We start from the raw sequence: 59,113 nt of genomic DNA on the forward strand, positions 1-59,113 counted from the left end.
GAAATTCAAAATAACTCCAATCTTAGTTTTTGTTGCCAATGCACTCGGCTGCTGCATTTCTTAGTCGATTGTTAGTAAATTGTTCTCCACTGTCTTTGATCAAGTTCTGTGTATAGTAATTGTTGTGATTGCCTCTCGTTTTGTTTGACTTCTCACGCTATTTATGGTTTGTTTATGTCTGGCGGCACCGTTGGCTTGGTGGCTGGCTGTCGCAGTTGCCAATTGCCTTGTATTTGTCCCGCAGCGCATTTGCCTTATTGGATTGTGAGTTGCTGGAAAAGTTGAAAGTAATTAGAATTGCAATTACTTCCAAATGGGCTTACATTGTTTCCGATGTTATTCTTAATTTCAAGCAATTGCATTTCTTGACTAATACATATTTTGTCGCGAGCTTCTCAGAATAGTGTAGATATGTATTATGCGAAGAGTGTGTAAAACTGGCTTTCTTTCATCATATAGCCGAGTTAACATCAACGCGCCAGTTGTTTCTTATTTTCGTAATTTGGCGCCAATTCGAGATTCCAAGTGCAGCCAGTCTCTATCTCTGCTTCCTCGGCTGGGTACTACGTCAAATACTTTCAGAGATGGAGTATTTTCATCTATACGGACGATATGCCAGCGCAGTCGCTGTCTCTTAATTCGCTAAACTATGTAAAAGACGTCGTTCCATTGAATGAGATATCCGAGGCTGTTGTTTCGTTTTCATTGGGGGGATGGTTCGCCTTCTCACTTTAGCTCGCCTTCAAACGGTTGTTCTTTGGCTACCTAGAGGATACTTGGTATAAGATCGGAAGTAGGGAGCTGCTTGAGCCCTATGTAAAAGTATCGTTTCTGGCCACTACCAAGCGATTGGCGCTCAGAGAACTTTTTGGACCTCTCTAACACTTTTTTCGGACCTGCGTGAACTTCTTCACATGACACTATCCTCCCAAAAACAGGCTTTACTTAAGTATTTTTAAGCGACAGGTTCTCCGTTCATATTAATGTATTATTTTCTGGGCATTGCCATAATAAGTAATACGTGGAGATATTTGCAGGACTGTTATATTGAAATTGTTGTGTGAGCCACTGAAATTCTACTCCGTATTGCCAAGTTGTATCTAAATATATGTGCTAATGAAAGTCAGACCAATGAATTTTATCTCATTGTAGCGTTATAAAGATATTTTTCGATGAACTGTTCTCTACGATATTTATGTTCTCCAAATTACTTTATACAGTCCGGGTATGACAAAAAAACCTAAGTTTTGTATTCAATGCCGTCAGCGAATTTTGGCTAATTTTTTCAAAGCCATTGACTAGATTGCTTCGACGTCTTATTCATAAACCTACGGCTAGTCATGATACGTTCGAAGAATCTAACGTATTTAGCTAAATATCGCTTTTACGAGCTCTACTCGGCGTTGTTTTTGCAAACGTTTCAGATCTTTTGGTAAAAGCCTAGCATTGACATGCGTCATACCCAAAACATTAACCAAAATGTGTCGAGTCGATCCATATGAGAGGTTGATATACTCTGCTATCTCTTTGATGCTCACACGACGATTTTCAAGCACTGTTTCTTTAACTTTCTTCTTATTATCGTCTTTAACAGAGTTGAATGGACGACTCGCATGAGGCAAGGCAAGCTTTTGATGACTTCGCGACCATCACTGAATTCTTTGTGCCACTCAAATATTTGTGTTCAAGATATAGTAAACTTACCAAAATACTTCTGCAATATTTTCAACGATTCCATAGCCATGATTCCATGGTAACAATCGAAATTCAAATTTTTCGCATTGCAAATAAACAGCTGTCAAATACACGCTAACACTAATTAGTATGGGGAGATAAAACTTCACATGAACAAAAAAGTGCTTCCTCCATTCTCAGAAAAAATGTTTAACCATGCGGTTTGCAAACACAGTTTAATTGGACAGGTTCGGCTCAAATTAGGTCTGAATTCTAAACGCAATTGAGACTTTAATTCGGTGTTTGATAATTTTTAAGTAGGCAACTGCATGGCTTATACACTTGGAAGGAAAGGTATCAATTTTCTTAATGAAGAAGAGAACGAGAATTAAGACTGCAACGAGCTCAGCAATCACTAAGTACGAGCATGAAAACCTATACAAAAATATGTTATCCTAAGCTTTCAATCTTCTTTTCTGCAATTTAAATTTTTAAATTCTTCTATATTTTTATTTCCAGATTATTCACTACCTATTGAATACATAATTAAAGTTTAAAATTGGTAAGTGAGCGTTCTTCATATTTTTATGTAATGTGAAAAAACTATCTACATAGATTGCGACAAAAAAGTACCCAGAAAGTGAAAATAAAACGCAAAGTATTTAATTATTCATCAATATTTATTTTGTTGCCTTATGCCAAACCTTTTTTTTAGTCTTCGAAACATAAACACTTTTTGGGATGGGCTTCGGCTCTTTCAGCGAATTTCCTTTTATCTCTTCGATCGACTGAAAACGGGTTCCACGGAACACAATTACAGTTTCGGGAACAAGAACAAATCACACGGTCGGCCTTTTTCGACGGAAGCTCTCACGCAATACGGCCAAATAGAACTCCTTATTGACCGTCTGCACTTCCGAAGCCGAAAAAACAATGAGCACCACCTTGATTTTTGAGCGGCTTTGGCGTGGTTTTTTTCCGTACATACCGATGATTGTAGGCATGTAAAGCTCATAAACCCATTCCTCATCGGTTATAATGCACTCCATGAATTTGAGAACAGAATTCGCATGATCATGTAATGTCAAAGAGACCTGTTTACGGTACTCTTTTTAAAAAAATTCAGCTTTATCGGGACGAGTTGAGCAAGAACGCGCTTCATACCCAAAATTTCGAAAAGAATCATTCGAACGGACTTGCGGGTGATGTTGCGCTCTTTGGTCATCTCTCCAACACTTTCCTGACCATTTTAAAGCACCATATTCTTCACATTTTTTAATATTTTCCTCAGTTCAAGAGGTCGAAGGTCGTCCAGAACACGGTATGTCTTCAACGATCTCTCGAACGTCTTTGAAGGCTTTGTACCATTCGTATGCTTATGTTTTTGGTAAAACTGAATTAACGTAAGCCTTTTCCGACATTCGCAATGATTCCGCACACGAAATTTGGTTAGAAATACAAAATTTGAGACAAATTCTTTGCTATATTTGTATTCATTGTAAAAACGGCACTACTGAGGTGTGCCAACTTAAGCAACTGCTGTAGACAAACTGGTTGACAGATCGCGCTCATATTTGACATACTTAGTAATTGAAGACAGTCCTACCAACTTAGCAAAATAATTTTTTTTTTTAAATATCATTTACCCGAGGAATTTAACTACAATTTCCGGGAGCATATTTTCCAACCGTTGCTACAGTGTAGGATGATGGACAGATAACTTAAATGCGATGATTGGATGCTTCTCTGTTTAAATAATCTCTAATCAAATTGCTTGGATAAGAGGTTTAACCAGATTGCTTCAGAATTTTCATGAAGATTTGCAGAATAGTTAATTTTGTCATATTATTTTTTTTTTACTTTTTTTTTGCTTTTATGGCCATGAACATCCAAGCAGTATATCAACCATAAGGAGAAACTTTCCAAAAGCTACCTTATTTTGTGTCACTCCGTCGCTTAATAGCAGCAGCAGTTTATTTTCATTTACACCGTCATTAAAGTTGACTTCCTGATTTTCTTGGCTGCCTGAAGAGCGACCATTGCAAATTGAAAGCGTTGATGAGCCAGCAACAACTGCAAATATTTATTTTTAAATTGGAATAAGGCATTATTTTTATTAAAATACGAGTCTCTGGCTAATTTTGCAAATTAAACTTCATTCCGGCTGCCAAGTGGCTAAAAATATGAAAAAGTAGCGTTGATTTGAGGAGGCAATAGGCTGATAGGAAAGATCGCTGCGTGGCAGACGAGCAGAGCTGATACATAAATATATGTACATATACATATGTATATATAATTATATATTTGAAAGAGATGTACATTGCATATGTGCATTGTACTGTTACAAAGGATAGCTGAAAAATTAACTTAAAAGATGCGCCTTGCAGATAATGTCAGCGTTGCCATGAAATAGGAGAATATTATCGTGAGTGGAAAATATATGTATGTAGAAATCTAAGAGTAGTTTAATCTATAGATGGTTTCGATACCCACCAGTGTAGTTTGTGCAGACGTCGCGTATTTTTAGTGTTAATGATAATTACGAGCTCACTCACGCGCCAATGATAAAAATGTCTTCTGATAATGAAGATGTTGCTATTGCGCTGTGATCATGGGTTCTGCTATTTGACTTTCTCGCTCCGTATATTTTATGGCGTCAAGTGCGTGCGGCTGCCTGCTGCCTGCTGCCATTACTCAAGTTGACATTATTTTTACGCCATTTGACACAAGAACTCATTAACAACACTTGGTGGAGTTGCTCTTGCACAAGCAGACAAAGTGACAACAACAACAAGAGCAACATTTAGTTTATGATGTGACGGTCTCGTTGCCGGGTTAAAAAGATTTATGTCACACAGCAAATACATGCATACAAACACACATACATATATGCATATGTAGCACTTACATAAGTACATGATGTGGCAAGCCAAATACAATTGCAGACGAAACAGTTAGATGGTGGTAGAGGGTATATGCCACCCCAATCCGAGTTCATATTAGTGTATGCATCTAAAATGCTTATAAAATTAGAAATAACAAATTGAGCAAAAGTGAGGCTATTTTCTACAACAAAATAGTTTTATGCTCATTTTAAACTGAAAAAAACACATTTAAGGGAGACATTTTTTTGAAGACACGTTTTATTTCATAACTGAAAATAATAATGCACATTTACAAGATTTAATGTACTTTAAAAATCAATTCAAAATCAAAAATTAATTCTCTTGATCTTATTATATGGGAGTGGGAGTAATTCGTATATATGGTATAATATCAGCGGGAAGTTTGAAAAGGGTTTTTCAATTACAGTGCTCCAAAAGTAAACGTTTGTTCCTGTGAAAGTACATTCGATGCCATTATAAATGGAACTCGATTTCTTTTGCATGGCCATCACCTTCACGCTTGCAGGAGTCCAGACGCTGAACCAAATTTTCGGCGGTTTTCAAGCATAAATCGGCCGCTACAGTTTCCTGTTCGATATTCGTACGAAGTTCGCTGGCTTGTTGGCATAGACCATAGACTTGACGTAGCCGCACATGAAATAGTCTAACGGCGTCAAATCGCCCGACCGAGACGACCAATTGACTGGGTCATTTCGTGCAATAACACGTTCACCAAACTTGGTACTGTATAGATGGATTGTGATATTCGCTGTGTGGCTTGTGGCCCCGTCCTGTTGGAACCACTTATTGTCCAAGTCCATATCTATGCAATTCGAGCCAAAAAAAAAATCGGTTATCATTGGGCGCTAGCGATTCCCATTCACAGTAAAATGTCGGTCTTGATCATCATAGGAGAAGTACGACCCAATGACGCCGCCGACCCATAAATCGAACCAAACTGTAATTTTTTCCGGATACAATGGTGACTCATGGATTACATGTGTATTGCTGCTTAACCAATAACGTATATTTTGCTTATTGACGAAACCCTTGAGACAGAAATGAGCCTCATCGCTGAATATGACTTTTCGATAAAAATTCGGATCATTTTCAAATTGTTGCTCAGTCCAATTCACGAATATACGATGATTCTGGTGCTGAAGCGGCTACAATTCTTGCGTCAATTTGATCTTGTAAAGATGTAGGCCAAGATCTTTTCGCAAAACGACGTTACAGAGATGCCTAACGCTTGAGAACGACGTGTGAGAGACTGATTTGTGTTTTTCTTAATTAATGCGCTAGCGGCAGCAATATTCGCGACACTACCGGCACTTCTTTATCTCACTGGCACGGGAACATTTTGTACCGTGTCTGTGTATTCAAAATTTTCCACTAGACGCTCAATTGTTGATCGGACAGGACGATTATGACTACCATAAATTGGACGTAGGGCTTTTAAAGTTGAGCCCACTGACTCCAAATTTCGTTAGTAAATTTTAATAATTTTGACTCTTTGTTGGATCGTATATCTTTCCATGCTAAAATGGCAAATCTTAATGAAGAGAAACGTCAAAAGTGCGACAAAATATGGCGTCGTTTGCTGTCCTATTGAAAACTCCGTTATATATGTACATTAAGAAAAAATCTATGTTTTGAAAATGCTGACTGTGTATAACCGCGTAAGTGAACAAAACAATCATAATCTGTAGAAAAATGCTGTCAGAATGCAAAAATTAAAGTTTTGGAAATTGAAAAGTGCTTTATTTTTATTCTAGTGCTATTTATACCCGCGCAATTATTTTTGCACAAACAGGTATTGGATTATTGTGTAGTATAAGAAGCTAAAAAATAACTCTGTCAAATCATTGTGCCACTCTACGTCACTAGCTGACCATCACGACAGCTGTTGCACACACAAATATCTCGTCATTTAAAACTTCTCTACTAGTACGACTTTTTTTTGTATTTTTGTAAATATATATAGAGCTTTCACTTACTGTTCACTCATATTTGCCGAAGCGTAATTCCCAAATTATACATTTTCTCCACACTTAATTTTCCTATTTTTGACGACTGCAACGGCACCGAATGGCAGCTTGCAAAGGCTTTCCCCATACGCCAAACGTACAAGTATATCTACATGGATTCATATACATATGTAAGTAGATACATGTGTTTGTATACACGTCGCTAAAAACCAACTCAATCCCCACAACAACTGACAGAAGCGCCTGCCGGCCACCAGTCGCCTATAGCCATAATTGAGGCGTGTAATTATCAGAAAATTTATTTAGTCCATACTTAGGAGTTAACTTATGAAAGCGTGTGTGTATATAATATTGCATGTAGTGTACCAAAAGATCTATTTAATTTGCCGAAATTTGAGTTTCGAAATAATTTTCTTCTGCCGCCTGCAGCCGCAAATGTGCTTTATGCGCTTTCGCCTCTTTGTAGTTGTTCATTAATTTTAGAATTGTTGCTTTATGACAACGCCGTTGCACTTAATTGCTTTTGTTTTTCTTGTTTATGAAAATTAAAAATAAAATCCATACAAATAAATAGCGCATGTGGCACGTTTATGGCGTTTATTTTCTGTGCGGCCTTCCCAGCGCACCCGTTTCCCACCAAACACAAAAAAATGTCTAAATTAAATAAATAAAATACAAAATGTGCAACTGCGATGTTTTTGGCTGTCACACGAATTACGCGCCGATGTCTGATTTCGTTGCAGGCTGCCCGTGACGTTTGGTATATACAAATATACGCATACATAGGCACATACTATATGTGCATTGAGCTTTTCATTGGAAACTGCTGTACCCATGCAATCAACAAGAATTAACTTATACTATAAATCGCCTTTAATGTCTGTATTAAGTCAGCGTAAACATACATATGTATGTAAAACATAAGCTACTTCCCCCTCTAATTTGGAGCTTTTTTATTGGAGATTAACGGCTTTAGATGAAAAACATTTAAAAGTGCTTTTTAACTAATCCCTCGGAAATATTCGTATAAAATATGCTCAGCGTTTTGTGTACAAATGTATTTGGATGGATAATGGATAATGGAGTTAAATGCATCTCCATATGAAACAAGTCTGTGGTAATTAGGTTCTACTGGTTAGTATAACTTTTTAATTTAAATTTCGCGCGAAACACCATTTTTCCAAATATTTTTTTCTAGGTTGGTATGACTGTCAGTGACAACTGTGCTAAACGTCACATCAAAATAATCATTAGTGTTTAGTATGCGCCTGTTTTTCTGAAGCACATAAAGTGCATTCGGCGATTTTTGCGATGAATGAAATTATTCAAAAAGGAAATGCCACTACATTTTGTCTGCGAAATCAAATTTCTGGTGTCGAAACATGAAGAATGTTTGAAAAAACCTTCGATGGTAATTGTTTGTCACAAAAAAGTGTTTTTGATGGTACAAATTATTCAAAGAGAATCGAGAACGCGTTAACCACAACTTTCGTCCAGAACGGCCATCAACTGATGATCAATACGTCAATAAAATAAAGGAATCGGTGCTTGAGAATCGACGATTAACAGTCAGAGATCTTACTGGTATCGTTGGAATAACAGAAGGATCAGTGAAAACCATTTTGTTAGATCATTTGGGCCTAAGAAAAGTGAAAGCACGATTAAATCTAAAATCACTAAATTTTTTCAAAAAATAGCGTCTGTCAAACAATACTTTTCGAGTACCAGAATGTTCGTGCTTACTACCACGAAACAGACGATCAATCGACCGTCAAAGGCGAAGCCGAAAAAATCACGTCAAAGCAGGTCAAAAATCCAGGTTATGTTGACAGTTTTCGTTGATAAACGAGGTGTGGTGCACTGCAAATATTTTTTGACCGGCCAAACTGTCATCAGGGAATACTATTTGAGTTTTATGCGTCGTTTGCGCGAGGATATTTGTAAAAAGAGGGTCGACAACTCTTGGTTTTTGTCCCTCGACAATGTATCGTTACATACTGCGTTTGATTCTTAATGAATTTTTGCCAAATTTTCAATCAATATCGTGTCTCAACCACCGTGTTCACCTCATTTGCTCCGTGTGATTTCTGGCTATCCAGCAAACGACAGGTCTGAAGAAACCGTTTGGAGGTAATTGAAGTTATTAACCTTGAATCGCTAAGCGCATTTAAGGCTATTCCGGAAATTGACTTTAAGAACTGTTTCGAGTATTGGAAAAAAAACGTTGGCACAAGAGTAATGGGACCACGGGGAATTATTTTAATGGGAACGACATAGATTTTGAAGAAGAAATTAAGAATTTTAAAATTATGAGCAAAGTCTTACTATTTTTTGTAAATTTATATGTAAAACTTTAGTTTTAAGAACAGTGTTCGCACGGCAATCACGGCATATACATATGTATGTAAGCATAGCAGTGTCGCTAAAAAATGAATATTTTTCCTTGGTTCTCTGAAAAAAGGTCCTCCAGTTTTTTATGTTTTTTATCATCAGATAGAAAATTCAAATCTCGTTGAATGCTCTACAAAAAAGGTCTCTAATGATTTTTCAGTAAACCTAACCGAGATATTAACGGTTGAAGTTTGATTATTTTAAGCCAACATTTTTTTCTTACGAATTTAAAACTTTTTATTTGGAAAAACTTTTTCAGTGGTGGTTAAGAACATATTTTTTAGAGTACCATGTGGAAAAAAGTGTTCTTTTTGTTACCCAGCCTAATGTACTATATAGTATCCATATGAGGCTTTTTCTTCACTTCATCCCACTTTAAATTATTATTTATTCAAAAGCAAAAGGTCGAATCGCCATGTGTATGTGCGCCCCACATTATCTTACCATTGACATTTCAAAAAAATTAAATTAATATTGCAAAGCATTTCATATTATCGCCCGTCCCATATATGTATGACACCACAAGGGCGTGTTCATATTATCTATTAAAGCAAATTTGTCTTCGCACGTAATTTTTCGTTTATCAATTTTTGTCTAATTCAATTGCGCTTTAACACCCACCACTGCGCTTTGCTTTCATCTTTTCTTAGTTCATTTGTATAATTTGCATTTTGAATAATTTAATTATATATATTGTGATTGTTAACGGTTAGTCTGCCTCCACAGTTCAAGAAACTCGTTAAACGGATAAATTACTTTTAAGTGGATATGAACAAAGTAAAGGTGAATTTTAGTTTTATTGGTGCTAAAAAGACATGGTATTTCTGTATATACAGTGTCGGACAAAAAAGTAGCAACAGTCTTTGTTAAAAACAAAAACCCATAAAAAACCAACCATTCTATCTCAGCCAATGAAAATTTCAAGCAGTGCGGGGTATGGAATACCAACCTTTTTGAATATTTTTCCACAATTCTTACTGGTTTTTCGACCTAACGCTTCCCATCTTTTCTTTGACAATTCTGCACAAGTCCTCTATTGGAGCATATACTTATATTGCTAATAACAACAAATATTAACTTTATCTTTAATATTAATTTTGCCACTTAATATGACTTGCGCTATTACGCACACATTGTTACATATAATTTCATTGTATTTTCAATCAGTTAATGGGCTTTTAATCTCACTTTTTGCACTTTTCTCTCTTTTAATTGGATTAAGTTGTAATGCAGTAATCTGAGTAGATGCTATTAAGTACAAAAAGCTTTTTGCTGCTGTAAGCTGGTTGACATTGTATGAGGATACGAGTATAAGTGTATAAGCATGCATACTTAGTAATGGAGCTTTCAAGCAATACTGAATTATTGCTTTTCAAAGCATTCGCAAAACCAATTAATTGAATAAATCAAAAAATATCGAAGGTTTGATATTAAAACTTCATATTTTACGCTTTTAACTCTTACTTCCCATATTATCAGGGGTATGAAAGTATGATATACCAACAAACTTACGAATGTGTGTACTATGCTAATTTGATTTTCAACTTGTCACCGCTACAAGCTTTCACTGCAGTCCTCCGCGTAATGCCGTTATGTCATTATGTTGATTTCTGGCATTTAGTCACACTAGATATGACATACGCAGCACCACCACAGCATGTTAACAATGTGTAGAAAACCCTGCGCTGCCCTAGTCATGTCGCCATTACAGTTTTTAAGTTATGCACATGGCAGAGGAAGGATACAGCGAGTGTGCTAAATTTGTAGTCGCATACAGGATATTTGTTGCATGTCGTCCAACTAACAGAGCAACTTTGTCCTCCATCAATATACGTTTCGTAAAATGAACATATGTGACACATGTGAGTGTGGGACAAGTATGACAGTGTCAGTGAAAACAGCAACTCTGGGTTCTTGTTTCTGGGTCAACACTTGACAACACTCTTTAACTACCACAACAAAGAGACATTCAACACAAAGTTAAAGCAACTAACTTTGCACGTTCCGATTTATCATTCGTCACACTGAAATGTGTGCGAAAATATAAGTTTGTTTGTTGTTGTGTTTCAAAACGATTGCTGGTTGTTTGAGTTATGTACATATATGACTTCCGTGTGACGCTCAATGCATATCCTGGAACGTGAACGTGAGATTTTAAGCAATAAACGAGGAAAACCTGATGCATGAAATGCAAATTTTCAATAACGAAATTTCCATGGTCGGTTATAATTGAAAATAGAATTTTTTCTTTGCACTTTTTAGCTTGATAAGTTTGTGAGTTTACAACCATTAAAGTTGGTGTAATAATTGAGTTAAGATAGGAGAACTGTAGGTATTTAGTTTGTAGGTTTATGTGTAAAAAATCGGAAAATTGTGTTATGAACTTTATTAAAGCTAAAAAGTTAGAAGGTTCCCTAACACAATAGATTTCAACGGATGGGCCTGAGATGTGTGGAAAATAGTTCTAGCAGACACCGCTTACGCGATCATAGCCGAGTTAACAACAGCGCGCTAGTCGTACCTTCTTTTCGCAACGTGGCGCCGATTGGAAATGCCAAGCGAAGCCAGGTCCTTCTCCACCTGGTCTTTCCAACGGAGTGGAGGTCTTCATCTTCCTCTGCTTCCCCCGGCGGGTATTGCGTCGAATACTTTCAGAGTCCATATGTACGGCATGACCTAGTTAGCACAGCCGCTGTCTCTTGGCTTGCTGAACTATGCCAATATCGTCGTATATCTCATTCAGCTGATAGTTCCATCGAATGTGATACGTATATTCGCCGTGGCCAACGCGCAAAGAACCATAAATCTTCCGTAGAATCTTTTTCTCCAAAACTCGCAATGTCGATTCATCAGATGTTGTCAGCGTCCATGCTCTTCACCATATAGAAGGACGGGAATAATGACTTATAGAGTATGGCCTTTCTTCGTCTGGAGAGAACTTTACTTCTCAACTGCCTACTCAGATATAGCACCTATTGGCAAGAGTCTTACAAAAGATTGTGTCTTCTCGATTCAGCCCTGCAGCTCGAATTATTTTCTCCAGCTGTAGATTGAAGAAGTCTCACGATAGGAAGTCGACTTGTCTGAAACCTCGTTAGGTATCGAATGGCTCAGAAAGGTCCTTTCCGATCCTGACGGAGATTTTGGTATTGCTCAGCGTCAGTTTACACGGACGTATTAATTTTGCGGCGATACCAAATTCAGACATTCCGGCATAAAGGCACCTCCTGTTTGTGCTGCAAAAAGCAGCTTTGAAATCGACGAACAGGTGGTGTGTGCCAATCCTCTTTTCACGGTTCTTTTGTAGTTTGGGAATATCTGGTCAACTATTGATTTTCCAGACCTAAAGCCACACTGATAAGGTCCAATCAGTTTTTTTACGGTGAACTTTAATCTTTCACATAAAACGCTCGATAGAACCTTATATGCGATGTTGAGGACGCTTGTCCCACGGTAGTTGGCGCAGATTGTGGGGTATCCCTTTTTGTGGATTGGGCAGAGCACACTTCGTCCGACCATATTCTACAAAGAAGCTGATGCATGCTCCTTATCAGTACTTCGCCGCCGTGTTTGAATAGCTCGGCCGGCAATCTATCGGCCCCACCGCTTTGGTGTTCTTCAGACGGATAATTGCTATTCGAACTTCTTCATGGTCGGGCATTGGAATGTCAGCTCCACCGTCTTCGATTGGCGAATCGCGTTCAACATCTCCTGGTGTTATTCTATCACTGCCATTTAGCAGGTTGGAGAAGTGTTCCCTCTATAATTTCAGTATCCTCCGGGCATCAGTCACTAGATCACCTATGGGGGTTCTACAAGAGTATTCGGCGATTTACTTATTAACGAAACTATTTTTTTGCCGATTTATTTTAGATGAACCTGCAAGGATTAGTGATGGTCTTCGCAAGAAGCTTCGGTTCGACTGTATCAACACAATTACCCGTTAATTTTAAAATTATAATTTTTTTTCAAACTTCTGTCAAGTCGTGTTGATACCTTATTTAATGCTGTTATGTAACGCTTAAGAGACCTGCTTTTAAAATCAGGTTAATTTCTCAGGAAGATGTCCTTCTGGAAATAATCGAAATAATCAACGACTTTTGTTCGTACTAACAAACTCACAACAGTCGACTCTCAACCAAACCAAGGTGTCAAGGAAACACAGCTTTTAACCAACGAGACGTATATGCAAATAAAACAGTTAATTGAGGACATTTGTAAATGCTTCACATTAAATTTTAAAATGCAATAAATTTAATCTGGTTTGTTGACTTTTACCGTTGACATAATTTCTATGTCATTTGGCGACACAAAATTTGTTCCACTTTGAAAGCGCCACGAAACCATTCGCGTTTTCCTCTTTCATTTCTTTTTTAATACTCTTTCTATGGTTATACTCACAAATATGTTTGTACCAGGCAAAGCTGTCACTAAAGAACGTTGAACTTTCGATTACCTTTGCTAATAGTGGCGAAATATTGCTCTGCGCTCGGCACTAGCTGACTGGTAGTATGTATATACATATATATATATGTATATACATATATAAAGGTATGTTCCTACATAAATACACAATGGTGCAATTAACAATTAACCTACAAAAGGAAATGTTGAAATATTTACATTTTGCTCATGCAATAGTCCTACCACCCGAACCACCTTTTTTCTACAGCTTAGCACTTGCATATTAAAAAGTCATGGTCCACTTATAGACTGAGCTCGTGCACAGTGAGTCACGTGCTGTTCTCGTACACCCCAACTAATTGAGGGCAATTTGTAAGCGGTAAATGGGCTACTTATACATATGAGACCACGGATTTGTTAGGGGACGTAGAAGGTGTGTCTATCGCCCATGTTACGCTGTAAGAGAATTCAGTTGCATGTTGCAAGTACGCAAAAAAACTAACTGTAACATATTTGCACGAATATTAGAAAGCGTACAAATTTGTGTTTCTGAATCTGTGCTGCTTTGTGCCATGCTTATTTTATTTTATTATTATCATTTTTTATTTTTGTGTTTTCAAATCTGCTGGTGTGTAGCATTTTTGGTAATATCTAGAAAGCAGGAAAAAATAGAAATTTCATACAATGTTGACCTATACAAACACATACCGTAGTATACCGTTCACGCCACAGTTTTCCGCAACCGCAATCACAGTCAAATGCAGCAAAGCCAGCAGCTGCAGCTGTTGCCACTGCTGCCTTTGGGGTAAGTGAATCTGGCATGTCTTCCAAGTTGGCATTGCACGGCGCGGGTGGAATTGACAACCGCTAGCTAGCTAGCAAGTAAAACGCAAAAGCGTATTATGATTAAATTTCAAGGCGACCATTTGACGGTAAAACAATATTTTTGCGCGAAAACTTAAAAAGTTTTCAGAGAAATATTCATTCAAATTTAGAGGGAAAGCCATAGATTATTTTAAAAATTTTTTGGTATTTGGTTTAGTTAAGTGTGAAATTTCGAATAATTAAATATTTTATTTTCTTTTTTGCGTATTTTGATTTAAATTTTCATACATAAATTTAAATAAAATATCTCTAATATTTTTATACCCTGAACAGGCTATATTAAGTTTGTCACGAAGTTTGTAACACCCAGAAGGAAGCGTCGGAGACCCCATAAAGTATATATGTAAATGATCCTTATGTTGAGCTGAGTCGATTTAGCCATGTCCATCCGTCTGTCTGTTCGTCCGACTGTATATATACGAACTAGTCCCTCAGTTTTCAAGAAATTTTTTTTTTTTTTTTTTTGTTTTGAAATTTTGCAAAAGTCATTTTCTCTTCAAGAAGCTGCTCATTTGTCGGAACTGCTGATATCGGACCACCATAACATATAGCCGTCATACAAACTGAACGATCGGAATCAAATTCTTGTATGGAAAACTTGCACATTTCACAATGTATTTTCATAAAAGTTGGCACAGGTTATTTTCTAAGATAATAATGTAATATGCGAAGAAATTGTTCAGATCGGTTAACTATAGCATATAGATACCATACAAACTGAACGATCGGAAAAAAAGCTCTTGTATAGAAAACTTTTGTATTTGACAAGATATATTCACGAAATTTGGTACAGATTATTTTCTAAAGCAACAATGTAATCTCCGAAGAAATTGTGCAAATCGGATTACTATAGCTTATAACTTCCATATAAACTGAACACATAGTTACTAAAAGAAATGCACCTGTGAAGGGTATATTAGCTACGGTGTTTAAGTTAAAGCCTTCAAAAGTGCAGGCATTTGCGTTCAATCAGCGTCATCAATTTAGCTTTAAATGTGTTTTCTCATAACCACATTTTTCAGATTTGCTTCAGTAATTATTTAGGTTAGGTTAGGTTAATCTGGTAGGCCAATAAGCCACGCATAGACCAGTTTTGGTATTTTGCGATAAGACGGAATTGAATTGCTAGGTCCAAGAGGAGTAGTCATCCCTAAGGATACCTGCGCTTGACGCGAATTTTAATAGATACTTACCGTGGAAACCCCATATGCTTACAGTGTACACAAGAGATGCTCCAGTATTTCCCTGATGCACCCTGGTACCCTCTCTAGACATTTCCTGCAGTCTTCTCGATCTGTCAGCACCATCTTGCAGGTGTGTGTCGCCACCAGACAGTGGCCAGTTAGTATTCCCATCATGTTCCTACAGTCTATTCTATCGAGTGTCAGTAGGAATTTTGTAGATGACTTTTGCAGTTTTGCACTCAGGTAGCTCGTTCCATCGGGTTTTTATTTTCTTTACCAAGGTTCTGTCGACATCGTCGTATATAATCACGTTTTGGGATGTTAGCCGTACACTATTATTGGCAACCTCGTCCACTATTTTAAGCTAACATACCTTTACGGCAGCCATATTTTTCTAAGTTTACTTTGAACCTTCTTTCCCAGTTTAAAGTGGGGTCATGTAGTCGGTGTTTGCCCAACTGCTATGACCCACCGATCTATGCCTGAAGGTTCTATATGTAAATTCTCCTGCGGCCAGTAGTCCTCCCGCCGATTTAGCTGCGCAGTTTACAGCAAAGATGTCTATAAATGGCAGGTTTAGTACCAGTTCAAGAGCCGCCGATGGAATTGCTTTTAAAGCTGTCGTTATGCACCCTTGTACTCTTTTCATTGGCTTCCGATAGACTCCGTACGCCTCCACCGTACATCAGAATTGATCTAACAATAGCTGTGTAACACCGGTGCATGAGATGAGGAGAGAGCCCCCAAGCTCAAGTATTTACTCAAAGGTAAATTATCCAAACCCTTTCAAATTTTGCTGCATGATCTGTGTCCATTAACACGGTTTTGACGAAATCATTCATAAGGATCTTAAGATCTATTAAAAAGAAATTTAAGGTAACATAACGAACCGGCATTCGATCGGTCGGCCTCTTAATCTAACCTAACATTGGCGGTCACAATAGAGGTGCTCGTTAGATCGTAATGAGCTATGTGAAGCTTTATCAAATATTGGGTTCTACAGATTCATTCCTGTCGTTGTTCACCTAGAGGGTCTTAAATGGAAGAAAAAGCTCAGCGAATATGTTATATTTCCAAAGGGACTAAACTGTTTATTCCTATAAAATCCTACAAGTATATATAAAGCAATAGTTACATAGCGAATGCAAACTCGAAACAGCGCTTTTTATGGAATTTTTTCTTACCATGCTGACAAATCCAAAGAAGGCATGAACATTTTCTTTGTATTTGGTAGCAGTAGCCAATTGACTATTGAGAGAAAGTGAAGGCAACTGCATAGACGCTCTCATAAATATGCATTTACACTATTTCGAATGGATATTCATTCCACCCAACTAAGGCAATTTTCTACCAAAATACCAGTACTTCAGTAATTTCAATTTATTTTCATCAATCAATTTTATATTTGCTCTGCTTTTTGTCGTAAATACTCAAATTCTACGCATTGCACTAGTTCGATTTCCCTCTTTTCAAACTTTAGCTGTTATATATTTAAATTGCAGCATTCGGTTACCAATGACAATTCATGGTAAAAGAAATAAGCAAAAAATAGTTTCGATCATTCAATATTCATCAACTGGGCACCTCCCAATAAAAGGAGATAAATATTTCGAAGCGTGGAATAAAGCAGCAAAAATGCAATATTTAATAGAGAATCGGATAAAAACTTTGCCCAAAAATCTGTGTAATTTTTGGCATTTTGCCAGAGCACAGAAATCTTTTTTTCAGCAATTTGTTCCAGTTTAGCAAAAAAAGTCATTCAGCGACTATTGATTACACTTTTAATTGAAGCAAAATCATATGGGAGAATCATGAAAATCCGTGTAACACTTTTTGCACGTTTTCGCAATTCGCTTCTCACCCTCAGTTGCCAAAAAGATTACCGGCTGCGATTCGTTGGCTCGTTGGCAGCTGCAACAAAAGGTCAAGTTCGTTGAATTTCTCCAAAATCTCAACGAAATTGGAAGGCTTAGCAACCCAGCAGCGAAATAAATAAGCCAAGTGCCATTGAATGGATATAAAAACTATACAAAGAGTGAGATTGAAGAGCACAAAACGTAGCAAATATATGAATAGAAGCAGCTGGTATTATTAAAGTAAGCGCTTGTAAGGAGAAATGCTTTTTGTTCGGGTAGATTTGGCTATTGATTTTAAGTTTTAACCCCTTGAGGTAGTGCGTTGGCATTTTGGAGTGCAATTGTCTAAATAATGTTCATAGAGACAGAGACAGACTTTTTCTCTGCTGGGTCCAGAACATTATTTATCTTTGATTGAGTTATATTTCTATATTATTTTGATTTCCATGAGACATGGATGGTAATAAGTAAAATGCGTTCAAAAATTCGAAATTCGCTTGCAAACAAAATTATAAAATTTTTGATATTACCATACCAAAGCAAATGGTTTCAATACGTAGAGAAAACTTACATTTAGTTACTAAAAAGTCTCTTTCTAATTCGTATCGAATCATTAGGTGCCAAAAAGTCCGAAATTATCTCCCTTTAAATATTACTGATCTCAAGGAAGCTTGGGCAGTTCTATGACGAAGTTCATATACGAGCTTAGTTCAATTCAACTTTGAGATCTATCGTGGAAAATTGATGTGGTAAAGTTCTCCTTGCGGCTTAAGACTTTCTTCAATTAAATAGAAAAGGATTTGGCTGCATTCGATGCTTGTTATTAATGTTAAATTGCTAAACATAAATATCTGAGGTTCGATATTGAACTCTACCAGTCAATCCAGTCAGAGTATATTTTGATATAAGTATAGAACAAAGAAACTGTGCGTCACGGGTTAAGAACTGCAAACACAAGGAACTCCTACAAATATATTTCTTATTATTTTTTTCTTATATAGCGTATTTTATTCCTTATTTTTATTGTTCGTTAATCGCGCTACGGTGTGGCATCTTCAGCTCGCAATTTTCGAAATGTTTACCACGTAGCCGCATGCGTGCCGCAAGTGTTGCTATGGTGCCGCGCTGCTGCTTATCGATGCGCTTACGTACGGGCATGTCTTGCATTCTTCTTCTAGCATTTTTGCGCTTCTTATCGTTGTTGCATTGCATTGATGCTTTGTTGGTGTCGACCGCGCCTCCGTGCTCAACTACTTGACCGGCCGCAATATGAGTCGCTCACCTTGGACTAAATTTTAACTTTTTTGCGCATACATAAGTATATAATGCATAATGTATACATATACATATATATAAGTATGCCCTGTTGGAAAACCAGATTTGTATGTATGTATATTCTTCTGAAATATTTTTATGAAGATCAAATTTGATGCTCTTAGAAAACTTTAAGAAAATTACTAAATATTCCATCTTAATAACCATTATATTTAATATATGGTTTTTGTCTTTAAAAAATAATAACTATAAGAATAAGAACGACAAAAATTTCGAAATTCAATCTCCGCTCTTTAAGGAGTAAAACTATTGCTCTCTCGAGCACTGCCAGTTATCTCAGTGTAATCCTAGATAAAAAACTAAGCTAGAGAGAACACATTGAGAGTAAGGTTCGAATCTGGAACTCCTGCAGAAAAGCCATTGCCCCAAAGTGAGGTTTACGACCCGATTCGATCTTTTGGCTACTACGTTGACTAAATTTACATTCGGCCAACACATGTACAGGTGAGTTATAAGGCAATGCTTTTGGCCAGCCGGCTCATGATTGTGGACCATTGGACTCAGACTTCTGAAGAATCAACCAATGGTTCTGTGATCGACATTTCCAACGGTATATATTCACCGACAGATCAAAGGGTGAAACAGTGACAGCAGTCGGCTTCTAGTACAGTATTCAATACACAGAAGGAAGCATCAAACTAAATTTCTACAATTCAGTCTTTCAGGCCAAAATTGTGGGCATAACAGAAGGTGCCAAGTGCTCCATAAATCTTTTAGTGGTCTAAGCGGCAATTAAGGCTATCTGTGGGACCAATATAAATGTTAGGGTGTGTAAGCAGGCAACAACTAGACTCCCTGTAGTTATTACAGTTTACATCATCTGGGTGGCTCGTAATATAGGAATATAAGGAAATGGAGAGGCAGACGACCTGGCTCACTTGGGGAAAGCCGGAGACATAAGTCCCCTAAGCTGCGCCAGGGTATTCAGCTCTTCAACGGTTGTTTGAGATAATGGACTGAAAAGTTCCTACTTCTATTCAAAAGTGAGCTCAGTAACATTGTAGGGGTCATCACAGGACGGCGGCATATGCAGAGGATGATAGGAGACTGGAATACTACTATCTATGATAAGCCCTCAGCCGTATGAGACAAGACATATTCTACGGCTCTCAATGCTCCAACTTAAGAGATATTGGGCAGCTGGGATGGAAAAAAATCAGAATTTTTTACCATATCCACTGAGTTGGCCAGTTACATTTTTGATACAAATGCTGATGTGAAAAAGGATATAATACAAATGTCCTAAGTTCATTTAATATCAACAACCCAGCTAGCTTTTTTTCATAGAACTAAAATTCATCCTTTCCCCTTCCTTTTCGCGACCTCCTTTCCTTTCTTTTTTATTATTTTAACGGTTTTTGCAATGGATTTCATCTTACAATAATCTTTTTTTTACTAAAATTGTCTACCCTGGCATTTCCTGCAGGGTAGCGTTCACGTTTGATATGGAGAAAAGGTTTGCAGAACGGCCTGGGTGTGAATGGAAGCAATGAATGCATGGAAGTATGTACATATGTGCTTGTATGACTGCCGATGTGCTTTTCTTATATATTTTTAATTATTTTTTGCTGTTTTTGTTAAGTTTCGCATTCCTCCTTTATCCTCTTTTTGCACTTATAAATGTGGTCCATGCTCACTGTTCCATTAAATGATAAGTAAACAGATGAGCGTGCGCTTAAATGCCCGTAAAGTGCTGAAGAAATTGCAAAGATTTATGAAATAAATAAAATAATTTCGAAGCAAAAAACAAAGAAACAATTTAAATGGGAGTTGTCATAAAAAAACAGATGTCTGCAGACAGACGGGCAGGGACATAAATGTGAGCTTTAAATTCGGTAGACTTTTGAGTAATAAAAGGAGCTACCCCAAAAAAAGTAACAAAAAGTACAGCACTTATGTATAATGATTTGAAAAATAGAGGGTGTCTGAATATGTACATTAATATTTCATCAATTACATATTATTTTTTGTATTATGAATTTGTTCATTTTTAAATTATTGTTAGAAAATAGTATACTTATTATACTATAATATACAATTATTGTATTAATGACTCGTAAACAATATTTTTTTAAGGGTTAGATTAGGTTAGGTTAGGTTGGATGGTTGATCTCTCAGTATCGCCCACAGGATTACACTTAAACTGTTATGTACATTTTTTGGCAAAATCGCCTTAAACTTATCACAATTCCGCTATTTCACCTGGATGTCCAAATGTATGAGATTCGGGATGTTTTTGCCTTGATTCATCAAAAGCGGAATATTCACAGAGGAAGTGTTGATTCTATCTCATATTTTTTCCAGATTTACTGCGTGAATCTCGATCGAACAGCGTCCAGTTAGAACTCCTACCACCATTGAAAGGTGTATCTTACTGAAAATGAAGTAATCCCTGGATCTCTTATGATTTGCCCTCGATCAGATGTACCTTGCGACTGCACAGCAGTTTATACTCGACCAGAGCTTGCCGCTTTGGTCTGAGGTCCAACAGTCCAGTAGTCTAGTAGTGTACCAAAAGAAGCCTACAGACCTCATGCTCATTGTCCTAACAAGCTCAATAGCCTTATAGTTTCCTGCACAACCGCTGTGGCTAGGCACCCAAAGGTGTCCAATCATAAAATAACTCGAAATCCTTTCACTAGTCTGGAGCCCACAGTCAGCGAACTAATACTCGCTTTCCTACTATCCATCACTCTGAAGTCGGCTGCGCTCCGAAGCAGTAGATCTATTACAACCTGCAGTAATATTATATAAAGCAAACGGTGCCGTACTTGCTCTTTCCTCGTTTGTGGGTTGCCACGAAAGCTTCCTGTCTAGGACGAGCCCTAAGTACTTAACTTCGTCAGCGGACCGAAGACGCGTTCTCTCACTAATGGTAGACACGCCTCAATTTTTGAACAATGTATTCTAAAGTTCCTCATTTTGGGACTAAATTAAGTACTACAAGTGACTGGTATGCTTATTTCTAAGTTGATTACGAAAATTAATATGCAAAAAATAGGCATGAAAGTTTGCATTTTTATTTTCATTCGTAGTTGCGCGCTGTAGTGTTACCTTTTGCTTGACCCTTTGTACAATCTTGGCGTGCCTGCCGGCAAAGCGTCGATTCATCAAACTATAGGTGAATCAGCACTTTCGGCAGCTGAAATCGGATTAATGCGAAGCGCTAAAGGTGAAGCTTCAGCCTGTACAAAAAAAAGGCAACCAGTGATACGAGCACACCCGTGATATTTCAAAAAGAAACACAACTGCCAAAAGGCCACAAAATATTTGCTCATGTGAACCGCGTCAAATTACCGGACGAGTATAAATGCTGCTGACGCTTTATACCTTTATATATACTTGTACAGACATATATAGTATATGTATATCTGTATGGTATGTATGGTATGATATATTTACTATATATGCATATCGTTATGCATATCGTCACCGAAAATTCAATATAACGTAACATCACTTTTCATAAGTTTACAGGCGAAGGCAAAACGATAAAATATAAAACACTAATATTGAAATAAAATTAGAGTTTTGGTTATAAAGTCGTTATATTTTGGTTATCACTCACTTATATTGTAACAAAATGGGAGTTTTCGTTATAAAATGGTTATATATTGGTTATTATATCTGACAGCGATTTTCGTTTTTTTGATGATAAGTTGGTTTGCATTTAGGTGACGATATGTACTATATACATATGTATGTATAAATGTTGTCGGTCTTAAGTAAAATTCTCAATAGCTCCATCATATAATATTTTGTTATTTAAGGGATATTAAATTAAGTTATTTTTTGTATATTGATGTCTATCGAACTGATTTCATAATTATAACAATATTTTAACAACAAATTATTTTAAAATATTTAATATAAATTTTGAAATATTTGTATTTAAAATCTTATTATTTTCAACATATTTTCTTCAGTTTTTTAAATAATTTTAAATTTTATTCTGTAAAAGGTATACAAGTTATAAGTTTCAATATTTAGCTTAGCTGTGGTCAGCTAGTTTTTGCTGCTCAATGGGCTGCTTTGCTGAAAAGGCATTTGTAGTGCGTAAAACGGAAGCCAGATTGGTTACACGATAAAGTATCAATTGACACTCAACGCATATTTAGGTATTGCGACCAAGATTACTTCGATATCTTGCGAAATCTGTGTAGCTTGTGGTTTAAACTGCGCCACTTCAAGCTTATGTCGCTTTAAAACCATCAAAAGCACACATAAACCGTTCGTGTTTTTGCTCAATGTCGTTATTTGTTGTGCTTGCTGCAACACCGTTCTCACATTCCTGCCATTTTTTGCTCTGAAACACCGCAAAATTGTTTGTATTTGTCACCTTGTTGGTTGGTTGGTCAGCTTCTGATAGTCAAGTTTCAGCGTTCATTTGCATTGGAATCTTATAAGAAAATGCAAACTCTATTCTGACATAGGTACACATATTCATTCACGCTGTTGTATGTATATATACATATATGTATATGGAAGAGTTGTGTAGCATATTTCGTAGAATTATTGAAATTGCAAACAAGCTACCTGCTGATTGTGCTTTTGTTATTCAAAATTTTTAGATTACTGCAAAATTATTTTGTACGTTAAAGCATTTGGTGTGTTGTCTAGCGTCAAGTTTTGAAATTAAGATTTTAGTCACTGTGCAAAACGATAGCACTCGGATTAAAACCTCGCCCCATATAACAGTTTTTTCAAAAACTACTGAAGGCGCGATAAATCTAACTAAACCAAATGCGCTAAAGACACCCGAGATGTTATGGGATGGCTTTTTAAGAGCCGGTAACAAATTTGGACGATGGGTGTGGTGCCGTCTAGATTTAGGTAAAAACCAGTATCTCAAAACCCACTTGAATTATTTCAACCAAATTTGGTAGGTAATATTATATTAACATTGTGAAAATGGCCGAAATCCTACAAAAATCAACTCTACATGCCACATATTTCAATTTTAAATTCCTTCTGATTCTTTTACTTTTCATTATACGAATAAAGAACCAATCAATGTATTCGGATAATATTTACTTTGCACAAGTAGTACCTTTGAGGTGTGTCACCTTATGGCTTAAAATTTTCCAAAACGTACCAAAAACTATACTAGAGCCCAGATGCCGAATATGTAGACCCTAGTTCCTATTGCGAAAATATCGGCCAATCTGTGAGCTATATGTTAGAAATTCGGAGAGAAACCTTTTCTAATACTAAAGGGTTATCCATTTCGAGGTTCCTTACTTTTAAGGAAAAATACACATGAACTTAAAATTTAATGGGTAATGTTTATTATCATTCGAAATAAGATTCTTTGGCATTTAATTTTTGAAGATTTTCTCTTTCAAATGTTGGACGCGCCTACGTCTCAGGTGGTCCATCCGTTGAATGCAATTCTCGATGAGTCGGTCGAGCATTTTGACTGCAACTGGCGAATGACACTTGTGATGTTTTGCTTCAAAGCATGAATCGAAGCGAGATTTTCCGCATAGACTGTAGATTTTGCATATCCTCACAGGAAAAAGTCTAACGGTGTGATATCACACGCTCTACGTGGCCAATCGGCCGGCCCAAAACGTGAAATTATCTGCTCACCGAAGATTTTATTCAATAAATCCATTGATTTATGTGATATTTGTTAAATGGCGTCATCTTGTTGAAACCAAATGTCACCGAGATCATGAGCTTCAATTTCAGGCAACAAATAATCGGTTATCATAGCGCGATAACGGTCGCCTTTGACGGTTACGTTCTCAAAGGCAACTATCCCACAATCACACCAAATCTTTGTTTTTTTTGGGTGAAATTGCAGCTCCTGAATCTCAATATTCGGTCGAATATTAACCAATAATGAATGCAGGGTCCTAAGATGAATAATGGTGTTGCGAATAGTACGCTGAGTAGGCCGCTTATGTTGACCATAATTTCAGCGGACAATTTGTAAATGTTGTTCAGGTATAAGTGTTCTCATGAGGAAACGACAAACAATACTATACAAAAAAACATGCCAACTTGACAAGACTCACACGTAATCTGTCAAAAAAGGCTATTGAAAAAAGTTGGATCACACGTACATACTAATGTATGTCAGAAACGGTTAATATCAGAGCAATAGTTCCCTTAGCCAATATGTACTACACCTAAAACTAATTTTGTCTATGTCCAATAATATATGGAAGACGGTATTTTCCCTGATTTGATTCTGACAAGTGGCAAGTTTTTGAAATCCTCGGTTACACACGAACTTGGTCAAAAAAAAATGGATTTTTCATCAAAGTTTCGGCCTTAAATTGTATGTATATAAAAAAATATTTATTGGTGAAAAAAAATATTTGTTTAATTACTAAAAAAAAACTATTTAAGAAGCTCGTGTTAAACTTTAGGACTAATCGGTTAAGCCGGTTTTGAGTAAAGTTGGTCACCGACTTTGAAAATACCGTTTTGATAAAAACGCGTTTAAAGTTTGGCCTTGTACGTCCAAGCACTCTAAAACGTCTTTTCAAATTTGCCTGTAACTTCGAAAATATTCACCGGAACGGTATAAAATTATCTGTGTGTTTCGAATTTTTGAAAACTTATACTTATTACTTATAATATCAAATAACGATGTGAGGTAAAATAGGTAATTAAAAATACATAGGCAAATTTGAGCGCTTTGAGTGACGAAATAGGCGAGAAGTTCCATCAGGACATTTTCTTAATAGAAGAGCGAGGGAATAATAGCACAGTATTGTTGCAGATTTAAAAAATACCTTCCAGAAGCCAAATATTCACGAAAATCATAAGTATATATTCTATATTACTGAATAATTTCCACAAATATACAAAGCTGTTGTTTGTAATTTTTGATAAAGTATATGTTCTGACGTCACAAAAATTTTGTTAAAATTTTTTTAATCGGTCTTATTATACATCTCAACATACATTATTTTCATTGGCTAATAATCAGTTGAATTTTTGGAACTTACTTCATCAGTGTTCAGATCTCTGAGTTTCCTTATTGGGTTTCGGAGTAAAAATAATTAAAAAACGTAAAGCTAAAACCTTAGTAATAATATGAGCACATGTAGTAACTGCACTGTAATTTAAGGAAAGAAAAGTGCTGACAAGGCGTATGAGTGATTTAGTTAGTATAATATAAGATATGTATGTATAAAAATTGTATATGATAAAACCAATATTATCAATATTTAAGATAGTTTTTACATTCGACATTATGTATATCATACACACAAGCTCAGATGACTGTCAAAAGCATATCAAATTGAATGACAATTTACTAATTTTAATTTGTAAAATTCTCTACACAAATCTAAATGCTTCTCACAAGAAAAACAATAGAGTAAATGATTCAACGACGCTCGAGAGCCGAGACTATACAAATTAAATTATGTCTTTATCAGCATTATGACGGATAACACGTGTCAAAGTTTAACTTTCAATCTGTTCTCATTCTTTTGCACAAAACACTTCAATTTATAGCAACCGTGCATGAAATCCTAGTACTTACGAACTGGTCAAATGTTGGCATATTTAAAATATTTCATTTTATTAATTGCCGTATTAATAATGATTTTTGATCTTTTCAAATTGTTTATTTTGTGGAGAGTGCTAGATTTTAGAAATGTGTTTATCGTTTATGTCACTTCAATGTCTGTGGGATAAACATAAATTAATTTAATTTTAATAATTTAGTTGTAATGTCTGACACAGATATTTTTGTTTATATTTCACGTCTTTCTTGGAAGTACACTACAATGAAAGAATATCGTAGCCATTCTTCAATCTGTTGTATGAGTGGAAGAGTTCCGGCGATTTCAATCTTGTGTCGCTCTTCATTTATATTTTAATGTTAGCTGCGCGAATAAATATTTCCTTTGCCAGTAATTGTAATTTGAGCGTTATCTGAACAAATTTGGAGGCAAAGTCACGAATAGGAGAATAGTGTGCTCTTTATATGCGTGGCATATTATAATACTATGATATTATATTGTATTATTAATATCAACTGTCTGTAAGTTGTGTTTGCAAATCGACTTTTTCATTTCATGGGCAAATTGGCAAAAACTTCGGAACGTGGATGTCCTATGTATTAGTTTCTGCTTTGGTTGGCAAGATATGAGCTTCTATATTGGGGTGGGTAAAAAATATCGAATATTTTTTTTTTGCTTGGTTCGCTCTGAAATATACATAGGTTCATGGGCACCTCTAAGAAAAGTTCCATAAGTATGAGCTTTTAATTGTAACGGAGGGAATTTTTCAGTTAAGTAAAGCATTTACGAGATATCCATCGTCAAAAACGAAGGAAAAAAATAAAAATAATAAAAAAAGCAATAAAAAAATAAGAGGCCGTTTTCGTAGAGTAATAAGTTTTTAAAAAAAAGCTGTGGGTTTTGCAATTGAAAATGATTTTTTTCGCATTAAATTATAATATTCAAAGAAAACAAGTAAGGAAGGGTTAAGTTCGGGTGTCACCGAACATTTTATACTCTCGCATGATAAAGTGATAATCGAGATTTCATTATCAGTCATTTACATATTTTTCAAATACCGTATTTGTGTAAAGTTTTATTCCGCTATCATCATTGGTTCCTAATGTATGTACATATATGTATATTATACAGAGAAGACATCAGATGGAATTCAAAATAGCGTTATATTGGAAGAAGGCGTGGTTGTGAACCGATTTCACCCATATTTCGTACATGTCATCAGAGTGTTAAGAAAATATTATGTACCGAATTTCATTGAAATCGGTCTAGTAGTTCCTGAGTTATGGTTTTTGGTCCATAAGTTTTTAACAAAAACCTGGGTGCAGCTTCCTTCTGTCATTTCTTTCGTAAAATTTAGTGTTTCTGACATTTTTGGTTAGTCGGTTAACGCACTTTTAGTGATTTTCAACATAACCTTTGTATGGGAGGTGGGAGTGGTTATTATCCGATTTCTTCCATTTTTGAACTGTATATGGAAATGCCTGAAGGAAACGACTCTATAGAGTTTGGTTGACATAGCTATAGTAGTTTCTGAGATATGTACAAAAAACTTAGTAGGGGGCGGGGCCACGCCCACTTTTCCAACAAATTACCTCCAAATATGCCCCTCCCTAATGCGATCCTTTGTTATCTTTATTTATGGCTTAGTTATGACACTTTATAGGTTTTCGGTTTTCGCCATTTTGTGGGCGTGGCAGTGGGCCGATTTTGCCCATCTTCGAACTTAACCTTCTTATAGAGCCAAGAAATACGTGTACCAAGTTTCATAATTATATCTCAATTTTCACTCAAGTTATAGCTTGCACGGACAGACGGACGGACGGACAGACAGACATCCGGATTTCAACTCTACTCTTCACCTTGATCATTTTGGTATATATAACCCTATATCTGACTCTTTTAGTTTTAGGACTTACAAACAATCGTTATGTGAACAAAACTATAATACTCTCCTTAGCAACTTTGTTGCGAGAGTATAAAAATTGTGCCCTAAAATAAACTTCAATCGTTAATATCTTTTAAATGGTTAGGTTTACGAAAACTGCAACGATACCATTTTGTAAAGCATTCAATTTACTTCAAAGTCGATATATTTTTTCTAGTAGTTGGAAGTGAGATTTTTGAAAATTTTGCTGTATGATAATAAGAAAAAAATAAAAGCTGTAAGAGAACCTTCCCGCTACAATTAAGAGCTCATACTTGGAGCGAATTTTTTAGTGGTGTCTAAGAATATATTTTTCAGGGTAGCAAGCGAAAAAAATTAAATATTTTTGACGCACCCTATTCAATGACAATTCCTATAAGCACTCATACCGTCATTGTGAAAATGGATGAAATTACTTCCAGGCCCGCCCACATACTATATAATGGTTTTGTTAAAAAGTACTTGGAACGACTTTTTTAGTGATGTCTAAGAGCCTATTTTTCAGAGTATCAAGCGAAACAAAAATATAAAATTTTTTTCGATCACTCTATTCAATGACAATTCCTATAAGAACTCATACCGTCAGTGTGAAAATGGATGAAATTACTTCCAGACCCGCCCGCATATAACGGTTTTGTTAAAAACTACTAAAAGTGCAATAAATCAATAAATAAATGCTTCAGAGACATAAAATTTTACAACCAAGATGTAAACGACTGCTTTATGGGAGTCGACGTCAAATATGGACAATCGGCATCCCACTATAGTTAAGCGTAAATCTATATCTTGGGACCTACTCTACCGATTTCAACCAAATTCGACATCTGATATTATCCTGACATTCATAAATCATACGGTGTGAAAATAGTCGAAATCGAAAAAAACCAGCCTACTTCTAATATAACACAATTTTAAATTTCATCTGATTCTTTGACTTTCAAATATATACTACCACAAGAACCAATCAATGTATCTAGATAGCCCAAATAGTGCTCCTAAAATTTATCGCAATCGGATTATGACTTTTCAAGAACATAGACAACAAATTTGTGGGATCCAATGCGTATGACACTTCCAATTGACTTTATTTCACATATATCGGCCAAGCAAGTTTAATATAAAGCTATGCCTACACCTATTTACCTTTACCGACTTTGATTCATGCAAGTTGAAAGAGTATAAAATTTTGATTACACCCGAACTTAGCTCTTCCTTACTTTTTTCCAAATTAAATTGCAAGTAAATTTGCCTTTAGCGCCAAAAAGTTTAATCTTTTTATCCAAAATAATTGAAGTACGCAGATGAATGTTCATTTCGTATTTCGTCTGATTTGAGAGTTGGCGTTATTACTCGGTGTAGTTGTCTGCGCACAGTGAAGCACGCGCACGCCATTGCTACCCACATGCGATGCCACGCCACACTTCACACGCTCAGCACCATGCGGCGACAGCTTGGCATTTAGCTGACTTCAGGTGCGCCTAATCGCTTACTTACTGCTCAGGCTTGTTTGGGTACCAACTGAGCTGAGCCATTCACCCGTGTAACCTCACTTCCTCTTGAACTTCCATACGTACAGTACATACATACCTATGTGCGCTTAAAGGCTGCACCTCATTGTTGTGAGTAGTTTTCGGCCAATTCAGCGGGCCACACCACGCGCCATTTGGCGGTAATAAAACATAACAGCTGGCTCATTTAGACACTCGCAAAAATCAGCAGAAAACACGCGAATACGCGCGCCTCGTCGTACCGCCTGCGCCATCTCACGCCCCACTTGCCATATGGAGATTTATGGCGTGCATTTTGGAAACACTTTGTAGCCGTTTACTTTATTTAGCCAATTCATTTCGTTTTGTTTGCTTTTTTCTTCAGTTTTTAGTTATTTAAACATACACTGGTGTTGTGCTGAATGTTTGCGCTTGTTGTTGCCGATAGCGCTGCCGTTTTCGCTAGCGGTGGCCACTCAATTATTTTAGCACGAAAATTTGCTAAAATTCGACATGTGTATGTATGGATACACATACATATGTATGTGCATGTGTTGATTGCGGCAGCCAAACGTGCGTGTTGTTCTTGTTCTAAGTTTTTGCTTGTGTGTTTATTGTTGTTATTCTGCGCACATAATTCAAAGTCAGCGCCATGGCTGCTGCTGTCGCCGTCTTTTTGGGCGCTCTGATTTATTTTCCCTGCCCGGAATCGGCAAATAACTGCGCCAAGCGCACAGTGCCGTCGCACCGTCTGCATGCCTTACCTCACCGATACTTGATGTACTGGCACATAAGTACTTTTGTATGCGGGACGGGGGGAGGAAATCATTTAAGTTTCATGGCATGATTAATTCTAATAAAGTTTACAATGCTGTCGCCGGCAACGGCGCCGACGTCGGCAGCGATCTCTATTGTGGCCAAATTTGCGGTGTCTTGTGGTTGCCACTTTGTATGCACAAATTCAACGCCTTTATATATGCTTGTGTACTACTTGAGCGCGACGATCAAGACACCAGTTGAATGCGAAAATGTCGTAATTTGACGGATTAATAAATGATTTGTGCTTTAATTGCTTTTTAGTTTATTTTGACACGTTTTGCGGCAACACAACGGGCGGCTGTGTATTTTTACGCATTTTCTGTTTTACTTGTCTCGCTGTCTTGTTTAAGATTTTTTATTTTTTCTTCGTCTTTGGGTGTGATTGTTTTATGCTATTTTCAATTTGGTGCGCATGAAGGATTTAGTGTTTGAGTCAAATAAATTGGCATTAGTGAAGCCTACTATTCAAGAAAAATAATAATATAAATAAAAAAAAAATTAAAGATCGGAAAAAACTTTGGCACAGACTGCACCGAAGCAATAATACCCTTCACAGTTGCAGTTCTTATAGCTTAAAAGGGTATAAAAAGATCTTCATCTCGATTTTAATCATTTAGTTGTTATGGCAGCTATGTACAGCCTTTGACAGCTAATTAGAAACGTGACTTGTTTTGAAGTAAATGAAGTTATTTTCGAATAAATCACTTGTTTTTTACCGTTTTTTCACTCATTTTATTGAAACTTACATTAAACTTAAACTCTTATAGTAAAAGTTTTAATTAAAAATCCTTTTTTTTTGAAGATTACAAAAAAAATGTGTGGAATCAACGATTTGAGTGCGAAAACTAATTAGAAACGAAAATTTTTTATCAGCAAAAAATACTGCTATTAAAAAGATTGCTTACTTTCAGTTAGTATATTGTTACTTAACCCTTTTACTTTAATACTGCTTCATATCGATTGCGAATTGACGTTATAAGACTCTGACAGCGCACCAATAGTGTTGCTTGCAATGCCGTCCTAATTTCATCAAAAAGGCATCCATATTTGTGATATTTTTGGTACCTAAAGCTTTTTTGACATCACCCCAGATGTGTTCTCTTCAGACCACTCCAAAACATTCATGGAATTTTCAACAAAAAACTTTTGTGTTGACTTTGCCGTAGATTGTTATTTTTTGGAATTTCCATACAACAGGAAAATTGTCCTTAGTACATGGCAGAATGACATTTTTTAGGATGTATTTAAAATTCCATCAATCATTTGGAGCGGACATACACCATTCCAGGAAAAAAATTCCCGCACCATGATTGATCCTTCACCATGCTTTACTACGCGTGAAGAATAGCAAGGATCAAATTCTTGATAAACTGCTTGGCAAACATACCTTCGACCATCAGGATCTATGCGATTTATTTTGGTTACATCGCTTCAAACAACATACTGCCATTAATTTGTTGTCCAAGATCAATAAGCGTTGGAAACGTTTACGCGTTGTTTACTATGAATTTTAGTCAGAAGTGGTTTCCTGTGTGCTGCCCTGCCGTGGAGTGCAAATTCGACTAAACGGTATATTAAAAATTCTTATCATCATACTCATCAGCCACCTACAAAAAAGAGAGCGTTTCTAATTAGCTGTCAACAGCTGTATGTATAAACATTGATGGCATCATCTAAACAGTCTGTTCCGAGATTGTAGCGTTGCCTAGGTCAATAGTCTATGCCGAATTTCTTGATGATATTTTTCATATAAAAAAGTTTACAATACTTGATTATTTTGTTTTTGCTTTCATATTTTTTTTTACAAGAAAGCAGCAAGCAGAGAAATTAAATTTAAATACAGGTATCACTAAAATGCGTATTAAGAGCCGTTAGTTGAATATCAGATTAAGAATATTATGACATATTAATACACATGTATCTTTCCTACTGGGTATTTACGTTTCTATACGTATACTTACATATAAATATTTTAATAAATTTTGTTCATTCAGCAAATTTGACTACATGACAATGATTTACTATATTTTCTTTTTTTTACAGCTATAAATTACTTTTTGAGTGTTCTTTAGAAGAAGAAGAAAACACGGAAATCTCTTTGAATTTAAGACATATCTACATATATACGAATGTGAAGCAGACAGATGCTCTAGAAAACCGTAAGTAGTTTTTTATGTAAACATATAAACAAAAGTAAAAAAAAAGATATTAGGAACAATTTTCAAATCAGCTTCTAATAGATCGGGGTACATAACTTTTTAAAGCAAAAAAAAAAAAACAAAAAGAAAAAGTAGGATGAAACACATTGAAACGAAAGATAAAATAACAAAAATTAAAAGAAAAGCAATTTACGGCTGATCCGTGGTCCTGAAGAGGACGAGGAGTCTTGCTTTGCATTTTCTGAGAAAATTTATCAAAGCAAGACAGACATTTATTTAATAAAGGCTTTTTAAACAAGAAAAAACGTTAGCTTCGGTGCAACTATGTATTCAGTTTGTATGGAATTATATGCTATAGTAATCCGATCTGAACAATTTTTTACCTTAAGCAGTAATCCATATCAAATTTCGTGAAGATACCACGTGAAATGCGAATGTTTTCCATACAAGCCCTTGATTCCGATCGTTCGGTTTGTATGGCAGCTATGTGCTATAAAAGTCCGATATCGGCAGTTCCGACAAATGAGCAGCATCTTGAAGAGAAAATGACGTTTGCAAAATTTTAAAACGATATCTTTAAAACTAAGGGACTAGTTCATATATATATAGACGGACAGACAGACGTACATGGCTAAATCGACTCAGCTCAACATACTGATCATTTTTATATATACTTTATAGGGTATCCGACGCATCCTTCTGGGTGTTACAAACTTCGTGGCAAACTTAGTATACCCTGTTAGGGTATAAATATTCTGATATTTTGACGTGAGAATTTCTGATTGAAAATAAGCGTTCATCTTATTATTTTAAATAAAGAAAATATAACATACAGTGTGCTTGGGACGTAAAGTAAATAAGGTGCACCAAATTTCTTGATTTTTTTATTGTACAAAATAAAAATAAAAAACTCAAAAAAAATTGGATATTTAAGTTTTTACAAAAGTAAATAATTATAGAAGTCAATTGAAAAGGTTGCGGCTTGCTATAGTATTTTTTTTCAACCTAGTTCCCTTCAAGGATGATACAGTAATTATATCGACGCTCCAACTTTTCGAAATCATTTTTGTAGTACGATTTGTTCTTTGTTTCAAAATTGGTCTCAATTTCGGCGATCATCTCTTCATTCGACGAAAATTTCGTCGCTGGGAGCTAGAGCTGGAGAATACGATGGATGCGGAAACAAATTGAAGCCCAATTCATGAATTTTTGCCATGGTTTTCACTAACTTGCGACACGGTGCATTATCTTAGCACTTTTTTTCATTAAATGCGACCATTTTTCGGCGATTTCGTCCAATAACACTACATATAAATTGTCGCTGTTGATGGTTCTTCCTTTTTCATGATAGTTAATAAAAACTATTTCATGCGCATGCCAAAATACGGACGCCATAACATTGCTTGTCGACTATTGCGTTTTTCCACTCTTTGAAACGGGTTCATCATGTATAGTCCACTCCGATGACTGTCAATTGGACTTCGTAGTGAAATGATGGAGCCATGTTTCATTCATTGTTACATATCGACGCAAAAACTAGGGTTTATCACGGTTCAACATGTCCAAACACTGTTCCGAATCATCAACATGTCGTTGGTTTTGGTCAAAAGTGAGCCCGCGCTTTCTCATACCCAAATATTCCTGTGAACGATATGATGTAGAAGTTTAGGGCTAAATTATATGGATTTAATTTTATTAGCGCCATCAGACCGGGCACCTGTTAAGTTTATTTCAGGTTATGCAACCGATGGCATTCTATCTTTCTTTGTCTTAACACTCTTGATTATTTTCCTTTTCTGTTGGGAATTTGAAATGCCTTCTATTATTCAGCCATGCCACCATCCATTAATTGAAATACGCTCTCTTCTGCATTTATTGTTGCATTATTTGATACTATCTAAATTACTGATGACAGTATAATAACTTGCAACACTACCCACGTAGGTACTTCACCACACGATTGCAACCGAGTGCAATGCATTGCCAACTATTTGCATAATTAATATAGACACTCCATTTAATGCATGGATTTGGACGTCTGCAAATGTGCAGTGAAAGGATGAAGAGAAGATGAGACGAAGTGTAAAAGTAGTAGAAAATTCCAAAAGCACTTAAAGTGGCATAAATTAAAAATTCACACTTGATTCATAAAGCAACAGAGGGCAATAACTTTAAAGACATACATATGTACAAGAAGATAGCATTTCTTTTGTTTTAAGTTTTTTTTCTAAATTTTGTTATGGCTTTTAAGATTCGTGTTGATGCTGGCATGTTTGCTGAGATATTGCATAAAATGTAATCTAATTGAAATTCTAATCGAAACCGTCGAGGCGTTAATTTGTTGAGATAAACGTTTATCTGCAATAAGCTATTTTATCTTCCCATCTAAACTTCCTACTTTTATTCTTTAGAGCAGATCTTATTCCATGCGCATCACAACTCTACAAATATACTTTTACAAATAGCTTAATGATTTTCAACTGCCCACTGCGCTCACTACCAGTCCATGTGCAATTGAGAAATTTAATGTAGCGCTTGCTGTGAGTTGGTCTTCCTTCTTCTCGCACTATAGCAAATGTAAAACGAGTCAGGACAATCGCAGACACGTCCCACGGCTTCCCGTGCTTTGTACACCATATGCCAATGGTGTAAGCTTCTTTATTTGAGTTATAAAATATACCAACTAACTTTAATCTTATACTTGTGTGTCTTTACCGATGTTATCAGTGTTCTGTAAAATGAGACTCCGTCGAAGATTGAGATAAGCATTAATGCTGGAGAATGTTGCAAATGACACAAGTGGTGATTGCTAATAATGTCCAAAGCAGTATGGACTACAAATGCCCAGTAAACATACAACATATGAAATCGTATTCGTGGAACAATACCCGACAAAAATATTTTGGATCGGTGCAGGCGTTTAAAGTTAAGGGAGCCGATTATTCTTCTTCTTTAATTATTTAATTGCACAGTTTGACGCCAATTCAAGATACCAAGTGCAGCCAGGTCTTTATCCACCTGATCTCTACAATGGAGGGAAGGTCTTTCTCTTTTTCTGCTTCCCCCCACGGGTACTGCGTCGAATACTTTCAGAGCTAGAGTGTTTTCATCCATACGGACGACATAACCTTACCAGCGTAGCCACTGTCTTTTAATTTGCTGAACTATGTCAGTGTCATTGTATAACTCGTACAGCTCATCGTTCCATCGAATGCAATATTCGCCGTTGCAAGTGCGCAAAGGACCATAAATCTTCCGCAGAACCTTTCTCTCGAAAACTTCGAAACACCGACTCCTCAGATGTTGTCATCGTCCATGCCTCTGCATCTTATAACTTGACGGGAATAATGAGTAGCTTATAGAGTTTGGTATTTGTTCGTCGAGAGAGGACTTTACTTCTCAATTGCCTACTCAGTCCGAAGTGGCATCTGTTGGCAAGAATTATTCTGCGTTGGATTTCGAGGCTGACATTGTTGTTGGAATACTGATTATAAGATAGACGAAATTATCTACGACTTCGAAGCTAAAACTGTCAACAGTGACGTGGGAAATCTGAGGCTGTTTTCTTTTTTTCATTGGTAGGGCTTTTTACGCGACGGGTTCCAAACCCAGCGCACAACCCTGGGGCGGGATGGTTCGCCTTCTCACTTTAGCTCGCCTTCAGTGGCTGGTTTTTGGCTATGTAAAAGATTATTTTCTGCCCACTCCCAAGTGAATGGCGCTCAAAGAACTTTCCTCTTGTGTAAACTTCTACACATAGCTCCATCATTGGGAGCCGCTTACACTAAGATAAAAAGGCTTAAAAATACTATCTCTGGAACTGCTTTGCAAAACTTTGCTTGAATTCGAAATTTTTTGCTTGCTGTCTCAAAAGCTGCTTCTTAAGGCTGTATCATTACCGCATCCTACGCACTATCCGTAATATTGTAATGAAATGTACACAATAAAATAAATAGAAATGAAAAAAGAAAATATAAAAGTATAAAGCTGCTGAGTAGTCTTCGAAGAATTATGTAAAAAGTATAGTTGTATTTATCATACACAGACACAAGCCGTAGAAATGCCGTACAACGGCGGTGGTTCAGAAGTTTTACGTCCAGCCGCGCTGTCTGTGACAAGTGATTAAAAGTAGTTTGTTAATATCTTATGTCGATTGTAATCTGTGGAAATACTTTGTATTCAGTTGGCGTTTGCAAAGCGTTTTTATTAGCTGCCAGTTTTAACACCTTGGCAATAATGAAAAATGTAGACCTTTTTGCTTGGCTCTAATTGACAATTACAGGTGTTATCGGCAATCTAATTTAAAGCGAAGCTGTCATTCTATTTGCTGTCACTTAAAATAAATATGCTTCTTTGTGCAGGTAAAATGAGTACGTGAAATGTTTTATAATGTTTTGTATTTAGTAAGTACACATATTTATTGCTTTGGTTTTCAGCTGATAGTTCTTAAATCGTGAGATTTTGGAAATTCGGTTTTCGGTATATTCGGCTCTTATGGAAATTTGGGCCTTAGAAGAGCTTGAAAGTGCATACCTTATGACAAGTCGCATTTTTAGTTAGGCAGTTATAACTAGTAAGCATTTAATTTCGCACCTCCAAAGACAATATACATATGTATGTATATCGCCAATCAACTGTCAAATATTGGCTAGTCAAAAAAGTCTTTTCGTATTTTGTCAATAGATGTCGTTGCAGTCGTATATCTTCAGTGCTACCAATCACATTGTGTCATATCACATAGTGTTGGAAAAGTGAGATTTTAAGCTTCATTTAACCAAAAAAAATTTAATTCGGAAAGTTGAAAAAAAGTTACAGCTGTTCATAAATGAATGAAAATATTGAAGAAATTTGCTATATTTTGAAATTTTTGTATAAAAAAGGGAAGAATGCCACGCAAGCCACCAATGAAATATGTGAAATTTATGGAGACGATGCTGTATCAGTTCGTGTAGCACAACAATAGAACAATACTCATAGTTCGCTCGCTTAGAATCTTGAAATTTCGATGTGAAAGATGCACTTTGCTCTGGTCGACCTATCGTTGAAAAAGTCGATAAAATTACGGAAAAGATTGACCAGGACCGTGACATAAGCAGCCACGGCATCGCTAAGGAACTTAACATTTATCATTAAATTATCAAGAAACTCGATGTTTGGCTACCACATGAATTATCTGTGAAAAATTTAATGGACCGATTTAACATCTGCGATTCTTTGCTGAAACGAAATGAAATCGAAACATTTCTGAAGCAAATGGTAACAGGAGATGAAAAGTGGATCAAATACGACAATAATGAGCGAAAAAGATTATGGTCCAAGCGTGGTGAAGCTCAAAGCTAGGATTGAGGCCTCGAAAGGTTATGCTGTGTGTTTGGTGGGATTGGAAAAGAATCATTCACTATGAGCTGCTCCAGCCTGGTCGAACGATTCTACATTTTATTGTCAACAACTGATGAGATTGAAGCGAGCAATCGGAAAAAATGGCCAGAACTGATCAACAGAAAGGGCTTTGTCTTCCATCAGGACAACCCTAGACTACACACATTTTTGATGACTGTGAGAGCTTGGCTGGGAAGTTTTGATGATCCAATGATCCACCATCGGACTACCATTTGTTTCGGTCAATGCAGAACTACCATAATGGAGTGATGTTGGCTTCAAGAGAAGCCTGTGAAAATTACTTGTCGCAGTTGTTTATATCGGAAAAATGGCAAAAAGTGGTCTACCAAAATGGTAGAAATTTTCTTCATAAAGATCATTAAATACAAAAAAAATAAGTTGAAATTTGATTCGAAATATGAAATTTCTTTTCAATGTTACAAACAACGTATTGACCTTTAAAATTTGCTGTTCAGGGTATAAAAAATGCTCGGATTTGCATATTGTCGATATTAATCAGTAAAAGCTATATTCCAATCATTTAAAATAGCTCAGCTACTTAAACATTGAAGGAACACAAGCAAAGACTTGTCATTATACGAGTGAAGATCAAATTTTGCTAATATGCGGCAAAGTGACCCAGTTTTTATATAACGACTGACTTCTTCATATTCATCCCGAAATGCTATTGGTCAAGTTGGATGTGGTGGGTGGGATGTGTCGGCAACAACTCCAGCAAGTGTGATAGTATTCGAAGTGGCACACCATCGCTTAGAAGAGTGCAATTAAAAGTGAAGACAAGGGCACATGCAAAAAATAATGTAGTGAAATTCCCCGGACAACCCTTATAACCGGACAAATTTGTTGAACACATTTTCATTAATACCATATATTCAAAGGAACCAATTCCTATAACCGGACATTAGTAAGTTCCAATGACCGGACACGAACACTATTTTGGTTATATTTCACGCAACTTATCTCTAATAAACGTACAAGTGTTTATAAAGTGTGTATGGACGAAAAAACTGTGGCGGTTGATGTCCGGTTATGAGGAATTTCATTGTATATTTGTATTTTAAGTTGCGAATTTTAGGGTTAATGTGAATCGGGAAACTTGCTAGCACTTCCGTTTATTGCCTGCTCATAAATAAGCATTGCAAATTTCTGCTTCCGCCTTTCCAGTAAACTATTACAACAAAAAATTACATAATATATACTATTTTGTCCACACTTTGAACTTAATCATCTGTCATATGTCATATTTACATACATGTCACGCGATAATTAATCCGAATACTATGATGATATATGCGTTAATTATATTTTTCATATTTAAAGCCTTTGTCTTTATTTATTTTAACCTTCACTAAAATAGCGACAAGAATACTTTTCGACAAGTGCTTCAAGGACTAAGCTACTCACACACATTTAATAATTCGCGTTCACGCGTTTGCTAGCGCTGCTTATGCCTGGAAAGAAGCGTGGGCGCCCAAACTATTGATTAACTACAATTTATATTATTTCAAGTTTGACGCACGCACAACCATGAACTTCCGTGACCTTTGGCGGTGTGTTGGTTTTCCTGTTTTTGCTTTTTTTTTGTGTTCGCAAGGCTTTTAGGAAATAGCTCCATCGATTATCTGCACATGCATACATTACACTTTAACGATTCGAAACGAAATAAAAATATTTAAATGACATTAAGCTGGGAAATGAAATGGAATATCTAAGAAAAGAAATTATTTTAATTACATACTTGCAGAATTTTTATTCATCTTCTTCTTCAGTCGTAATGCTTGCTTCTAAAATTTTCGATGTCAGCCCACGACCATACGGCGATAACTGTTTGTTACACGATATTTACTTTGGGACTTATAAAGTATAACGATGCTATTTATTTAGAATATTGGAATATTCTTATGGAGTAATAAATATCGACGGGGTCTTGTGTTTTTTTTATATATTTTCCACAAGAATATCGATTGATTTAACATACCCACAGAGAAAATAATCTAGCGGCGTCAAATCACATGATCTTGGCGACCATTTAACTCTAAACGAGCGCCAAACTATGCACGCAATGTGTCCATGCCTAGGCCGGAAACATGAGGCGCGCACCGTCTTATTGAAAAAAGACATCGTTCGCGTCGATTTCAATAAATTCCGGTAAAAGGTCAGAGAACATCGGGTTAAAACGCTTGATATTGTTAATAACAGAATTTCTTGGTTCATTTCAAAAGCAATAAGGCTCGATGATGCTGACATTCCACAATCCGCACCAAACGGTCAATTTTTTGGATACAATTGCATTCTCTTTCATTTACGTGGCGGGTCCCAAACTCAACGCACAACCCTAGGAATGGGGAAAAATACTCTTGTAGAACCCCCCGAGGTGATCTAGTGGCTGATGCCCAGAGCATAATAAAATTATGGAGGGAACACTTATCCAGCCTGCTGAATGGCGGTGAAAGCGTAACTCCAATGCATGGCGCACCCGATTCCCTAATCGAAGACGATGAGCAGACGTTCCACTGCCCGACCATGAAGAAGTTCGAATAGTAATTAGCCGTCTGGAGAACAACAAAGCGGCGGGGGCCGATGGATTGCCCGTCGAGCTATTCAAACACGGCGGCGAAGAACTAATAAGGAGCATGCATCAGCTTCTTTGCAAAATATGGTCCGACGAAAGCATGCCCGACGATTAGAACTTAAGTGTGCTCTACCCAATGCACAAAAAGGGCTACTTTTAACAGCACGGAAAGGAGCTGGCTTTATGCCGCTATGTCTGAATTCGGTATCCCCACAATACTAATACGTAAACTAAAGTTGAGCAACACCAAAAGCTCCGTCAGGACCGGGAAAAACCTTCCCGAGCCGTTCGATACCAAACGAGGTTTCAGACAAGGCGACTCCCTATCGTCCTGCTGCTGGAGAAAATAATTCGAGCTGCAGAACTTAATCGAGCAGGTACAATCTTTTATAATAGTGTACAGCTGCTGACGTACGCCGACGATATTGATACACATGGATACTATCGTGCCGTTAGTTCTGCTTTCTCTAAAATGGATAAGGAAGCGAAGCAAATGGGTCTGGTAGTGCATGAGGGCAAGACGAAATATCTCCTGTCATCAAACAAACAACAGATCGTCGCACTCACGACTTGGTTCCCACGTCACTGTTGTAATCTTGGCCAAGAAGAGAATTGCTTTTCCCAAACTGCAAGGGATTTGACTCACCTCAATGGCGAAAATTTTGCTTTTTGACAAAGCCATTAAGCCAGAAATGAGCCACATCTCAAAAGACCGCGTTTTGCGCGAAGAGCTTTTAGAGCAGCGACAGAAGCACGTGATTTTGCGAAATGTGGCATGATGAAATGGCAAACCTTACTTAAAACACTGACAAAATTTTACGCAAATCCGTAGACAAGCATAGCCGTCATGAGCTGTCAAAATCATGTCATTCCTATTGGTAGACGCTGTATACCAATTGTTACTCTAAAATGAGTTCAAATTGTTAAAAGGTCTTAGCAACAAATGACCGGCGAACTCTTCAAATTGCGCGGTGATTAAAAAAAATACGAAACAGAGACAACTTTGTATCACGTTGAGTAAATACCAAAACTCAAAGTAAAGAACTGCAGATGGAAGTCACCACAAGTCATGAATTTCAGTAGAATTCACGCAACACCAACGCGGCATTCGTAAGCAAGCAACCAACATGCGTGCCATCCTCAAAAAAATGCAAATACAAATACACAACCATATCCACAATCAACGAAATAGACCGACAACTTTTATGTACAAGATGAGAAAAGGATATGTCGTGTTGTCCAGTAAAAAGTTAAAAAGACTGTATGAAAAAAATCATGAATGAAATCGGGGAATACTTGAAGATTTAGACGTTTTTTGGTAACGCCAGTACTGGCCATCTCCGCCAATGACAAGTTGACTTCTCGAGCAGCAGGAAGACGTCGGAGTTTAGGCGGCAGTGACGCGACGCGTCGACACTATAGATATACACACATATGTATATATGTACATAGAGTAGAAAAAACTTAAAAGCTATATGTACAAGCGAATTGGTAGACATGTCTGTCCACGATAATGCACTCTCGCAGCATTGCAAACTCGAATTCGCGCGAGTCGGCTTATAAGCGGAGAGTTCGCCAAATCTGGTTTCGCTTGTTTTTATTGATGCTGTTTCCTTTACCAAATTCAGGTTCCAGTATTCAACGTTGCCGTAGTTACACGCACAAACACACACAGTAAAATATTGTCGGTTTCTTTACGGGCGCATGCGCACCTATGCCTCTTGCCAGCAGTGCCTTTTACAGCGAATGCAGCTTCATTGTTAACGTGGGCTCCATGTCTTGTTTTCTTTTTTTTATTTGGTGCCGTTCGCGCCTTTTACTTTTTTGGCTCACTACTTCCGAAATAGTAAGAAAAAACGAAATAAGAGTGTTTTTCCGATGCATTCAAATGATCACATTCTGTTTTTTTTTTCTTTTTGAGTTGCATAAAACTTGTTCTTGGCGCTCATGCGAGTGAAAAGTCCTTGCAGTACTATAAAGAACTGGAAGCTTGTTTTTGATTCGAGTGTGTTTATGCTTGCGTTTTTGAGCGCAGGACTCAAATATGGCCTTTGCGTCAAGCATTATCCTTATTAGCCGTATGCAGCGCCCTTTGAGTGTAATTGCATATAAAGGGATTACATGTGTTTCTTCGGGTAAAAAACAGGCTTTTTTCAAAAAATTTTTTCGCATATAAAAAATTAAATATTTTATTAGAATTTTTTATTGTTACAAACATACACTATTCATAAAGAAATTCTGAAATTTTTGGAAAACATATTTTAAACTCGGCCATTGTGACGCCATTTCCGGTGACCCCTAGGAAAAAAGATGCGCCCGTGTTGGCAGGATAACTCCTTACAGGATCATCTAAAGTAAAAAAATATGTGTTTTAGTTTAAACTTTAACTTAGAACTTGGACTAAGGAAAAAAAAAACTGAAAATTGGATTTTCGGTAGACTTATTTTACAAAAAAAAATGGAAAATTTATATGAGCTTAAATAATTGTAATCGAAAAAAAATCCTTCGCCAAGTTTTTAATCATAGTATCTCAAAGGTAAAAGTGTAAAGTTTCATAAGGATCGGTTGAGTAGTTCTCAAGAAACCTTGCCAACACAGTTACGAGAAAAACGCCTTTAAAGATTGCTAGTGGCGTAGCTACAACTTCGGGCGCCCGGGGCCAAGGATGTTCTGCCGCCCCCCTTTATCTACCTACCTACAAGTCATGAAGTGGTTCGAACAAACGTGAATTTTTACAAAATACCTTCGATATTAAGTATATAATATTTAGGAACTAGAAGCCACGCAAATTCTGAAGTTCCAAAATTCTCACAATACGGTTTTTGAGGAAATTGATAATAAATTTACAAGATATGTTATTAAAAGCCATAGAAAAAAACCATTTTCGCCCTATATCTTGTACACTTTTGACACAATTTGTAGGAATTTTTGCCCGAATTGGAGTTTTTAAATACTATTTTTGAAAATTTGGAGAAATAAAAGTATTTATTACATTCAAAGACAAAGCTAGAAAAGTGCATCTTTAAGTTCTATCACTATTTTTAAGAAAGATATAAGCCAAAAGATATAAGACAAGTTCAAAGACTGAAGAGTATTCGAGTAAAAATTAATATTTTTCATTGTTATTCAGATTATTACATTGTGAGTGTACAACAATCTTTTATAATAAATTTTGTAAAAAAATTTGTGGAAGTATTTTTCTGAATATTAAAAAACAGCGAAGATCGTTTTGCGCCCCCCAAGCCGTTGCGCCCGAAATTGAGTGTTTCATTGATAACGACCCACTACTTCAAATTACATACATACATATACATACATAAGTACATATGCCTAACATTTTAACGTTCTGCTGTAAGATATAACACAGTTTTAACCAATATTTAAATTTTGTTGCTCTCATGTTTCATTTCATTATTTGTTTCATTCTTTCCTCTGTAAATTTCCGAAAATGTTGTTACGTTATTTTGCATTTTAGATGACGATATGTGTGTATGAGACCTGTTCTTTTTCTTCACAGTTGTTTTTTTGTTTTGTACCCTTAACAGGATCATTATGTTTGTACATTCATCATTTGTCGGAACCGCCGATATCGAACAACTAAGGCATATAGCTGTCATACAAACTGAACGATTAAATTTAAGTTTTTGTATGAAAAACAATAAGAAAAAACGAGATATCTTTAAGATTTATCATTGCTATGATTTATTGTTCAAAACAACGGTACAGTCTCCGAAGATTTTGTTCAGATGGGACCGCTATAGTGGCTTCGGTTCAGCTGAAGTTAACGTTTTTTCTTTTTTTTTTAAACTTATTTGGACACTATTTATTCGTTCCCGTCGAACTTTCCACTTACCTATTTCTTCACTAAAGATATTCACTGCAAATCGAAAAGATAGATCCTAAGCTGCTCGTGTCTAAAGAGAGCAAGATGTTTCATTAATCAGTAATAATGTACAGATTACGAATATCTGTGATTGTTCTCCCAAAACTTGAAAAAACACTAAGCGGGAAGCGCGTTTAGAGATAAATAAAGAAACGTTAGCACAAGGTCGGCTTTGGGGTTCGATATCTCGTAAGCGAATATGATTTTAATAGCACATTTATATAGTATATTTCTAGTTATGTCTACATTAGAAATATACAAATAAAAAGTATGTTTTTTCAAACCGCGAAGGTAGACGAGCCTATTAAGTCAAATAATATGAGTGTAAAAATATTCAGTATATGTAAGTATGGACTTCATTACGAAATGCACCAGGTCTACAAATTATGTGCAAAAAACGACAGAAATTCTTATATTTTTATTACTGCAGTGGAAAGGCAATAATTCTCAAGACAAATTGTTAGCTTGTCGCATCCAACAAATCATCACAAAGACGCTGCTTTCCAATAAATAACTTTGTTAGTTGAACTACAGTAGCTATTTGTACGGTCCATAGAAAAGAGCTGATTTTACGAAATAAGAACCCGCATAATGTTGACAATTTTTTGCTTTCAACTTATTACTAAGTAGTATAAGTGCACACATTTGCACATATTTATAAGTCTAAACTACAGTAAAAAGTAGCAAAACCTCACATGAAAACTAGTTATGAATTTGTCTCTTCTCCACGGTGATTTTTAATACCGTTATTCAGGCATCTTCTTCTTCTTCATTGGCCTAGACATCGCTCGCGCTGTTATAGCGGAGTTTACAACAGCGCCAGTCGTACTTCCTTTTTGCTGTTTGGCGCTAATTGGAGATTCCAAGTGTCCTTCTCCACCTGGTCTTTCCAACGGAGTGGAGGTCTTCCTATTACTCTGCTTCCCTTACGGGTACTGCGTCGAATACTCTTAGAGCTGGAGTGTTTTCATGCATTCGAATGACATGACCTAGCCATCGTAGCAATTGTCTCTTGATTCGCTGAACTATGTCAATGTCCTGTTGTATCTCATATAGTTCCATCGACTGCGGTATTCGCCGTTGCCAATGCGCAAAGGACCATAAATCTCATCAAGTCGCGAATGCGACTTCTGTTTGTTTGGTGACTAGAGATATTTCGTATTGCGCTCGTTCACAACCAGGCCCATATGCTTCGCTTCCTTCTCCAGTTTTGAAAAAGCAGAACTAACGGCACGGTTGTTGAGTTCAATGATATCATCGGCGTACGCCAGTAGCTGTACACTCTTATAGGAAATGCTTTTCTATTTAGCTCTGCAGCTCATATTATTTTCTCCAGCAATAGATTGAAGAAGTCACACGATAGGGAGTCTTCTTGTCTGAAACCTCGCTTGGTATCGAACGATTCAGAGAGGTCCTTCTCGATCCTGACAGAGCTTTTGGGATTCCAAAATCAGACATAGCGGCAAAAAGGCACTTCCTTTTCATGCTGTCGAAGGTGGGTTTAAAATCGACGAAGAAGTGTCCATTTCCCTTTCACGGGTCCTTTCCAAGATTTGGCGCATGGTGAAAATCTGGTCGATTGTAGATTGTCCAGTTCTAAAGCCACACTGATAAGGTCCAGTCCGTTTTTTGACGATGGGCTTTAATTTTCCATACAGTACATTCAATAGAACCTTATATGCGATGTTGAGTAGGCTTATCCCACGGTAGTTGGTGCAGATTGTGAAGTCTCCTTTTTTGTAGACTTGACAAAGCATACTTAAATACCAATCGTCGGGCATGCTTTCGTACGACCATATTTTACAAAGAAGCTGATGCATGCCACTTATCAGTTTTCGCCTCCGTGTTTGAATAGCTCGACCGGCAATCCATCGGCCCCCGCCGCTTTGTTGTTCTTCAGAGGGGTAATTGCTATTCGAACTTCTTCATGGTCGGGCAATGGAACGTCTGCTTCATCTTCATCGATTGGGGAATCGGGTTCAACATCTCCTGGTGTTAAGCCTTCATTGTCGTTCAGCAGGCTGGAGAAGTGTTCCCTCCACAATTTCAGTATGCTCTGGGCATCAGTCGCTAGATCATCTTTGGGGGTTCTATAAGAGCATGCTCCGATCTTGAATCCACCGTATCTTTTCGTTGATTCTTTAAGCATTACCCCTGTCGGCCAGCTTGTCAAGCTCTTCCTACTCACGCATTTCGGCCTCTCTATTTTCTTGTCTGCAAATGTAGGCATGACAACCTTTTATTTTGCGTGGTTTCAAAATACCCGCAAATTTATCTCTTTGCACCCTTCTGTTGAGAAATCTGAATTTATTGCTGGGTGTGCAATTTCATAAGAGTGCACATTGCATTATATGAACACACATTTATAATATTTCCCATTTAATGTCGCTTGTGTGTTTTTGTTAGTGCAAAAGGCGGGAAATGAATGTGAATTGCTTGACACTGCAACGCCTCCACCATAACGCATGTCCCCATGTGACAGAGTGACTCTTTAGCAGCAAGAACCGCAAGCAAAGGCTTGGCAGCAGGAAACGACAATGAGGGCGGACACTCTTGGAAAGTATTTCCACACTTCAGATTGGCCTACAAAAGGAATGTTATGTAATAATAAAAGGAAAAGTTAGTGCTGGACCAAAAAGAAATGAAATTTATTGTGCGAACAGTGCAAAATATAGTGGGCGTTCAATGAAATAGAAACACTAATTTACATTTTGAATTTAAAACGCTCAATGACTGCAGAAAAAAATGTTGTGACAGTTTCTAAGAGGCACCACTCGTGTCTGCCCTTTAATGGAGTTACTACTCGTACCCCTAGAAAATTAAATATAAATAGTTGAAAATTGTTATTCTTTTATTTTACATAAAAAATGTTCTTTGATACATACGTACAATGCCGAAGCTCGAAGTAAAGCTTCCTGTTTAACTAATCGTTCGGCCCTACAAGTAAAGCTTCCCTCATAACAAATTGTTCGTAGGCGTCTACAAACTACTCGTATCTTACTAGTTCCACTTCATTGCTCACCAGCTGTAGCTGCGCATACCTACAAAGCAACTTACACACTTACGTTAACGTAATTTCATACTTAAACGAAGTGGCATGCGGCGTCGGGTTGCATTTGAACCTGTACTCTATTGTGCAAGTACAATGCTGCTCGAGCTTTTGGCTTAAGCGCTCGTGCGCTTGCCATAGTGAAAATATTTAATGAACAGCAACATTCCTTTATACCGACATATGTGTATATGTATGTCGATGGCATCAAGGTCACATGCCGACACTTAATATTCATGATAAAGGAGTGAACAATTTGGCATGGAATTCATGAAATTGAAAGTGTAATGTAGAACGGTGAGAGGGATGGCTGCGCTAAAGTATTTTCAATGTCGCCATTTCGGGTGTTATTAGCCCGACGGAAGTGTCAATGTCAATTGACGGAGATTTGCAATTTTTTGAAATTGATTCAGTGATTTGAAAGGACCAAGTCACGTACTTACTTTTAATGGGCTATTACAATAAAATTTTTATGTATGTTGTTTGTGGGCAAATGGTGCTAAAAGGTTTGAAAAGTCTACTATGTGCACTTCATGGCGCATATTCGGTTTATGGAGTAATTGATAGTTCGGTCGGGTTCGGTCGGGTGTCATAGTGCTTTGAGAAGATTTAAAACGCTTTGTAATCAAAATTAAAATGTGCTTTCCTTCGAGTCATTTCAAACTAAAGGTCTTAACCGAAAATAATTTGAAAACGCAAGTGAATTATTTAAAGTGTGGCAAACTAAATCTTGGCAGTTGCACTTAACTATAAAGACTGGCTTGCGGTAAACAGGTCTTAAGTGACTTTCTTTCCCATCTTATGCCAAAGTGTATAAAAAGATCTTTATCTTGATTATGATCGGTCAGGCAGCTAAATGCTTTAGTGGTCCAATCTGAAGGATATATTTGATGGTTGCAGCCTTATCTTGGTAAAATAACAAAATTTTCGTGGAGAAAAAAGAACGTAAGCAAAATTTCAGATCGATATCTCAAAAACTGAGCGACTAGTTCGCGTGGGTACAGACGGGCAGACAAACGGACTTACAATTACCTGTGTGTTTAACGTAGGTACCTGTAGTCGACAGTCTTAGCCGACTGCGCCTAAAAGCACAGCGGATCCCACCAATGCGTTGATACGCGCCCTGAAAATTCCAGACATTTTTCAGTATCAATTGGCAGTGTGCAATGGACACACTAACCACCTTAGTAGGGTTCGAGGCCCATCTAAAACATCTACCGTACTTTCGGTCCGGCACCCGGTTGGAATGAACTCCACATTGAATTGACAAAATTTCAATTCTTCCCGCATTTTGGGTATTAACCACAACCACCATGATACTCCCCGAAAGGTCGTGCTTTATGAACAGGTTGTAGTGAACTAAAAAGGCTCCTGCTCCCCAAGGTCTCTCAGGGCAGACCTCGTAGCCGAAACTACAACCAGTTGAGCTTCCATACTGCTCTGAAATGGTGACCAGGTGTCGCTAATCCTAATCGTTAATCGCGACGCGTTCGCATCCAGCCCTAGGATAAATACGCTACTACTCGGAAGTAGTGGTAGCCAGGTAGGGCTCTAGTGGCTCACTAAATTTTTATTACAGACTAGTGACAATCATACTGAAGAACCCATAACTACGCAATAGTAGTTGTGGTAAGGCAATATGATACTGGGGGTGGGAGTCATACAACCTCCCAATACACACATCACGGCATACGATCCCTGGCAGTTGAACTGTATAATCCCTCCAATCTGTGTCTGGTGAGGGCGCTCAAAAATGTCTCAGTATTTTGGGTAGACAGCTGACATCTTAAGATGCCCAGCTTGTAGACCCTTCAATGCGGAGTCGCGGCAATGGGGTGCACTGAGAATCACTTAATGTAGCACCTATCGGTCGCTTTCTCCCTCTCAGGTACCCCCTTAATCTACCCAACTTCGCGGATCCTTACAATCAGTCAAGTTGCTGGCCCTTTACTGCTGACCACGACCGACCAGGTCTTGACCTACTTTGGCGTCACCTGTGCAATCGCTTTCAGCACAGGTTATACATTTACATATGTATGTATATACTTTAAGAGTATCCGACGTTTCCTTCTGCATATTACAAACTTCGTGCAAACTTAATTTACTTTGTTCAGCAACTATGTATATCCCATGCGATTTTCCCCAAAAACATATTAATTAGTTATTCATCATTAAATTATTATCAAATATTGTCATTAATACAAAATTAACAGAAATCGTTAATTATGTTATATATATATCTCACGAATCTTTCCAGTTTGAAGAGGTCATGAGACAAACTCATACAAATACGAGTACTACACACATTTGTGCCGTTATTAATTGCTCTAGCTAATGAAATTTCCATAAAGCTGTCAACATGACGTAGTATTGAGCGTCCGATAAATAACCGTAAAATTACGCCAATTTGGATCGACTCCAAATAAAAAAATACAAATTTTCCCGAATGAAACTGTGATAGTGGCAATAAAATATACTTGAGACTGCAATTGCAAATAACAACAGCAACAAAATGCAGTCGGAGCGAAAACAGCAAATTGCACTTATTGCCGCCATATCCCTAATATTTATGCTCAATTTGTTGCTGACGACAGCTGCGGCCAAAGAGAATATTCCAACCACGAGCATATACGCAAATGAGGATTTGCGAGATGAATATAAAACAAATGAGCGTCATAGCCAACAAAATCGGAAACATCAACACCATCAGCAGCAGCGACGACAGCAGCAACATCATCGCCGGCATGAGCTGCACGAACGCGAAAAGCGTGAAGGGGACCAGGCTGGGCAGACATATGATGGCCCGGATAGAGCGAATCAACATCGTACACATCAACATCAGCACCAACAACATACGCAACATCATCATCAACCGCAGCAGCACTCTCGTCAATATCGCCAGCATCGTGGCCACACACAAAATCCCGCGGTTGGTGGCTACGCCGCAAGTTACCTCAGCGGTAGTTATCCTGCATCGTTCTCATCCGATGCTTCGTCGGCAGCGCACTCCAAACGGTATTCACGTGACTCGCGTGACTCGTCGGCATTTCCGGCACGTGAACGTAAGCCTAACATTATTCTAATACTCACCGATGACCAGGACGTCGAGTTGGGTTCATTGAATTTTATGCCGCGTACACTGCGTTGGCTACGGGATGGCGGTACAGAATTCCGTCACGCCTACACCACCACGCCAATGTGCTGTCCGGCGCGCTCATCACTGCTAACTGGCATGTACGTGCACAATCACATGGTTTTCACCAACAACGACAACTGCTCGAGTCCACAATGGCAGGCCACGCACGAAACTCGCTCCTTTGCCACATATCTCTCGAATGCCGGCTATCGCACAGGGTATTTTGGCAAGTACCTGAACAAATACAATGGATCGTACATACCACCAGGCTGGCGGGAATGGGGTGGTCTCATTATGAACTCCAAATATTATAATTACAGCATCAATATGAACGGACAGAAGATCAAGCATGGTTTTGAGTACGCAAAGGTGAGTGTACACGATTTTGTAAATAGCCAATTATTTCTCGAATTATTCAGTTTAATACGACGTACACATTTCCTGTGGTTTGGGTACTCTAAAGGCTAATCTGTCATTTCAATAACAATTAATTGTCCTATCCAAATTTGTCAAGTGTTCGGTATCTTCTGACTACCGCCAAAATTACTCGTCGATTGAAACTTATAAAACACCAAACCGATTTTTAATCAATTTGCATTATTTTATCTGATATTCTTCAATAATTTCTCAACCCTCTTAGGACTATTATCCAGATTTGATAGCGAATGACTCAATCGCATTTTTACGATCATCGAAACAACAAAACCAAAGAAAACCTGTGATGTTGACTATGAGTTTTCCGGCGCCACATGGGCCCGAAGACTCAGCGCCACAATATAGCCATCTCTTCTTCAACGTAACGACACATCAGTGAGTTCAATTGTCTCTATTAGATTTATGTATTCTTGAAATGTATTAATCCTTGTTACACGAATAGCACACCATCTTATGACCACGCACCCAATCCGGACAAACAGTGGATACTACGCGTTACTCAACCAATGGAACCAGTTCATAAACGTTTCACGAATCTATTGATGACAAAGCGACTACAAACCTTACAGAGTGTAGATGTTGCTGTTGAACGTGTCTGCAATGAACTCAAAGCCTTAGGTGAACTTGATAATACATACATTATCTACACATCGGATCATGGTTATCATTTGGGTCAGTTCGGTTTGATAAAGGGTAAAAGCTTCCCATTTGAGTTTGACGTGCGTGTACCTTTCCTTATACGTGGACCAGGTATACAGCCGGCAAGAGTGTGAGTTTTAATTAATGAACTGGCAGTTATGCAATTACTTATCACACCTCTTCGCAGTGTGGACGAAATCGTCTTGAATGTGGATTTAGCGCCCACTTTCCTAGATATCGGTGGCGTTTCAACGCCTCAGCATATGGATGGGCGCAGCATTTTGCCACTGCTTTTCAGCAGACAGCGTAATGTACGCGAACAGTGGCCAGATACATTTTTAATTGAGAGCTCCGGCCGGCGTGAGACACCCGAACAAATTGCGGAATCTCGTTTACGACTACAAGCCGATCGCCAGAATATGAGGCTAGCGAATAGCACATTTATAAACGAGTCGCCCTTTAACGAGAGTACAACAGCTAGATCGCTAATAGATCTGATCGATTTGGAATCACATGAAGATACCGAATTCGAAGAGGACGTGGGTTCAGAAGCGGAAATAGGTAATTAGAAATAGCAAAATCATATTTATACGAGTATATATATATATTTAATTATCGCTTATTATAGAAGGGAGAGTGGGCACGGAAATAGAAGATGATGCTGAAGATGATTTAGACACAGATACTGAGGATGACGTTTCTTCAGGTGTGGTAGATGAAGATATAGAAGAAGATGTCGAAGAGGAAACAGCACAGGAAGAGGGTTTAGAGCAGGAACAACAAGATCAATTCGACAATAATCTACCAATGATGGCGCCATATATGACGAAAATGATGCGCTTGAACTCCGAATGCTCTGATCCGGCCTTGTTGGAAAATTGTCGCCCAGGACAGAAGTGGAAATGTGTGAACGAGGATGGTCGTTGGCGGAAACACAAGTGTAAATTTCATGTGAGTAACGAATGATATTGTACTCTTTGTACCTCTGTACTAGATGTCCACATAATTTTCGCTTCAGTCAGTTATGTAACATTTTTTGTCACAATTCAATATTATGAACTGATTTGTCATACTTTAGTTGCAGCTTCAGCATCATCTCGAAGAGATATCTAAATTTTCGAAGAAGGACACTAAACGTAATTGTGCTTGCTTTACTCCAGAGGGCGTTGTTTACACGAAAATCAAAACGAACCGCAATTACTTCGAAGGCGATCGTATTCGAAAAAGGTAAAGCTTAATTCGTGCCATTTTTAAGCTACAGGGTTTTGTCCGGAAAGGAATAAGAATGAGTCAATTTAAACAAAAAAAATATTGAACCAATCGTTAGAATTCTTTAAAAACTTGTCGAACCCGATTGACCCTTCGTTTGAGTCTATTGAGGACTTCCACCTAAAACTTGGCGTTGACGGTTTGTACAGGAGGCGCAAATTCATGGTGGGCGATGCCTTTGATGTCAAAAATGACAATGAGCATCGTTTTCACTTTGGATTTGCTTATTCTTCCGGTCTTCATCAGTGACCTCCTCCCGACCCTCCAAAAAAGCCTGGTGCCACCACCCCACTTCTTGCTAAAGCATCATCTGGGTAAGCCAGATTGATCATATCAAACGTCTCTGTCGCAGATTTACCGAGTTTCACACAGAACTTAATCACGGAATGCATGCGAAAATGTTTATCCTGAATCTCCAGGTGCTCGGAGACAACTGTCCAGCCACTCGTTCATTAGCTTAGAACGCCCTCTACCGAATCCAGTCGGTGCGCGCACGCTTCGAAGTACAGTCGCGGCGAAAGAAAATCAGTACTATTACTTTCCGGACAAACCCTCTATACTATCGATTTAAATCCCTTACCTTGTAAAATTTAAGGAAAATAATTGATATTTAGAATTTTGAATTCTATCTTAATATATTCCGAATTCCAAATTTTTTTTGCTAGTAGAAATTTCGAGTAACATAATTTTCCCTCTTATCTACTCACAGAACTCAAAATCAGTCAAGATTTTCACGTCGTAATAAACGCTCATTAGATGAACACTCTGATTCCAATGAAGTCTTCCACACCGAGCTGCCATACGAGATGGAAGAACTGCTCGATCTTCAAGACACACTTTCCACTGTAGAAGCACATTTGACGAAACCGAAGCGTATCAAACGCGAGTTAATGTCCAGCTTCTTCGAAACACCTTCTTCCACTGACATCCTAAATGGCGGTGAAGGCGGAAAAGTGGGCCACAACTCATCGAACGATGCAATCTCCAAAGTTATACAGGAAATACAAAATACGCTCGAAACACTCGAATTAAAATTTATCGCACCAAATGACGCGCATCAACCTAATTCCACAACTACCTTGTCGGCATCTGGCTTCGTACGCAGTGGTAAGTTTCCCAAGGTGGGTGGTCGTGTGGGTACACGTTGTTACATTGAGTCGCAAACGGGCAAGGTCAACTGCTCCGATGTTATTTACGATGATGAAAAGACATGGCGCAAGTCACGCAATCAAATTGATATGCTAATCAAAGTGCTCAAGGACAAAATAACACATTTAAAGGATATTAAGAAGCAGATGCGCGAGAACAAACAACAACAACAGGGCCAACAGCAACAGCAACAATTGCATTACAATTCAGGAAGGTATTGGGATAGAGACTATGCGCCACGCACAAGTGGTAGTGGTGTGAACAGACATCGCATGGAAGAGCAAGAGCACGGCGAGGAGTTACCTTACAATATGTCGGATTACTTGGGGCGAAGGCAGAAAGCACGTCGCCGCAATGGTGGCGGCGGTGCTGGTGCCAACAGCAATAATAATTTCTATCAGCGTGGTGGCTTCAATCACCAAAACTACAATCACCGCACATACCAGCGACAACATTTGCCTGTCGGCAATGGTCGACGGCGCTACGATAAACCGTTGGAGGGACGCGAATTTGATATGAATTATTTTACACAAGAACAAATTGGTGTTGCAAATACATACAGCAATGATATTAACAATGATAATGGCAGTGGAGCTGGCACGAATGGTTATAGTGGTAAGAGTCCTTTTGGCAAAAGTCGCTTTCAGGGCCGCAATAGCAGTCAAAATGGCGGTCAGATGCAAACACAGCGACGACGTCGCCCTCAAACACCAAATGTAACGGTACCGCAAACAGTACACACACTGCAAACGCCAGCATCAGCGACGTCATCGTCGACAACGCGACCAACAACCATGCGAACAATGCACGGCATGCGAACTACAACAATCAACAGCAGAGACCGAGATTCAGTGGCGAACACTACAGCGACTAATGCCAAAACAACCATAAACGACGTAGCTACAACATCATCCACCACAATGACGCGTTTGCAGTGGTCAACAACAAATTCCCCGTCAGATAGCAATGGCGTTTCCGGTAGCAGTGAGGGTAAGCTTGTAGCATTCATAATTAATTTTGTTTGCTTTGACTCCATTGATTTATTTTACTTAGCGACTACTAAAGATCCACATGCGGACGAACAGTCGCTCAACAATGTTGGTCAAAAAGAAATCTTCACCGGCTTGGGCAGCGCGCACAACGCTGACCCATTTCAGCAGCAAAAAGGCCAACCAGCCGAATGTTATTGTGAGCCGGATACACAGAGGTGCGTAGAATTCAGTTATAAATGCATTTTAATACAAAAATGTTTAACGAAAAACAATTCCACATTACAGTTATGTGGATTCAAAGGAAATTGCGCGCGAGGCACGTCGTAAGCTGAAAGAAGAGCGTCAGCGCAAAAAGGAACGGAAGCGTATTAAGAAGGCACGTCTGGAGAAGGAATGCCTTTCAGAGAAAATGAATTGTTTCTCCCATGACAATATGCATTGGCGTACGGCGCCACTTTGGAATGATAGTCCCTTCTGCTTCTGCATGAATGCCAACAACAATACTTATTCATGTGTGCGCACTATAAATGCAACACACAATTATTTATACTGTGAATTCACGACGGGCCTGATAACGTTTTACAATTTGAAAATTGGTGAGTTATAATGGCTTATATAACGAAAAATTAAAACTGTCATATAACTAGGGTTGCGAATTTATTAATTAAATAATGTTGGGTTAAAAATTAAATTTTCAGTTTGAATTAAATTTTCAATTTTTAATACTAAAATGGGTATTAGAAATTGAAAATCTAAATAAATATCAGAATTAAAAATAAATATTTAAAACTAAAATTTTCAATTCAAAAATTCACTTTTTAAACCAAAAAGTTGGGATTAAAATATATTATTTAATTGTTAATTGCAAATTGGAACTAAAAATTTAAAATTTAATTTTTAATCCCAAGATCAGAAAGAAAATAATTAATTATAATCGTTTTAATGTGTAATTTGCCAAACACTATTCTAGAGTATTGAATATGATGGCTCTGTACGCGCTTTAGTTCAAAATTGTAAGACAGCGCGAAAAATTGAAATTTCAAGACTTTTTTTACTTATAAAGTAAGGATTAACAGTTTTTGGTTACTCCAGTATTTGTTAATACATTTTCTTAATGCTGTTTAGGCTCAAAAATATATATTTAATTTTTAAAGCCGGTACTTGGGATTACATACTTTTTCAAATCGGTATTGAGTATTTGGAATTGAAAATTAAAAATGATTTTTAATTAAGATTTTCGGGATTAAAAAATTAACCAAAAATAATTCAATTAAAATTCAATTGAATCCAAAGAATCATCTTGCAATTAGAATTGCAATCCTAACAAATATAACGGGTGATCCAAGTAGAGGTGCTTTTTTCAATATCCTTTTTTTGACATATTTTTGAAGTTTTTTACGAAAATTCACGTTCTGAAAACCCACCCATCTAGAGAGACACAGCATTCATTATTGGTTAATATTCGAATAGAAAATATAGCAGCCGTAGTTGAGAGTGTACCCGCAGACCGTGGAGAGTCGATTCGGTGCCGTTCGCAACAACTCGGCCAGACGTATGGAACGACTTAGCACATTTTACGTCGAGATCCTAAATTGAAAGCGTACGAAATACAGCTGTTGCAAGAACAAAAGCCGCTTGAAGCTCCCAAACGACATTGCTTCGCTCTATGGGCCTTGAGCTTGAGTTCCAAAAAAATCCGACTTCTTCGAGCCAAATTATGTTTAGCTATAGATCCCATTTCTATCTCGATGGGTATGTATACAAGCAAAATTGCCGCATTTGGGACGAAAAACAACCTGAAGAGATTCAAGAGCTGCCATTTCATCCAGAAAAACAGGGGTTTGGTGTGGTTTGTGATCCGCTGGAATTATCGGTTCATATTTCTTCAAAAAGTATGCCGGTGAGAACATAACTGTCAATAGTGACCATTATCGTACCATGGCAACCGACTATTTGATGCCTACAATTGAAGCTTGTGATTTCGGCAACATTTGGTTTCGACAAGACGGCACCACTTCCCATACATTGTATCAGTCAATGAATTTATTGAGAGAACACTTCGGTGAGCAGATAATTTCACGTTTTGGGCCGATCGATTGGCCATCAAGGTCATGTGATACCACACCGTTACACCTTTTCCTGTGGAGAGTCAGTAAAGTAAAGAAGAGTAAAGTCATAGACTTTATGCGGACAATTCGGCTTCGATTCAGCCCATGAAGCACAATATCACGAGAGTTCTGCAGTTAGCAGTCGAAATGCTAGAACGAGTAATCGAGAATTATACTCAACGAACGGGTCATCTGAGACGTATCCGCGGCCAACATTTGAAAGAGATAATCTTCAAAAAATAAAAGCCAAAGAATGTTCGTCCGAATGATAATAGACATTTCCATTAAATTTGAAGTTTCTGTATTTTTTCTTTAAGAAAGTAGGGAATCTTGAAATGGATCACCCTTTATTTGCTTCCAAAATGCTTTATTTTAATCAAACGTACTTTTTATAACAAAAAACTTTTTATATCAATTTTAATATATTTGTTTCACTCCGCATCATTTTAGATCCCTTCGAAACACAAAATCGAGCATCAACACTAACAAACGAAGAGAAATCGTATATGCATGATACTTTGGAAAAGCTGAAAGGCTGTCGCGGAAAAAGCTGTACAATCAAACGGTATCAAACCCAGCATCATCAACAGCAAAATGAAAGTGCGCTGCGCTCGGTGCAAAGGGGCACCAAACGAAAACAAGGTTAGCACATATTTAGCTTTTGAAAAATGGAAAGTTATCAAAATTAGATTAGAGGAAAGTTTGCTACTTTTCTGAAAAAAAACTAATGAGAGAGTTGAAATATATATGTACGTATGTTATATTTGACCAAAAATTATTATTTGGTTTCTTTTTTTGATTTTTGGTTTTCCAGTTTTATGTTATGTTTTGTAACTACTTTAAAACAATTAGAAATTGTAAACATTAATTTTTGTTTCAGGACTTGCTCAAAGCGCCTCGGGTGTCAGTTCATTTATTTCCAGTCGCTTAGACTATGACGAGCCTCTGGCCAAGCGGAGAAAACTATCAAAGTGAGTACCGTAATTTCACACCTATGAAAATGAGAAGAAATGCTCTGAAATTGAATTAACTTCGGAAACAGGTGGTCGACGCATACAAATTTGAAACGTAAACCATGGAAGCAACAACATCACTACCATCGGCAGCAGCAACAACAGCAGCTCTACTATCGGCAACAACATTTGCGTCATCATACCGGCAATGCTGAAGGCGAAGCACAAGCAGGCATGAGCGAGGCGATTGATGCAATGGAGCCGGTGAAAACTTTGCGGCGTAATCGTTTCCACCAAGAAGTAAATAGTCCAACTATGCAACAACGACAACAGCAGCAGCAGCAAGCACAAAACGAAAAGAGTTTGCTAAGTAATGATGGCAGGCAAAGTGATAGCTCGGAGCGAAAATTGATTGCCAACCAAAAAGCAACGACAACGGTCAGCCCAGAGTCGGGGGAAGCGCAAACTTTTACCAAAGTTGTAGATGTTAATGATACTAAAGTGACAGCAACAGCAACAACGGCATCAACACTAGCGACTACAACAACAACAACAACCACACCTATACTTACAGCAGCAATATAAATTATGAAATCAAAAGTGGCAGCATGGAGCATATCTATCGCATATTCCTAAACAACATACACCAACAGCATATATAGATTTATTGAGTTACTTACATATGATGTACGCTCAAAAGTAAATGAAGCTATTTATTTATATTAACGACACATTTCCTTCTAGCGTTCTTAACCCGTCTGATTTATCTTAAGGGATTATATGGGTTTCCTCGGGTAAAAAACAGCATTTTTTCCAAATATTTGTCTCATATAAAGAATTAAATATTTTATTAGATTTTTTTTTGGTACAAACATACATTAACACAGAAATGCTGAATTTTTTGGAAGCAAATATTTTAAATTCGGCCATGGCGACGCCATTTCCGGTGACCCTTAGGAAAAAAATGCGACTGCGTTGGCAGGATAACTCCTTACAGGATCATCTAAAGTGAAAAAATACGTGTTTTAGTTAAAACCTTAACCTAGT

The 59,113-nt window shown here is 37.4% G+C and overlaps 1 protein-coding gene across 2 annotated transcripts; it reads left to right on the plus strand.

Annotated features, from left to right (window-relative positions):
• Positions 1-32,365: 32,365 nt before the first annotated feature.
• On the plus strand, positions 32,366-58,770 carry LOC120769965 (extracellular sulfatase SULF-1 homolog). 2 transcript variants are annotated; one of them, XM_040097041.1, is made up of 13 exons: positions 32,366-32,481; positions 49,643-50,890; positions 51,162-51,331; positions 51,399-51,725; positions 51,783-52,156; positions 52,224-52,546; positions 52,674-52,822; positions 53,574-55,003; positions 55,067-55,220; positions 55,291-55,601; positions 57,564-57,755; positions 57,994-58,084; positions 58,156-58,770. In XM_040097041.1, exons 2-13 carry the CDS (start codon positions 49,898-49,900, stop codon positions 58,649-58,651), a joined length of 5,010 nt encoding a protein of 1,669 aa, XP_039952975.1. In that variant the 5' UTR covers positions 32,366-32,481; positions 49,643-49,897; the 3' UTR covers positions 58,652-58,770. The 2 variants fall into 2 exon arrangements, with proteins under 2 accessions (XP_039952975.1, XP_039952981.1); XM_040097047.1 differs by having other exon boundaries at positions 52,680-52,822.
• The last annotated feature ends 343 nt before the right edge of the window (positions 58,771-59,113 follow it).

This window comes from Bactrocera tryoni, chromosome 1 (assembly GCF_016617805.1).
Source record: "Bactrocera tryoni isolate S06 chromosome 1, CSIRO_BtryS06_freeze2, whole genome shotgun sequence".
NCBI lineage: Eukaryota > Metazoa > Arthropoda > Insecta > Diptera > Tephritidae > Bactrocera > Bactrocera tryoni.

Coding starts and splice junctions, on each gene's coding strand:
- LOC120769965 (XM_040097041.1), top strand. CDS start 49,898: ATGCAGTCGGAGCGAAAACAGCAAATTGCACTTATTGCCGCCATATCC. Junction 52,157..52,223: donor GGGTTCAGAAGCGGAAATAG/GTAATTAGAAAT, acceptor CGCTTATTATAG/AAGGGAGAGTGGGCACGGAA. Junction 52,823..53,573: donor GGCGATCGTATTCGAAAAAG/GTAAAGCTTAAT, acceptor ATCTACTCACAG/AACTCAAAATCAGTCAAGAT.